Source organism: Metopolophium dirhodum, chromosome 5 (genome assembly GCF_019925205.1).
Source record: "Metopolophium dirhodum isolate CAU chromosome 5, ASM1992520v1, whole genome shotgun sequence".
In the NCBI taxonomy this organism is placed as follows: Eukaryota; Metazoa; Arthropoda; class Insecta; order Hemiptera; family Aphididae; genus Metopolophium; species Metopolophium dirhodum.
Genome location: NC_083564.1, coordinates 6,959,736 through 7,013,655, shown reverse-complemented (window position 1 = coordinate 7,013,655; position 53,920 = coordinate 6,959,736). Strand labels below are relative to the sequence as shown.

The 53,920-nt window shown below is 30.4% G+C and overlaps 4 protein-coding genes across 5 annotated transcripts; 3 read left to right on the top strand and 1 right to left on the bottom strand.

Annotated features, from left to right (window-relative positions):
• The first annotated feature begins 16,309 nt into the window (after positions 1-16,309).
• On the top strand, positions 16,310-17,098 carry LOC132945277 (proline-rich protein 27-like). Its single transcript, XM_061014975.1, has one exon. It carries the CDS (start codon positions 16,353-16,355, stop codon positions 16,659-16,661), a length of 309 nt encoding a protein of 102 aa, XP_060870958.1. The 5' UTR covers positions 16,310-16,352; the 3' UTR covers positions 16,662-17,098.
• Positions 17,099-21,745: 4,647 nt separating this feature from the next.
• Positions 21,746-24,660, top strand: LOC132945954 (small ribosomal subunit protein mS35-like). The gene is made up of 6 exons (XM_061015796.1): positions 21,746-22,034; positions 22,240-22,330; positions 22,424-22,775; positions 23,998-24,177; positions 24,269-24,470; positions 24,529-24,660. The coding sequence occupies exons 1-6, from the start codon at positions 21,932-21,934 to the stop codon at positions 24,603-24,605; spliced, it is 1,005 nt and encodes a 334-aa protein (XP_060871779.1). The 5' UTR covers positions 21,746-21,931; the 3' UTR covers positions 24,606-24,660.
• Positions 24,620-33,338, bottom strand: LOC132945953 (methyltransferase-like protein 17, mitochondrial). 2 transcript variants are annotated; one of them, XM_061015794.1, is made up of 9 exons: positions 33,058-33,309; positions 32,774-32,933; positions 32,526-32,657; positions 31,715-31,982; positions 31,104-31,272; positions 30,797-31,015; positions 30,575-30,713; positions 30,369-30,507; positions 24,620-24,760 (listed from the first exon to the last, which is right to left on the bottom strand). In XM_061015794.1, the coding sequence occupies exons 1-9, from the start codon at positions 33,124-33,126 to the stop codon at positions 24,646-24,648; spliced, it is 1,410 nt and encodes a 469-aa protein (XP_060871777.1). In that variant the 5' UTR covers positions 33,127-33,309; the 3' UTR covers positions 24,620-24,645. The 2 variants fall into 2 exon arrangements, with proteins under 2 accessions (XP_060871777.1, XP_060871778.1); XM_061015795.1 differs by lacking the exon at positions 24,620-24,760 and adding an exon at positions 24,768-25,762 and having other exon boundaries at positions 33,058-33,338.
• Positions 33,339-33,390: 52 nt separating this feature from the next.
• LOC132945952 (solute carrier family 53 member 1-like) lies at positions 33,391-52,252 on the top strand. Its single transcript, XM_061015793.1, has 10 exons — positions 33,391-33,613; positions 33,736-33,889; positions 42,500-42,762; positions 44,234-44,501; positions 45,390-45,760; positions 46,311-46,458; positions 46,920-47,126; positions 47,672-47,841; positions 49,480-49,613; positions 51,879-52,252. Exons 1-10 carry the CDS (start codon positions 33,545-33,547, stop codon positions 52,165-52,167), a joined length of 2,073 nt encoding a protein of 690 aa, XP_060871776.1. The 5' UTR covers positions 33,391-33,544; the 3' UTR covers positions 52,168-52,252.
• The last annotated feature ends 1,668 nt before the right edge of the window (positions 52,253-53,920 follow it).

Sequence of the window (53,920 nt, the reverse complement as noted above, 5' to 3'; positions counted from 1 at the left end):
AACACATATAAAGTCTGTTTATACAATTATAAATGTTTAAAATAAAATTTTCCCAAATATTATAGAAACGTACATAAGTCATCAAGTTTAACGTACATTACTTATATTTTGTTTTTAAATATTCGTTTAGGTTTGTAATTAATAATAATTAATTTACATGAAATATTATTATAATATTTTTTAGGATAAAAAAAAAATTGTGAGTAGGTATAATATACGAAATTAGTTATACATGTTACGTGGTCATAGCGTTTTTTCACGGTTTAAGAAGTATTACGGTAATTGATTTTAGGTAGGTAACATATCTATGCTAAAAAATTTAAAAAAATAATAAAACAGGTATCTATACCTATAATGCGTTTTAATTTTTTTCCGTTATAATGACATTTTTTAATGGAATTGTAAAGAAGGCCATTCACTATTCAGTGACGAATAAAAAGGTAATATAGATATAAATTAATTAATTTCTTCATTCTTTGAAAATTAAATTCTTTATTGCACCTAGAGTGGCCACCTCTATATCTATATATATGACTATATATTACCTAAATATACACGGTCGATTACACTTATTCAGTTATTCCTATCAAATATGAATCATAAAACTGCTTTATGTTTTGAATTTTTTACTTTATGTTTCATTTTAAATACCTATACTGTTATACCTGCGTGATTTCGTACTTGGAAAGGTTCTCAGAGTTAATTATAATTTTAAAATGTATGATGTATGATTAGTTTATTAGTATATGCCTAGTCGTTTATATATACTTATAGTGAGTATAAACTATAAATATATCTAATAGTTATTAGGTAGTTTAATAGAAATCTTAATTACAATAATTTTGTTCCTATAATATGTAAGTTTCTACTCGCCGACGATTTCCAGCTTAAAATTATAAAAAATGTAAAGGTAATAATGTAATAAAATACTCATATAGTAATATACTTATATAGCTAATAATATTATGATGCATAATGTACCAAGAGCGTACGACATTATTCCTATAAAATAAACATAATGTAATCGATAATATTATTCTTTTGGTTTTCTTTGACAAGTATTTTTCTATAAATTCTCAAGCATCATTAAAAAAAGAAAGTTTATCATTTAAATTAGATCTATTTTCACACATAAGTATTTATTTTTATATCCCTATGTATACTTAAAGTATTCTTTACAATTATTGTAACGAACGACTGTTATTTTTTTATGTAGCTATCTAGATAAAAGAAAAAAAAATTGTGGTAATTATAAAATATAAATATTATATACATATTATATAAATTACAACACATATTCAGATTTCTCATGAATTCTCAAATTCTTTCATAAGGTATATAAATATGGTTTACAGATTTTATAAATTAATTAATTATGTAAATTTATTGAAATAATATAAAAATTATTTTTTAATTTTATTTTAAATCATAGCAGATTTACCGTGTTCAAAACATTATATAAAAATAATGAGAACCGATATACCTAACTTTTTATATACCTATTATGCTAGGTATTTTTAATGCTAGAATTGCCTGTGATTCGCTGTCACGTGAGAACTTGTTACACGATAATTAAAAAAAGTACCTAGATATATAGGTAACTATAAGCACAAAACACGTAACGCGGTGTAATGATATGCTCACACATCATTAAAGTAAATAAACTAAAATCTTACAGAATAATAAATAACAGCCAGACTGTCGTTTGTAGAAATCGGTCACATCCAATAAACCATTATGAACGACAAAAAGAGACGATCCGTATGATATGTCTACTGATTAAGAAATCGGCACGCACTTAAAACGGTAAAATGTAGTGTGTGTGACTTTATTATATGCCATCAGACTGCGACAGAGAAAGAAAGGCAAAAAGGGTTTCTGCCGCCAAAGAATAATCTAGTTCCTAGGCTCACGATAACCTTTTGATAAAGCCACCTATCACTCTCTGGTCAGCATATCCACGTCGTCCCTTAAATCAGTGCATGAGCACCAGTCACCTGAGTAATACCTCTCAAAATCTCAATACCAATTTCAACGAGCGACAACTGGACTTCTTATGATAAGTCATAATTAGTGTGTTCTTTATTTCAATTTGTGTATTTGAAGTACCTATTACTTTGTGTCACCTAAAACTCCTACAACATTATCCATAAACAACTGCGATTCAGGTAAGGCATTTAATATAATATTTAGTATTAATTATTGTTATTAGGTACATTAGATGTGCTTTTTACATAAAATTATATTGTACGGTGTGTTTGATCTAATTCTCGAATACACGATCCCGAGAGCTCTCCGAACACCTGGAGGAAGGTAATAGCGTAATTTTACTATTATAACATCTAATTTTAATATAATTATCGACAGGAGTCGTATTTTATATTTATCGTATTTTTACGTTATTACAGCGGTATAATTTATAAATATACTAATATACTGGTACTTCAGAGTTATACGCCAAACGTACTTAGAAACAGTAATATATACATGTGTCATGTATAGATTATATTAAATGGGTAGGGACAACCATATCAAATATAAATCGTGTGGGTGTGGATAAATCAATGACAATAATAACATAAGCACGCAGAAGAAGTATATATTATTAAATGTCCGGTACCCGTGGTAGATAGGTCTATCAGAAAATTCCATAACGAAATGGACTGATGACTAAGAGAGAGTTCCGGTAGCCAACGTTGTTAGAAATAGATGGCATACAACTTAAGACCATCTATACCTATTGATAGCGAGTGAAAGAGTGAATGAAATTCAACGACAAAGATTGCAACATTTTTAATTTTTAGAAAAAGATAACATACACTTAAGGTCTCATCATATGCTCTAGTATTGATTTCTTTCTAACAATGTTGGCTCTTAGAAACCTATAGCAGGGAACAGGGATGAGGGTGTGCTCACTGCCTGCTGTTCTATATTAATATTCAATTTGTGTTTAACATGTCTTATATGTGACACATATACATTGACTATATATACGTTTTTCTTGCCCTACAGAGTACCTATTATCTTATTTTTTGTTGTTTTTGTTTAAGGAAGACTAGATTTGTTTTTGTATTTTGCTGAAGTCGTATTAGTTTTTTTATTTGTTTTTTTTTTTGCTTTAAGGAATTTTCCGAGCGGGCACAGAAAACAATCGCCAAAATTTGTACGGATGACACGTAAGTTTTATTTTATATTATATAGATAAATGCTGTTGCAAGCCGCCATGTGTGTGTTACTCGTTCGTCGATGAATTAACTATAAATTATTAACTTAAATATTTATTTTATTGCAGGACGACAATATCACTGCTATTGTCAGCGTTACTTTGATACTGGTTGTCGCCGTGGTCGGCACTTCGGCTGTGTGCGGATTAGGACTGTTACTCTGCATGTTGTGCTCAGGACTCGCGATGACAGTGTTCATCACACACGTGGTAAGGAGCCCCGCAGTCCAACATGCATTGGAAAAAAATTTTCCAGGATCCGCCGGCACGGTCGACGGTGAAATGGTGTCGCATTTCGCGTCTGTTTTATCGGGTTTCGCGAGACGAGCTCGCTGTAGTGATTTGGTTTGCCACGCAGTCGATCGGAACCGGCATGTTTTCTATGGTAGAGTTACTGGGACCCTCTAGCCGACCGGAAAAGCAGACGTCGCTGAAGTCTGCCACCAAAGGTCCGATTGTCCACGTCGTAGACAACACTGCAGACGTAGTTCCGCTGCCAGACAGTGTGGAAAATCCGTACGTGGCGAGAGCAGGCACTACGTACGTATTTGCCTATAGGTATAATGATTAAAAAGCAGAAATCAAATAATGTTTTTTTAGATTCTGAGTGAAACGATGAATGTATTGATTTTACAATGATGTGTGTTTTTTTTTTTATTTTTTTTTTTATTTTTTTTTTTATTTTTGTGTCTGTGTACACGATAAGTAGTCGAAATAATGCTTCGATTTTCGACTTCAGTATCTTGTTCGATGGGAAAGTGAATATCGTTGGTGCATTGGGGAGGTCAAAATTTTAATTTCCCAGTAGTTTTCAAAAGCGATGTGAAAAACAAAAGAAAAATTAAGGAAAAACGGGAATTTTTACGCAAAATCGATTTTTAACAAAATCGATTTTGGTTATTGGTGTAACTCTAAAACAAATGACCGTAGATGCATGAAATTTTCACTGGTTGTTTATATTTGCATTTTCTATACACAATACAATTTTGAAAATAATTTGACTTTTTTTGAACTGTTTACGGACATTGTCAGTTTTCAGTTTTTTTAAATTTTTTTTCTATAAATATCAATAAAATTTTATTTGTTGGGTAAAAAAGCTTGAAAATTTAATAGAAGGCTCCTAGGTTATTGTTTCAAAGGCAGATGAAAAAAATTAAAAATCCTTAGTCACAGTTTTTTTTTATACACGTTTAAAGTTCAAATCTTGAAAAAATACGGAAAAATCACGAAAATTTGCAAATTATTTTGAGTTAGAAATTCATAAAAAATTTTCTTTTTAAATCTAAGATTTTAAAATCTAATACAAGATTCCTCATAAGTTTGTCTAACTTTATCAAAAAAAAAATTTCTACAAGAAAGTCAAATTAAATTTTTATGAGCGTTTTAAATTCATATTTTTACAACATTTGATATTTACTCGATTTCTCATGTACCGATTTCCTTATTTTCTTGTAATTCAAAAACGAATAACTGTAGATACATGAAAATTTCACTGAATGTTTATATTAGCATTTCCTATACACCATACAATTTTGAAAATATTTTGACACTTTTTGAGCTGTTTACGGGCATTTTCAGTTTTCAATTTTTTTAGTTTTTTTTTCTATAAATATCAATAAAGTTTTATCTGTTGGGCCAAAAAGTGTAAAAATTTAATACAAGACTCCTGATATATTTTTACAATAGCAGTTGAAAAATATTGAAAATACATAGGCACAGTTTTTTTTTATAAGCATTTAAAGATCAAATTTGGACAGAATTTATCAAAATCTCGAAAATATCAACCATTGTAATTAATAAATTATAAAATGTTCAGTTTTTATAGCTAAGGATTGAAAATTTAAAACAAGATTCCATGTAAATAGATAATTCGGTTACCAAAAAATCTAAAAAATACACAAGCACAGTTTATTTGTATAGTCATTTTAAGTTCAAATTTGGACGAAATTACATAAAAACCTAGAATAACTATTTTAGTTATTTTGTTGTGATTGTATAATATTATTCGTGGGCACTTGAAACTTCTAATTTGTAATATTTTCATCGATATATTATGATGATAGTATCACGGTTTGTTGTTGATGTATAACGCGTTATATGTACCTAATGGATATTGTGAAATGATTAATTTGGAATTTATTATAGGTCAATTTTTTTTTTAATACCATAGATAAGTGTATAATATGTCTTATACCTAGACTGACATATCGTCTCCACTCAGAATCGTTTTTCTTATACAATGATATATCATTGAATTCAAATTTAATACCATCCATTATACAGTGACCCACTTGTAACCTACAGTACAGCAGAGCGACATCCACTTGCCCACCTTTTTTTATATTGCCGATAGACCAAGCACATTCCATCAAGCGATTTACCTTGTTTTCAAGATTTGATGAAGGCGTTCTGTTGGACGAAGGTATGTAAAAAAAAACGTTTATTTAATATATAAAATGTATCATAATATCATGTTAAAAATAAAAATGATATATTTTATTATAATCGTACGTTTGGTTTCATTTTATAGAAAGTTTTTACTCGGTTTATTGTCAGGAAGTGCTCGGTGCGTATATGACAGAGAAGTGTGGCCGCGTAAAAGTGGCCGTTGACCCTTTTTGCGGCGCGGGCGGCTACGTAATTCAGCTTGCCAGACGATTCGACAAAGGTATTGTAATATTTTTTTGCATTCAAAATAAATAAAACCGTTTTCGTGTCAAAATAATAATTATTTCTACTTAATTGTAATTATTACCGAAATGTAATAATTGTCTATAATGTACCCATATAATATAATATTTTATTATAATAATATATAAACTATTAAGTACCTAATATCTGCAGCTTCTAATAATTGTAATATTTTCTGTTTGTAATAGCTATTGCTGTAGATATTGATCCCGATAAAATAATGATGGCCAAGCGAAATGCCGCGATTTGTGGAGTATATGAGAGAAATGATTTCGTTGTTGGAGACTTTTTCAAACTAGCAAATCAGATAAAGGGTGACGTTATAGTCACATTGCCACCATGGGGCGGTTCAGAATACAATAGGAGTACAAATAATGCAGAACTCAATTTTTTTTTAACAATAAATACTTTTATTAATACAATGTTGACTTTGTAGATGGGTAGCAATGAATTATAAATTAACGTAGTCTTAGTTCATGGTAGGTACTGAATATAATATGTAAGTTCTATGGATTTATTATTACAAATTATATATTTTATATATAATCTATGGCAATCGTCAATAATTATCGACATTCGTCGTTAACGATTGACAATTCTAATAATTTCAGTGAACTAAAAACATATTAAGCCATCAATTTAGACGGACAGTTCGTTAATCCGTATATATTACAACCCAGACAACATTTTGAAATTATAATATTTAATAACATTATAATAATATTATTATCACGAATAATATTATTATAATGTTATAATAATATTTTTAGTCAAACATTTGCTGTCTGGGAATGTAAGTTATAACACGAACTAAGATTATTTTCATAAAATATTTCGATACTTCCAAGTTCCAGTTCGAAGTGAAATGAAGATGGATGAAGATGGCTGTTTCTTCGGCGGCGGCATTCCAGCTAGATTCATTGAAAGAGTCGATGTTTACGCGTAAGTTTATTTTCATATTATCAATAATTTACATTTACTTTTTAGACATAAATTAAATATTTATTGCCACGGAAAATCTGTTAACTAGGAGACGTAGAAGCATTTATACGTTTACTCCCAAAAGTGCAATGTATAAAATACGCGAGCCCGAACTGTCCAAACCCGTCTTCGTTTCTCCACGCCAAGTTTAATACACGTACCTTTTTGCATATACTATACGTCGGGTATTACCTTAGATTTGCGCTAAGTATTTAAAACAATATAATATTATTAATATTTATATTTTATATACATTATACACCTCATATATTTTATTAGCATACTTACACCTTTTTTAGTACAGTTTATACCCTCTAGAAATAGGTGCCTATTAAATATTTTGAAATTATATATTATAACCATACACTTTAATATAAATTCGTTGTTATCAAGACTCATCGTCTTAAAACGTAGGTACTCTTTTAGCGAGGGAGCTTCGATCCACAAAAATTAAAATTGAGGCGATTGTCGGTTGTATATACTTCATAAATCTTTTTCGATTGAAATCGTGTAAATAATTTAATTAAACAATCGGGTATCACTAGTATCAATTTTATTATATTACGTGCAATGGTATAAGATCACCGGAACAAGATGGCAGAATGCAAATTTATTAAATAAAATATGAAATAATGTAGTAGTAGAAGCTGGAAACTGCAGTTTATTCTAATTTATAATCCGATTATTGTAATAACTATTAAATTCATCATTGAATGATTATTCAGTGGTCACTTGGGGATAAATTCCTAAAGTATAAATGTAAATTAAATTAAGAATCATTAAAAACAATTTTGTGAAAGGAACAACATTATTGCTAATATTAATGTCTTAATTATTATTAACAAATAAATACGAATACTGGATATTTTAATAGCTTTTAACTAATAACATTCAGTGTAAATAGTTGCTGATCGACGTACCTATATGTAAGTAACTTCTATAAAATGATTATTCATGAAAAAAAATCCTAACAATGTAATGCAAAGATTCTCATAAATTGATCTTAACAGCAGCCTAAAAACACCAAAAATACATTTGTACAACATTTATATTTTATGCATCACACCTACCAAATTGAAATTTTGACAACATTTTAATTCTCTATTATGGTGTAGGTACCTACTAATACAAACAATAAATTATTATTCGAAAACACAATTTTGTATATTATTATATATTGAAATACTAAATACCTACAATGAAACTAAAAATAAACAAATTATTGCGTCATACTGAGTGCCTATGGTATATTATATATGAAAATAGAATCTTTATTACGAATTCTTATCGATTACACCAACACAAAAAATATACCTAATTATAAAAATTAAAAAATTAAACAACACACATTATTGTAAAATCAATACAGTCATTCGATCGATCCGCTCAAAATCTAAAATCTAAAATACATCCGATACAATTAAACACATATTAGGTAAATCATTATTATACATTTTGTGCTCGGCAGTATTAGGAGAAAATGTTAGACTTGGAATTTTACAAATATAGTTGCAGGTATTAAAGTCGGTACTGTACATTTGACTGTATACCTTTATGTAAACTCTTGGTTAACTCTATCAACCAGAAATCACATTTTTATTTAATGATTTATAAAAAAAACAATATGCTTTTATAAAAATATGCTTGTGCTTCTAATATCTATTCACCACCTTAATCAATAGTTAAATTAATATGAAAACGAAAATAATAATTTAAATAATATATTTTATTATTATAATTTAAATTATAAATTGTAAACTATTTTGATTATATTGTCATATAAAATTTCAATGAACAAATTGTTCCTTAACACGGAACTCTTTGACATAAAAAGTTGTATTATATCATATCTATGGATTCATCATATTGACGTAATATAATATCTACCTATCATTTATATTCTATGGCAATTCTCAAAGTCGTTGCAGAAGACACAGTCGATTAAAAATATTCTAAAATGTCAATTAACAAAACAGACATGAACAGAACAAAAAACATACTGCGTTCCGTATGGTTTTATTTTTTATAAATCAAAATAGTTTTAGTTCTGTATCTGGAGCATTTTCACATCGGCATCGCAGTGAACACACGTCATGGATTCAGTCGAAAGAGTCGATATTAAAAGTAAATTTGTTTTCATATTCTTTCGGGGCTTAAATATTTACTTTTAAGATTTAAAATAAATATTAAATGTCACGAAAAATGTGCTATCCAAGTAACGCACTACGCATATTTTAGACCCGAGCTGGAAATGTATAAAATACGCGAGATCGAATAATACAAACGCCGCACAGTGTTCCAAAAAGGATTTTTAGCAGGACAAAATTATTTCTTTTTCGGTTGCTTAGTTTATTTTTTAACTTAGTTTTTGCAGTGTGCATCCATAAAGTCCGTAAACAAATTTCTGAAATCTTATGATAAATTTTTTTTTAATTGAACAAATGTTTAGGTATTTGTCTTAATGATAAAACTAAAATATTAAGTTAAAACTTAAAGTATGTTTTTTTGTCATTTGGTTTTATTGAGAATTATAATAATTGTTCTCTAATTCTAAAGTTTATATTAATATAAAATTATACAATTATAATAGGTTCTATATATTGTATTAATTATTGCGCTGGACCTTGCCGCAATCAAATTATGTAATAACGTTTAGATGACAAGTTAAGCTAATTGAAAACACTAATTTCAAATTTCTACTATCCACTACTTTTTTTCCGTATCCATTAATAATATAATATAATATATTTTTACATATTTTAACATTTATATATACATATATATTATTTAAATTTTACACTCAAAACTTAACAAAAAAAAAAATATACCTTCCACTAGGGTATCCATGATATTAAAGTAAAATAAACGATCTAACTTTATTCAACGAACAACGCTAACCATAAAATAACTATACGCTCAATCAATTTAGCTTGTTTTTATCTTTAGCTTATCTCCGACTATTAGTGTATTCAGTTGGTACCTAGTATACCTACACTATAACAATAGCTATAGGTATACTACCTATCCTGACCACCCCGTGTATAGCTCGGTATAGGTACCTATACAAATAGTGTAAATGTAAATACATACACGAATGCGTTAGGTACCTATTATTATGTCCCTAACATTTATTTTATTTTCTTGAACACAATGTTTCAACATTTATTAACTAGAACATATACCTAATTAATTGTCATATTATTTATAAATTATTGAAATACAATTAATACACCTACTATAATTATAAATTAGTAATAAGAATAAATTCGTGGATAAACTATTAAAATACAAACGAATAAACATTAAAGGGTACAATGTATTTCCGGTAGTCGGGTACTAGTAATTAACTGACTTGTGAAGAAATGTTATTTCGGTTAGGTGGGTTGGGTATAAAACTAATAAATCCTTGAATACAATATTAAAAAATACAAACTTACACATAATAGTTAGGTATAGGTATAATACAAATTAAACATTACACGTATAATATATAATATCTGTAACGCATTGGTCATAACTCATAAGTATATTATTGAACATTTTACTGAATGCTACGTATTATTTCAGAGATGGTATTCGTCAGTGAACATTAATTGTCAACTGGGGTCTGGAAATAATATATCATATTAAGCAGAGGGAAATGAGCAGTTAGCGGTGCAGAGTTTCAAAGACTAAGTTTTATAGCAGATTTCGATTAGGACACGGTGAATGTATTTTCTTATTTTTCAGTATGTTTATTTTTATTATTATTAATTGATCAGGGGATGTATTGCCCGAAACTTTTAAATTATTTTTACAGTAACTACTGTATAACACTATGCCAGATATCAATAAAGTTGTAATAAAAATTAGGAAATTGGTCAGGTATGATATTTTTTTAAATAATTATTTTGAGTAGGTAATTCGCTTAATGATATTTAAATATTTTTACCGATAATCAAGTACGATGATTTGTAAGTAACTAGAGACTGAGTGAATAGGAAGTGTATGCTATGGCGAAGATAAGGGGAAAGAGGTCAACAGGATTTCAGAATGTTTGGCGTATGAAAGGGAAAGACGAAAAAGAAATGTAAGGTTAGGCTAGGTTACTGGAGTGTGTGTAGCAGATATGAGAATGTTAAGTTAGGTGTGTAAGGGCCAATAAGGAAGATAGAATAGAAAATTAATTAATTAAAGGTAGTGTAGTGTTGGCATATATTGTAGTGAAAACAAGAGAGATTGGATTGAGGTAGTTCGGTCACTGTATGATAAGGGTATAGTGAGAGTGAATAAAGAAATTTATAGGTGAATAGAGAGGTGAGAAGATTTAAGAAGAGGTGGATATACAGAATACTGATCTTATGGAGGCGTGAAAAGAGGGTAGTTATACCTGTATAGTTGTGTGAGAAGGGGGAAGAAGAAGTCTGAAAGGTCCCCGGTGCCAATTTTTCAAATTTTCCACAATTCTATAAAATATGAAAATTAAAAATTTTTATTTTTTTACCACAACAAATTATAAAATGTCGCAAAATATTATTTTACTAGGGTTTTATGAGGTTTTCAATCCTTATAAGTTGCTGTAAATAGAAAATGTAGAAAACAATAGTTTTAATTTAAAATATGGTTTTGTGTTTTAATATCCTGTTGTGAAATAATTCTCAAGGTTTCCATCCCACATTTTTTTACATTGTACTAAATCTAATTTTTTCTGCACATATTTACGAAGATTAAAAAAGATATCTGACCGTTTTTATTTATATTTATTTTAGACTTTATAGTTTGTAATTTAAAATTGACTGTAGACCCAGCTTAAACACAATATTATTTTAAATTAAACATTATTTTATGTCCTTCATACATTACTATCACATACTAGAGTCCATGCAGGACCTCTTCCCATTTAACTTTTTGCATCCTTTATAAATTTTATTCATTTTTATAAATTTTCTAATACATTTATATTATGGTGATACACCTCTGATCATAATAACTGTTCGTTTATTTTAATGTAAACAATACCTAGTTTTTGATTTGTAGTTAAAATGTACTGCGGTATTAAGCTTCCTGCACATTATTTTGTTTAGTATTATTTCGCCCAGGTTCCTCATACAATATTTTTTTTGATTCATTTAACTCAAGTAGTTTTTTTGTAAAAATGTTTTTTAACATTAGCCGGCTATACCTGTGAGTACACTGGGACACTGAGTACCTGTGTATATGCTATATAATTTAAAAACAGACTGGTTACCTATGTTCTCTCACGTTACCATTCCAATTTATTTTTTCATTTATTTAACTCAAAGTAATTATTTATAAAAATAGTTCAAACTTTTTTTTAACTATTTTAAATGCATTTTTGGTGGGTGCCAACGTTCTTTTAATTTTTTTTATGAAGCAAACAGTTTTTGATCCTTTTTGATCCTAGGTTTTTTAAAACTGACAACCAGTTGCCATCTGATTTTTTAAAAAGAAATTTTATAGACAATTCCTAGATTCAGAAAATTCCTTGATTTTAGCATGCTTCTATAATTCACGAATCTAGGAATTCCCAGATTTATAGACAATGCCTAGATTTCGCAAATTTGAAAATATCTAAAAATTTGTCTGAATCGTCTAGAAATCTAGGAACTCCTAGACCTCGTGAATCTAGGAAACTGTCCACAAAGCATCTAGGAATTCCCAGATTTCTACGCGATTCATAGATTCAGGCAATTCCCCGATTTTTAGCCTATTACTAAATTTTATAAATCTAGGAATTCCAAGATTTCCAGATAATTTCGAGTTTGAAGAAAATTCCTAGATTTTTCAAATTTGCGGAATCTAGGCATTTCCTAGAAACCTGGGAATTCCTAGATTCGTGAATTATAGGGGCGGGCTAAAATTGAGGAATTGCCTGAATTTAGGAATTGTCTAGATTTCACAAAAATGGGAAATTGTCAGAAATCTGGGAATTCCCAGATTCAGATGCCATCTGATTTTTTAAAAATAATTTTTTGGACAATTCCTAGATTCAGGCAATTCCTCAATTTTAGCCCGCCCCTATAATTCACGAATCTGGAAATTCCCTGATTTCTAGGAAATGCCTAGATTTCTTAAATTTAGGAATTGGCTAGAAATCGGGGAATTGTGTGAATCTAGGAATCACGTTGAAATCTGGGAATTTCTAGATGATTTGTGGACAATTTCCTAGTTTCACGAGATCTAGGAGTTCCTAGATTTCTAGACAATTCCTAGTTTCAGGCAAATTCCTAGATTTTTCAAATTTGCGGAATCTAGGCATAAAATTCTTTTTAAAAAATTAGATGGCATCTGAATCTGGGAATTCCCAGATTTCTGACAATTTCCCATTTTTGTGAAATCTAGACAATTCCTATATTCAGGCAATTCCTCGATTTTAGCCATCTCCTATAATTTCCTCAATCTCAAAATTATCTGGAAATCTTTGAATTCCTAGATTCATCAAATTTAGGAATTGGCTAGAATTCAGGGAATTGCCTGAATCTAGAAATCGCGTAGAAATCTGGGAATTCCTAGATTTCTAAACTATTCCTAGTTTCAGGCAAATTCCTAGATTTTTCAAATTTCAGAAATCTAGGCACTGTCTAGATATCCAGGAATTCCTAGATTCGTGAATTATAGGAGCAGGCTAAAATCGAGGAATTGTCTGAATCTAGGCATTGTTCAAAAAATTTCTTTAAAAAAATCATTAAATAAAAAAAACATTAAAAGATTTTACTTTTATTTTTCTGAACCTGCAAACGGATAAACAAAATAGTCATTTCTATAGTCTTACTTTTACTAGTCCAAATAACTAGTCCACCCTAACCTAAATAACCTTTTTATAATTAAAGTTACGGTTACCGTTTTTCATTTTTGGAAATAAAGGTTCCGGTTCCAGTTATGGTTCCTAAATTTTTAAGGTGGTTAACCTTCCAGAATCAGTTCTTTTCAGTTCCGGTCTGGTCCCTGACTCTAATAAAATAATATTTTGTTCATAGACATACAAATATGTAACATATTAATACATCTATGATTTTGTTCACGGTCTTAGAAAATAAGGCCTGACAACTATACATTATCAGCATTCCGCTAAGTGAGGCAAATCCATTTCAAAATTTGGCCGCTGTACAATTGAGCGCTGCCTTGCAGACATTTTTTGAGGTTATGGCGTTATAGTATTATACAAGTTTAAAATAACCTTGGATCCTATAAACTATCTAGTATATTATAAACCAACTAGTTTATATGGTCGAAGAAAATAATATAATAAAATAGTCCATAAAAATAACCCTGAATGCCATACAATTATTGTTCTTAACTTCAAAATAAGTCTAACGAGCAACGCATTTGTGGCAACTTGGGAAATGTTTTCGCCTCATTAAGCGGAAATATTGTAATTGGTGGGAGGGCGGGAGGGTGGTAAGTTGTCCGACCTTATCTTCTAAAACCCTGATTTTGTTATAATCCGTTAGTATAATCCGTGATAGTGGTCTATACTTTTATGCATGGAGATTAGTGATAAGGAGACCAAACTCCTTTAGCCGCCCGTTCATAAAGTGGCCAGACATAAGTCGCACGGTTATTCTGCCACCAGGAGCGCGTCGTTCGATAACAGTGATACGTTTTACAATTATAGCATGTAGTATAATAGGGTTTATGTTTTTCGAATTAAACTTGATTTATTATTCTTTACAAATACTTAATGCTCTAGATCAGATTCAAAGCATCCATATATACAGGAGTTGGAGGATCTCGTCTAAAATTGGTTTCAATAATAAAAATCAATTATATATTATGACAATTAGCTATTAAACACATTGACAGTAATTTGTATTTTGTATTTTTACACCTACACATTAAAAATGGTTAAGTGTTGTTTTGTACCAGGGTGTAATACTGGTTATGCTCTGGATGTCAAACAACAAAAAACAATTGGATTAAAAAATAAAAGTTTATTTAAAGCACCCAAAGTAAAAAAACAAAATATCTTAACCTTATTTATGAATAATCATTTTTTTATTTAATTATTTGTTACTTATGTTATTTAGAATACAGAGCTTCAACTAGATAGCATAGAGCTATACCTTTTTTTTTTTTTTCTGTTTATAACCGACGGCGCCGCGGGAACTTTCGCATTACTGCCGCGACGCCGCCATCGTTTATTATACTTAAAATGATGTACAATTTATGTATAAATGTTTTACACCTGTTTTTTTTGGGTCCTCTAAGGGCGCATATTTAAATTAGTTTTACATGTTATCTATCAGATAAGATACATTTTGGCTGAAGGCCTGCTGTTTGCATTGTGGGTTCTCGACCCGGCTTCGCTGCCAGCCGGTCTTGTCTTCTCGTTCTGGTGATTCTCGGCCCAGATTGATAGTCGGCCGGCTTCTAACTCGTTCGCCGCGTCTTCTCCTTGATGTTCTGGAGTGTGCGTGTCGCCGTTGTTGGTTTACTAGTTTTCCCTCTGATCGTTGTTAATGTACTCGTCGTTCACGGGAGCTTTGCGCTGTGGTATGTGATTATCGTTTTACTAATTTATAGTATTATACTATATTTTATATAAAAATAAATAGTAATGGGTAAGTATTAATTTAGTTATTAAAAAACGTATTCATTTATCATTATTCGTTACTCGTTAGACTCATAGTCATTATGGAATATTTTGAATTGTATACTTTTTTTATAGCAAACACCTTTTTAACTTCAATTGTATATTTAGTAAAAATAATAAATTATAATTTATATTTCATTTGAATTCAAAAAAAATCAAAAAGAACGTACTTTTATGGTAAAGTACGTATAATGTGTGCTAAACATAGACCTTATACTAGTATAAAAAAAGTACTAAAAAAAATTCATTTACAATGAGTGGTGCTTTTCAAACACATATTACATCGATAATTGTATCTGGAAACTAAATAAACAATTTATAGGAACAACATTTTAAATTTCATGAGCGTTAAATTATGCCATTTTTGTGAAAATAATAATACAATTTGATGACGTTAGAAATATGATGCATTTGTGCGGGTGTGCAGAGCTTATCTTTTGTTCCTTGTGAGGTGTGACAAACTCGAGTATAAATATTTTTTTGAATTGTGACCGTTACAAAATAGTAGCAATCCACTCGATCGTTACATGGTATAATAGGCACACACATCATATCATGTGTTTAAATGACAAACATTTCTGCCTTAATAAATAATAATATTGTTCTGTTGTTCGGTGGTTCTACATTCTTCGATTTCCTAGTTTTTCTTACGCGATTCGCGTAAAAGTTGCCTATACCGAATCCCTTAAACAAACCACGGTGAATCGAACGACAATGTCATAATAAATAATAATATTATTGAATTTACAAACCACGTTATTATACATATTTACACGTTCTCTTAGAACACAAATGAGCACTCATGATTTTTGTACTTTGTGTTTGGCGCAGACATTAGCCGCCGTTGCAGTTTTCGCGTCCGCCATGATGACCGCTTCTGCCAAACCAACTGAACTCGTGCCCGCCGCCGCCATCGCTCCAGTGGCCGTTGCTACGCCATACGCTAGCTCGTTCACGTCACACAGCGTGGCCCACAGCGTAGCCACCCCGGTCGTACCGGCCGCTCCGTACGTGGCCGCCGCTCCATACGCCGCGGCACCATACGTCGCTTCGCCTTACGCGGCCGCACCTTACGTCGCCGCGGCTCCTTACGTGGCCCCTCCTTACGCCACGTCGCCATACGGCGCCTCTCCTTACAGTTACTACCCGTACGCCGCTCCGGCTTACCTGTAAAGGACGTTCCGAACTAAGATGACCACCGCACAGCAGTCTCCACGCGACAACGGACGAGAGACGACCGCAACAACAACTGCTAACGCCACTGATTCTTTTCATTTTTATAATATTTAGATCGCATTTTTTATACAAATATCGTTCAGACGATATAATATTATATAATTTGTAAACATAAAAAACCGTAAATGTCACGGCGACACGAACATAATGTGTATCGTGCGTGTATATACATGGAAAAATATAATGTATCAATATTATAATATAATATACCTATACACACACGTGTTCCTCCCCCTACCGACTTAATAACCTACAGTAAAACTAAAAATAGCTAATGGCCTCAGCTGCCGGGCTCAAGATCAATTAAAAAAAAAAAAAAATATACCTATAATATGTACATACTATGAAATGAATATTTGTTTGTTTGTCCTCTGTAATATATTACACCTTTTTTATATTCATCTGTTTATTTGAATTAATTTGATCGGTTATGAACCAATGCAAATTAGGGTGCAAGCATAGACACGTACGAGGCAGTTATACACGTGGCTTATATTTAAATAATATTAATCTTACTATGTAAGACTTACCGATGTTTCAAGAATTTTTTTCATCGGTTAGGTATACCTAAGTAACCAATGTTTTTGTCGTCTTCCGTACTCTAAAATTTTTATTGATTCAACAACAATTAATATTGAACACATAATTTATGCTTCTAAACTATCATAATAATTTACGGGGGACGGAGTGGCCGAGCGGACTAAGGGGTTCGATTCCAAGGCCATGGGCGGCGTTTTTCTTCGGACAAGTCACGGTGTCCGGAGAACAATTGTCGCCATCCCACACCCGGGCATGGCAGATACCTACAGGTGCCCAATCAAAAATTCTGCCAAACTAAACACATACGTGTTCCTCCCCCTATCGACTTAATATCCTACAGTAAAAACTAAAAAATAGCCAATGGCCTCAGTTGCCGGGCTCAAGATCAATAAAAAAAAAATAATTTACATTTTCGCTGAACTGCACAAATAGTTAAATTAATAGCCCATCATGATGCCAATAGAAAATAGTCTTATCTGAACTTTCAAGTGCTTATAAGGCTAGGTATTTAATTCAGATATATACTTCAGTTTAAATTGTGTAAAAAAATATACTACAACATTTTTAAATAAAACCGCAAGTTACAGAAAACTTATGTCTTAATATATTATATAATATATATGTTAAAACAATTTAATTTTATGCTGCTGTGCCTATATAATACATTCAATATTATAGGATTATACGCATATTACGTTGTGTACAGTCAGTGGCGTGGCGAAGTGAAATATTTTATCATTTTAATTCATTTTTTGAACGACCTACCTACCTAACCTTGACTACTTGATATAATACTAATTTTTGATTTTATTATTATTATTATTATTATTATTAAATAGGTACCCATTATATTCAGATGAAGTTATAATCTTGTACTACAATTAACTTAACAATTCACACCAAACATTAGTCATTACCTGAAATATTTTTTGATCGATGTGAATGCACGGTGTGCGTGTGTATATCCAGCAGGCATCTCACTGTCGGCTCGGCGAAGGTGTTATTAAATATACAAAAATAAATGATAATAAAATTACAGTAGGTTGCTACTTACCACTACATACAGTAGGTACGCTTTGAATTCAACGTTTATTTAACGACGGTGAAATCCAGAGTTCACTGTATATCGACTTTCAATGGCATTATAAGACTGCTGGAATTTTGGAGTTCTCACGTGGGCGTCCAGTTCAGTCATATAATAATATACGAATAATGAACTTACTGTTTTATTTACTTCAATTATTGCATATCGATGTGAGCGCACACATAATGTGTTGTTTCTTTATTGAACAAAATAATAAGCCCATCGGGGAAGTAAGATAATTTAATATTAAAGTGGAATATAGGTACAAAAACGAGTTTTGTACAAAAGTTCGTTAACTATCTGGGCCCTGTTAATTTTAAATCTTTGCTAATAGATGTGAAAAGAAATATTTTTATTGATAATACCAACATCAAGAAATGTTTTATTTGGTGAAATAAGTCAGTGATTATGTTTATGATTCGGTATTACAAAATCTAGTATAAGAAACATTTGTATATTTTTTCTTTTGTTCTTATTATTCGTATTATCATTTATTCAATCACGTGACTCGCTTCATCCATCACAAGCTTAGCTTAAAGGTGTAGGTAATTTTTATTATTTCCCTTAATACTTTGTATCATTTTTTGTTAATAACATAATATAATAAAAATCTTCTTTAATTAAAAAAAAAAACAAATCAATAAAAAGTCAATGCCAGTACTTATACCGTGGTATAATAATATGATGTACCCGCTAGGGCGCTAGCTACACAAAACGAAATACAAAACTTTGTGCGTATTACCATGAACAAATAAACAATAATAAATTCATGGCTAAATATATATTTACAACAGTTTCATACAATGATATATAATTTTTAGATTAAATACATTTAATAATACAACATTTAATAATACATAATGTGTAGAATCATAATGCGCAGTCTCATATAATACATGGTTTTTAGACAGCAGTCTCATATAACAATACATAATTTTTAGACAGCAGTCCCATATAACAATATACAATAAAACATAATTTCCAATGGACCGTGATATGACGGTGATGGACCGTCGCCGGTAAATTTGACCGCCCTATTAACTGGAGAAAAGACAAATTTAATGAGGGCAAACTATAATGCAATATTGCAATGAACGATAATTACTAAACGATATTCACTAAATCACATAGGTACAACGTGGTTTGAGAGTGCTGAAACAGGAACATAAAGACGCTGACTCAGCTGCAAGAAAAAACGAAGCGAAAAGGAGCCGAAAGCTGTACAAAACTAACATATAAAAAAAATCAGGCACCGAGAACTAATACAATTTAATATTTATTCGAAGAACTGACGGAGCCCGACAAACTAAACACGCGGCGGAGAACGGCAGTGTACAATGTAATACAAAGTACGTATGCGAAAAACAGCGTGCACGAACGGACCTAAAAGCGGGGGCGAAAAACGTCGGACGGACTACTGGCGAACGCGCACAATAATATTAGGTTAGGTTAAAGCTATTTTTATAGTAATTTAACGGTGTCGAACGAATAATAAATTGTCCGGCGGAAACAACAGGTGGTGCGTTTCGACCGGCCTGGCACCATCATGCGGTACGCCAAAAACTGCAGGTTGACGGGTGGCTGACGGCGGAAACTGCTGCAGGTACCACTGTGGCGTACAACGGTGATGGTAGGGGAAAACTTGGCGAACATTATTCTATGTCCACGAGGGTTTGACAGATGCAAACCCTGCGTGCCACGTTCACCAAGGACTTCCAAACGAATCTTTTCGTTCTCTTCCACGCAGACCTCCGCCGACCAACAGACCGCGCTGCAGGGTTTTCCGGGAATTCCGTGGGTACCGGCGGGTCAGACTTCACGCCACCGTACACGGGCGACTGGATTCGCAGCTCAATAGACGACCGGAAATGTTCCCGCCGCCGTATCGGTAGCTGCAGGACAGGCGTGGGAGTGATCCTACGATCGACTGCCAGGTCCAGCGCGTCAATCAATGAGATTTCCCCGGGTGCGTCCGTCTTTGATGTCACACAACAAGTTGCAGCAGGCTCCGATGATGGTGCAATTATAACTACGTCCTGCTGGTATATGGGTGAGTTTATTATTCTCAATTCCGGTGACGACCGAGTACTCTTCTTTGCGGCGTGTCCGCTGTGCAGTAACGATGACTCGACCGCAGCTGTGTTCTTGAGGTCAACTGCCAAATCCAGAACATCTACTATGGACCGACCCTCGTTATTGGCATACGACTGTTGGCATACGACAGTTCTCGATGTGGCGTCCATCTCTGTATATATATGACGTGTAAACGGACGGCGAACAGGATGAGAGCCAAACACTTAATGACGGTTTTCAAAAAACTATTTGTTACCGAAATCAATAAACTATAGTAGTAGACAACAGTATTATATTGTGGCCAGTATAGTTTGCTTGTGGCCAGCTAGTAAGTAGCAAATAGTTACAATTAAATCATATACTCAAACAATATAGTTTTATCAAGTAAAACCTACGATTGTTTTAAAAATGCTACCGGTTTCGGCGTAATCGGAATCGTATTACATTTTTACATGTACCTATAATACGGCTATGCATGATTTAGATTAATGAAGTCTAGATTTAATATCTACAAACTTTTTTTAAACAATTATATTTATTATTTGTAGATATTTTAGAAGCATAATATATACGAGATATTTTAATACAATTGTAAGTACGCGCCTATCAAATAATGTTGACGTGGAATGCTAATTTTTTCTCAGTAATAATACAAATATTATGTTGATACTTCAAAATTATGTATCATGATACTGACCAACTCTGAAAATTAGTAGGTAATTACTAATCGTGAGTACGCGAAACTAGTATTAACCTCAATATCAACATATTATGAATTGTATTTAAAATCCATATATTAATTAATAATTAATAATTATTATTCGTTAATTGTAACACTTTGAAAGCATTATGTATGATAATTTAGTGAATTAACTCTCACAGTTTTTATATATTTTTTTTTTAGTAGGAAATTTAAAAATGACAATATTTAATAATATTAATAATTGTTTTTGATTAAAAGAAAGTATTTAAATACATGCATATAAATAATTTAGAACATAGAAGTCATTATGCAATAAAAAAATTTTGAATTTTATTCTTTAAATCATAATATATTTTCAATTTTCTATAGCTTTGGTGAACAAAACTGTTCATTTATCGGCCTCTTTAGGACATACAGCGCTCCCGGTGGTGACGACTGTCTGTAGTAAAATTTTCAATCAAATTTTCAAACGAGTGACGACACCTTATCAATACACCTTGATACGGAGCACGATTTAAGATATACGCATATCTTAAATCGTGATACGGAGTTTGGTCTCCTTATCTCTAATCTTCATGCTTTTATGATTATGTTATCAAAAACTTGTTATCATGTGCGATATGTATGATAAATATATCGTATCATGTTATCGACTCCCGCATCACCGCGATATATTATCTTAAATCGTGCGCACCACCAGCTAATTTACTATTTAGTACTTTAGTAGGTTCGGCTTAGTTGTTAAAGTAGTTCGGTCTATTTCATCTATTCATCATCACATAACGATACATCGATAATAATAAAAAAATGTCTGCGCTTCAAACGACGCTTCGACGAACGACGACTGTGTTGATGCCTATTGGTTACTACCCTGCCCGGGTTTGGTGTTCAACCAGAGCTGTTCCTACGGGTGAGTTAATAATAATAATTATTAGTATATTTACCTCATCGCGAATCGAAGTCGGTGGCCAAGAGCAATGTTAAATTATGACATGGTGACGATTATAGATCGACGGCTTGTACCGACGACATGAGAAACGGGCTTACCCCTTCATTTTGTCGCGATGATTTTCCCCTTGAATTAACGTCGGTTAATCAACAATATTCTTTTGCAGACGGCAAGTTCAGAGTCTTGGACTTGAAGAAAAAAGCATTTGCGCCTCACGCAAAGAAGAAGTACATCAAGACGATTACTTTACCGCCCAGGTAACATAATAATATTTTGATTGACATTAGGTACAACATATTCAATTGTATTAAAAAAAAATAAGAATACCTTTAATTGTTTGATATTTTCAGAGCATTGAGTATGCCTGTTGATCAAGAGTGGTCAAACGTTTGGCCTGGTCCAAGAACATTTCATCCAGCTACTGTGCCCCTGGCACTACGACAAGGGTATGATCCGAAAAGAGCATCGCCCGGTAAATATGGCAATGCTGAGCTAATGAAGATTCCAAATTTTTTGCATCTTACACCACCGGCAATAAAAAAACATTGCAGTGCCCTAAAACAGTTTTGTACTGAATGGCCTAAAGGCTTAGAAACTGATGAAGATTGCGATAGACATTTTCCAATGACAACAATAACAACAGATTATTGTCATTCGTCACCGACTATCAAAGATCCAAAATCTAGAATAGTTACAATCAAAGTATGTAGCAATTTTTGCCATTTTTACTAGAATGATTTAGGGGGATAATCCCACCTAAACTTGTCATTTTTTTCTATTTCTAAGACTGTTTTTGCTATTTGGATTTAAGGATTTTAATGAGTAGTGTACTAGTGAGGTAGTATTATTATATTTTACAATATGTATAATCTATAAACCTCATCATTGCACATTGTTTTTTTTTTTCATGATTGTAACTGATGTAAACTTTTTGGAACACACTGATTTCCAGCAAGGGGGATTTCAATTGTTAAGAGGATATCACACCCGCATGTGTTTTCTTCGTCTTACAAATGTACAACAGCTAAAACTGTTTTGCGCGGGACAACTTTTCTCGCACCATATTTGCTGTAGAACTAACAAATTTTTACAACACGTAAAAAAGATCTGTGCAACAGCGTGCTTTGTTTTAATAGCACTACACAATCATTTTTTATAAGCAAATGAAAAAAAACCAAATGTTTAGAAGCAAATAACTTTTATTGTATTTATGTTATCTTAAATATGGGCACGCTGTTGCATAGATAATTTTCTACCCTGTATGTTCAGAAATTTTGGAGCCACTAATACAAACACAGAAAGATAAAAGTTGTCCCGCGCAAAATAGTTTTTGCTATGCTGTACATTTGTAAGACGGAGACAACACATGTGGGTGTGACATCCTCTATACATTTTTCTAATGATAATTTTTATATTGACAATGTGTAATCAAATAAATTTACTGCTAGTTTTCTCAAAATCTATTTAAATAGTAAATATCATGTGATTTTAAATGCTTGCAGTTTTAGTTAGTTTTTATGTATCTACCTACTTATTATAAATTATATACATATAGGTATACTTCAATACTTGAATGTTTATATATTTTAAATATAACCAAAGACCAACTAATAACATTGATCAAATTTTGGACTTTGGTTCAACTCGATCATGAGTCATGACTAATATCTATGAGTTACATTAAAAGTATTAAAAGTAAAAGTGGTTAGTTGAATATTTAAAACTTAGTATCAAAATTAAATAGGTTATTTACACCAACCCAAATACATATTTGATCCAATCTTCTGTTTTGGATTACTAACAATGACTCACTCTTGATACATTTCTGAAAACATTAGTCATGGTATAGGTACAGTGAAAAAAATTTATTAATTGTAATATTCATAAAGTTATACTCATTTATTGTTTGTCTTATGTTTACTAGATCAAATTAAGCACGTTAAATTTAGATAAACATGCTAGAGACAAAATGATCAGATTGGTTGGGGACAGATATGACGAAGAATCAGATATACTTACTATTGTCACTGATCGTTGTCCAACAAGAAAACAAAACTATGATTACGGAGTTTACGTTCTCACAGCCTTGTATCACGAATCTAATGTAAGTTATTTTACATTTATTATTTATACATATGTGTTTATAAAAAATAAATATCTGATGCCAAATTTTGTATCACGTATTTGCATTACAGACCTTCGAGGAATGGGAACGACAAAAACAAGAAGCAGACATGGAACATTACATCTGGGAAAACAATCCATCCAAAAAAGCGTATGTTACACTAACTCGATGGCCATTAAAAGTTTCAGACGATGATGTAAAATCACATTCTATTGATGACGATACGGTGGGACAGAAATACAAAGAAGCGGTTACAGAATTATTAAACAATGGTAAAACTAACATATATTTAAAAGGTTGAACAAATTTCAATAACATCTTCTTTTTTAGGCGAAGATACATACACTTTGAATAAGTATAGGGAAGCTGCGCTTGCTGTGTTATCACCTCAAACCATACAGGCTTAGATAGTTTGAAATTAGATATTCGTTATTTTATACAATAAAATTAATTTTGTTCAGACTTTTCTTTTTCTTTTTCTTCTTTTTCTTCTTCTTCTTCTTTGATCACAATTGGCAATCTATCTCCCCATTTACTTGATCGTGCACACCAATAAAGAATTCTGTGAAATGAAAGAAAAACATTTCAATATTAAAATATGAATATTATGATAATAATAGTTATTAATAATAACATGATTGATTACAAGTAGGTTCCTTTAGGTTTATAATGATAGATGTAATCTGTTAAATTAATGTAACAAGTGCTAAAGTGCTGCAGACCATTTAAGAGAATGCCACACTCGCATGTGTTATGATGTCCTATGAATGTACAACAGCAAATTTGTGTCCAGCAGTTCCAACTTTGTGTAATAAACTTATAATAGTGACCTATTACCAAACTCAAAGGTAAGAACATTGAGCTCTCTTATGACTTTCTACAATATTTTAATTTTAAACGAGTTATGAGTAATTTTTTATTCAAATATTTTACATACTCGTAACTTCTTTAAAAATTGAAATAACGTAAAAACTCATGAAAGAACAGATAATGTTTTTACTTAGTTTGATAATAGGCAGAGTTGGTGAATTATTTTCATTTTTGAAAAAAAAACTGTTTTTTTCTGTTCAAAACAATGTTTTAAATAAAACAAGATGTTTGAGTTTTAAACAGTATATTTAAGACGGTTAAAAACTACAAGAATTTCAGAAAAACAGTTGAAAACAAAAAATACAGCTTATTTTTTTGAAAGAAAACACAATTTTTACTTGGATTTCACATTGCTGTAAACATATATTTTATTCGTTTTAAACAGTTAACAAAACGTTTAAAACAGATGTTTAAAATGTATGATTAAAACAAGTTCTTTAAACATTGTATTCTAAACACAAAAACCATAGACCTTATACTCAGTATACGGTCCATGATAAAAACCCTAATAGATAAATTATCTCTAAGTGGTTATTACACAAAATTAGAACAACACACGCTTGTCTTCCCAAAATGCAAACATACAAGGTGTTTTGATGCACAATCTGCAAACTTATGACGAGCACTTTGTTGATACTTGATATAATAATACAGTGTGTAAATAAGAACTTAATAATTATGACCTTTTGAGCATCTGAAACCATATAACTTAGTTAAAGATTTTAGATTAAGGCAGGAGCCACTTCATTGGAAGTGACTCCTTCAACGTGTAAAGTATGTATGATTTATATTAATATCTAATATACAGGTGTAACGGGAAGACCTGAAAAAAAAATGCTACTTAAACGTATGACAAAAATTATATGGTTAGTAAATAATTTAAGAAATACAGTGGAACATACCCTAACGGACACCCCCCCCCCTCCAATAGCGGAAATTTTCTTGGGAATCAACTACAAACATTTTACAATGTAGAATCCTCTAAATAGCATACACTTCTGAAAAACGGACAAAGTTTCAGCGACCAAGATTGTCCGGTATTTAGGTTTCACTGTATACTCATGTCAAGAAATTCCCAAAAAACAGGTAAGGGTGTTGCTTTGCTGTACAGTAGGTTACAACTAGGCCACTCTAATGGATGGTGTTACATTTGAGTTCAATGATATAGGACCTAGGTATATTATAGGTAATATTATTGTAAGCTAAAAACGATTCTGAGTGGAGACGGTTTTCCAGCCTAAGATATTTTATATTATATTTATATTGTTGTAGTTAATATGGTTGCGGTTAAGTTGAATTATTATTATTTGCTTATTATCATATTTGTATATTATAATAATATACTTAAGAAGTTTCAAGTTTCAAGTACCAACGAATAATAATTTTAAAATATAACACGGAACTAAAATCGTTCTTTTTCATTTAAATATCTAATTTTGTCTAAATTTGAACATAAAATAAAAATAAACGAAGACTGTATTAATATATTTTTATATTTTTTGGTTATAAAAATAACCTATATATACCTTGTTTTAAATTTTCAATCCTTAGCTATAAAAGTTGAGCATTTTATACATTTATAAATTTTAAACTTGATAAATTTGTCAAAATTCGAACTTTAAATGCTTATAAAATAAAATTATTGTGCCTGTATATTTTAATATTTGTCAACTGCTATTGTTACAATATATCAGGAGACTTGTATTAAATTATCAAGCTTTTTGACCCAACTAATAACATTTTATTGGCCAAATGTAAACTCCTACACGAATAACCTTTTTACCTGAATTATCATTAAATGTAAACTCTTACACTAATAACCTTTTAAAATTTTTACCTGAAAATCAAAGATATTGTAATCTCCTACATAGAAATTTTTCCCTTTAAAAAATAGGGTTATATTACTTAAATTTACAATTTTGAAGTTGAAAAGCTCAAAAAGTTCAAAATTATCATAACTTGAAAATAATAAATATACATTATTTAATAAACAGACGCTTGAATAGAGCTTGTTTATACTTTGTATGATGATTGTCGAAGGTTAGATTATATCCATATTATATACTATACTACAAATGCATGTGAATAATTTCATTCAAGATTTAATAGTAGTTTTTATCATCATCATCCAAATCTCCATTTATTCGTGAAAGTTTTGAAAGATATTCAGACCGAAACATACATTAAAATTAGAAGCAGTCATACAACACAACGCAGACAGGCAAAAACTATTTCTAAATATCAATTTATGCTTAATCAAAAAGATAAATATATACGAGGAGAAATTTCACGTTTAGAGTTTATCTCTAAAGTATGCCACAAAAATATACGTAAATGATTATGACTTAGTATTGTTTTATTATTTTTTTCAAAAAAAGTTTGTTTTAATCGTAAATGATAATGATTATTGTTTTATTAACATTTTTATTTTATTTTTCAAACTATTTTTATTTTATATGTTAATATATTGCAAGACTGATATTTTTTACAGCAATACGGTATTAATTTTTTGTAGGAGTTAACACTATCTTTTGTAGGAGTTAACACTATCTTTTGTAGGAGATAACACTACATTTGTAGGAGTTTACCATTTCCCATTTTATTAACATTTAAAGAAGAAAATTAAACAAATTGGAAACTTAAAATGTCCGTAAACAGCTCAAAATATTTTGAAATTTTGTGGTGTAAAGAAAATGATAAAATAACGTACCTACGGTCATTTATTCTAGAGTTACACCAAAAATCAAAATCGATTTTATTTAATTTTTTTTTTTATTTATGTTATAATATGATGTATAAAATTACGTATTAAATATGCATCCACAATTTTGGCGGTATACATTTTGTCTGAAAATTTGTGCCGAATCAGATTTTGTATTAATATTCAAGAAGTTCCGATTTTTGAATTTATAAAATGTATAAAATCATTGATGCTATATCAAATATTATGAATTATGATTTAATAAATTCAAATTTGTATCTGCGCATTAGTAATCTCGAGTTCTAATCTATAATACCGAACATAATATAGACACATAGTGTTTATTTTACCAGATTAATTATATTATTTACGAACACCCACATGAAATGTATGGCGATTCAAATGCACGTGGCGCCACCTGGTCTTGTGTATATACCGACAACCGGCGAGTCTCGGAGTAATTATTATTATCTGGATATAAGTAAATAATTGAAAAAAAAATCATTGAAAATCGAACTAGCAGGTGAGCTCAATGAACGACTTTTGGTACCAGGAATTTATGAGAACGCGTATCGCTCGGCGTTCGGGTGCCGCCGAAACACGCATGTGACACGAAACACGATTTCTGGTACCCGGAACCCATGAACAGGTGTTCGCCGTCCGGCTGCGCTCCGAGCAACATTCAACACCCATGAACTCCTGGTACCAGAAATCGTTTTTAGAGCCCAAAATCTGGCCAGTGCGCTGGATGTGCTTGATGTGCCGAGGCGATCTGTTGAAAAATATCGTAGCCATAACGACCGTAAATATACAAAAAATATAAACATTTTATGACGTCTGTGGTAACGACCAGACGTGGCGGCATACGTTTAGCGGCCTACCAACGACGCCGCGTTAACGCTATTTTACAATTTCAGTCGGTTTAAATGTAATTACAAAATACTGCTATTATTTATCTAAAAATTCTTCATTTTTTTTTTTTAAATGAAACGTAATGTAAATGCCCAAATTATATTGTCGCAAGATATAATTACATAAATAAATAATTGGTTTTAAACTATTAATCGATGCACAAAGAATTGCTGCGTTTTATGAAATTTCAATATTTTAATTTTTAATTTATCGTCAGTAATCTTTGCGTACTTACGACGCACTGTAATAGTTTCAATCATCAATAAAACAATTTTTTTGCACATAGAAGTAATGAAGTGAAAATAAATTATAAGATAGTATAGGTAATATTTAATACAGTGTACCTATACTGTTTTCAAACCTAATAGTTGTAAAAAAATATTTCGTCGGGTTGAAAATTCTTATTATAAATTTGTTATAATATGAACATATCGTTTAAATGTTTAAATGTTATATCAATTATATCTTTCTTGTTCATAAATATTGGTAGGCAATTTCCTTAAAAAAATATTAGTTGTTTAAATTAATAATTTTTAAACATATAATTTAATTGTATATTTTCATGATTTGTAGTTTTTACTGCTTATCATAAGGCATATTGTGATCTTTTTCAGTGCTTTTTAGACATTATTCTTATGTATGCCCTATATAACATTTGTCAACACACATTTTTATTAAAACCAGTAAAACCATTGATTATAATATAATCGGTACTAAAACCATGTAAATTATAAGTTAAGCATTCATAAGATTACATCAAGTCGGGGCCACAAAATAGCTTGGTAGGCCATATTATTCGAGCTGTGGGCTCCAGGTGAGTATTATGGTACTGGTTAAGTGACATTTGTTGTCTCCGTCTTACAAGTGCATAACATAGACAATTTTACGCTCAGCAGAAGACGTTTATCTCTGTTAGTTTATAAATTAGAGCAAATTGACCTCTTATACAATTTAAAGGTGAGGTTATTATCTAGACAATGACATAAGCTTTTTATCATATTTTAACTTTAAAGCAAGTTATGAGTATTTTAAGATGTACAAACAGTTTACAATTTTAAAATACACATAACTCGCTTTAAAATTAATATTTAATAAAAATCCTAAGCCATTGTCTAGATAATAGTCTTACCTTTAAATTTTATAAGAGCTCAATTCGCTCTACTTTTTAAACTAACGGAGATAAATGTGTTCTGCTGAACGTAAAAGTTGCTATGTTACGACAGAGACAACAAATGTCACTGTAACGTCCTCTTTAACAACTCAATTATTTACCTATATAGTATGTATCTATTGTACTTACCATAAAACAGTAATAATATTTTTTATAGCTGGTAGGTATGATGAAGATTAGAAATGTACCTATGTTACATTTTTAATAATTTAAGTTTTTCATTGAATACACGTTTGTCTCCAGGATGAACTTTTAAAAAAAGGTTAAGTTCATTTAAAATTATGACCATCACATAAGACTTATTCTTAAAAATTTCACTTCTAAAAGTCAATATTCAACAACTTGATTACTCTAAAACCTGATGTTCCACAATATGTTCTGTATTCCACTATGCCAGAACTAGAAGCTCATTTCAAGTAGTGTTACACTTTGTGGTGAACGGTGATTAACTGACATTGCCAATATTTTGAATTAATATATAATAATCTACTATGTTATATAATTTGAATAACATACTTTCCGTTTTTGGAAGCAGTAAATATAATTTCTTGCAGTTTGCCACTGCTTGTGCACATTCGACAGATGGAATGCTTTGAACGTACCAAAACCGGTCTCACTATGCGTGGCCATTGTTCATCTGTTTTTGGCCTCTCTCCTATAATGATTAAAAAGTGTCTGTTAAAAATGTAATTGCCAAACTAGGTTGGGAAATATTTACTAACCTTTTCTTATGACTACATAGGAAAATTTCTCTCGTTTGATTACAGATTGTTGAGCTATTCTTGGTGTATAGTAAGACACTTCAAAATTGCAAGGTGTGTCATCAGTATCATAACGTGGACATGAGTGTTCATGAGGGCACTATAGAAAATAAAATTATGGTAAAATCACTAATTATTGTAAGAAGTTATAAATTATAATATTAACAATTATTAAAATGTTACCGGTGAAAGTACATGACTTTTGGTATTGTTTTGTGATGATATTTCTAAGAGAAGATCTCTGGCTTCGTTTATCAAGTTGAACCCAGCTCTCGTTCCCATTTCAACGAGTACAATATATTTTTTTGTCTTGTTCCATAAATTTAAAAGTGTCTCAAACCGATTTTTGATGTCTGGCAGTTCAAACAAAGTGTATGCAGATACGACAAGATCAAACTTCAACTAAGAACAACATTATACAAGCAATTATTATTAGTAAATAGTTTATATTGTTGTCACATTCAAAATTAATATATAATGATGACCATACGTTTGGTGATGCTGGTAAAAATTGTCTGTAAAACAGACCCTTAGGCAATATATTCTCATTATTTGGATTTCCCTCTTGCAAAAGAAGTTTTGCCAGATCATTCATAGTAGATGAAGAGTCGACACAATAATATTCTTTTAATGAGTTCTCCCAGATATTTTTCGCATTTCTAAAAATATTTTAAAGAACCAGAAAAATACAATTAAGTCTAAAGAATTAAAACTTTAAGATCATGTTTGCTTAACATTAGCTATCTTTATTCTCCACATGTTCATTAGTAAGAAACCGCTCTTTGCATTTCTACTAAAAGGAGCAATATAATGGCTTATTACAATATTTACTAAGAAAGTGTTGAACTAGTGCCCAACATGTTTTTTCATTCAACGCTTCAGTTATATCCAACTGAAGTTGTTCCAACAAATATTATAAAAACAAAATGTAAGGCACTGCATTATCACATTTGAATTAAATTTTTGAACCTAATTTATGGTAGTTGGCTAGTAAATGAGTATTGTTTAAATCAGTTTTGTTGTAAGTAGTGCATGATAGATAGAGACAATAAAATATGTTATGCTAACATCATCATTAATGAAAAAGTAAAGGAAACGTACAAGGTAACTGTACCAATACCAGAGCCAAAATCAAACAGGGACTGAGGCGCAAAATTTGGATCTCTCTGTTGTAATTCACTAAATATTGTTTTTATGACATTATACTCTGGAGCAATGCGAGACAGCAGGTATTGATGGCATACATGTTTGTTGCTGTAATCAATTGGTTTCCAATTATATGTCCTTTGAGCAACAAGCTTTTCTACACGGTTATTGATGAATTTTTCAAATTTGATTTGTCGCTCTTCGTCCATGTTTTCATTGTAATCTGAAACCTCATATTTGGTCCTTATTATTACATAGAAAATAAATATTTTTGGCAATCAATCCACTCATTTCTATAAATGTACATTAATATAATAGATATAATTAATATACATAATAAATATGGGCTTCTAATCTTTGTAATCTAATCTTGTAAACAATAATTTTCAGAGCATTTAAAATACATTTTGTTTAAAAATGTTTAACTAATAACAATAATTAATACTAGCCATCGGATAACAGGCCAATTTTATGTTACTGCCAATATGGTTTTTTTTTTTTTTAAATTACCCGCGATTCTGATTAATAAATTAAACTAATTAACTTAAGAAGTAGAATTCACTACCCATGTTTTATGCAATTGCCTAGGATTGTGGAACTAAAAACTTACTATACAAATATTGGAAATTTGTATAGGAAGTAAAATAATATACCTAAAGAACTAATGTCTAATAAGATACAATTATTGTTAAATAACACTTTTACACAAATATTTTATAACACCGAGGTTATAGAGATTATTCTCATTTACTCAATATGTACATACATTTTTTTTCTAATTCAACTCTGTTCTGTTGCTTTTTTTCCATTATTTCACTTTGTTCAACTGGACTGTGTCTGCTGTGCAGATAGTTTAACAATAGCTGGCTGTCACTCATTATGTTTTTCAACTGCCCACCTGCAAAAAAATATAGCATTGCAATAGGATTCTAAATTATGTTAAACAAAAAAATAATAGGTAAATCATAATAAATCATAATATTATTATGTTCATCAATTGTTCTGAGTTCAGACCTTTGATAGTTTTTTGGACGGCATTGGTCAAGTCTTCTGGAAAAGGTTTGGCGTTGAGGTTACACCTTCCAGGATGTTTCCTGGGTTTGATCTCTTCGCGCGATATCATCTGACGCACATCTTCGTTGAAGATGGTAGTTAATTTCGTTTTGGTCGCGTACTAAAAACGGAAATTTAATAAAAAATACAAATGAAAAAACAGTCTACTTAAAATTGTTACCGGATCATTATTAAAGGGTAGGTTAACATATTATGAATATTATTAGTAAATCGTAGGTACTTACAGATCTTTTGAAAAAAGCGACGCAGCAACTGGACATCGTATATAACTGTGGGACTGTGGACTGTGGCATAACTAAGTCAATTTATTTATTCATCAACTGTGGAGTACTGGAGTGAGGAGTTCGAAAATTTGAACATTTAAAATTGAGGTCCCCCGCGCCCTTATCTTTTATCTATGCCTGCGCCATACGCCTTATCAACCGGCGGCGGCAACCATGTTGACGTCTTATCAGCCTCTTCGCGGCGTTTCTCCTCCATGGATTTGGTTTTTTTCCTTGATTTTGATTTCCGATCATTTATCATTTTATCAACATTCCCATTCACGACAACTCGTATCGATTGGAGTTACCGAGTCGCAAACGGCGGGCAATTCAATTGGCTTTGCAATCGCTCAGGAAACATAATAATATAATATAATTTCGCGTGTACTGATCCACGGGTACGCGATCATAGTAGGACCGTCGGATCGCGAGAGGAAAAGCGATAAAGATGAAATTCGCTGAGCATTTGGCCGCGCACATCACTCCCGAGTGGAGAAAACAATACATCAGTTATGAAGTAGGTCAAAATATTATACGAGAATATAATAACATATATTATGATGCACAACGATATTCATTTTTAAAATAATGTTTCGGAGGTTGCTTGTGTGTACCTATCTAATCTGTAGCGTTTTACAGGAGATGAAGGAAATGTTGTACGCTGCCATCGAACAGGTGCCAGCACCCGAACAAGTGGACCCCGATTCGCTGTCACGATATTATGCCAAATTCGACGAAAAGTTTTTCAGTTTTTGCGACAAAGAACTCGCTAAAATCAACACGTTCTATTCAGGTTTCGAACAGCATTTATGATTTTGTTTGACACCTACTTCTGTGTGCGTTCACCCCCATAATAAAGTTCACCCGAGTCTCATCACTTGAAGGCTGCTGCTATCTCATCAATTCGTAGAATTGTATCACTTGTGCATGTTACAGTTGCATGAATATTAGAATAGTGTGTGAAGGTGTACCCAGTTAACAGCCCATAGAATATTCTTCCAACTACACAATATAGTTGTGCTCTTACAAAGCATCACAAGTGCATTCATATTATGTGTACCTACTTTTAACCTAACATTGTGTACTGGTAGTTAGTAACGATTCACTGTGCACAAGTTACAGTTTATTTTTTTATGTTATAGAGTATCAAATTCTATATTGTCTAGTATCTAATTGAACTGGATTGTTTTTTTATATAAAATAAACAATACCTATTCTTTATTAAATTATAATTTGACTTATCAATTAGATATATATCACATGCCACATGGGTATCTTTAAATTTGAATAACTTTTACCATTAACTGACATATTATAAGTATATTTCAGTATTTTAGATATAATTATAACAGTTGTTATAATATAAAAATATACCTATTCATAGTTCCTAGTTGTAATTTAGAAGTATGTTATATTGAATTTATTAAGTTCCTAAAAGTAAATATTAAAAGTTTATAGATTTGATGTTTTTTTATATATATAAAATATAAATATTTGCTTGTTATTTTAAATAGTTATTCATAAATTTATTTTAGTTTAATGAAATTATAAATTTTTTATCCACAAAAGTCTGATACAGAAATATAACATGTAGTATATTTATTGAGTTTTAATATAAGTTTGTATTCATTATTTTATATTTTTAATTTAGTTTCAATTTTTAGATTACTTATGCACTGTAAATGTATTTAATGTTTAACTATAACATACACAAAGCATACCCATAACATTTTTTATCCATCACTGTGATTTACTCTTACTACAAATCAGGGCTTTGCGCCCAAATTAATCTAATATCTAATTAAAACCTGAAATAAAGAAAAAACCACTATACATAAAAATCCAAGATCAAAAATTTGAATTACAGTTTAATAATGTGAATGTTATTCAATGTTTGAGATAATAATATCATCAGAGGCAGTAAAAATGTTAAAATTGTATTTAATATTTCTATTAACCTTTAATTAATAAATAAATATCATAATATAATTCATATTATGTATTGATAGTTGATACAAAATGTAACACAAGAATAAGATGGAAAAAAATTACGTTTAGTATTATAAATTATTATTATTCATAAATTATTGCAAAAACAGTAAAACTATCGAATTGGTACAATATTTTTAAAAAATAATACCCTACATGATTTCAAAGTTTCAAAAGACCTAATAGCAGACTTAAAATTTAAGAAATATTAAAAAAGGTTTAATAATCTAAGTCATACTAAATACAGCAGAATTGCACTTAAAATTTCTCATTTTGTGACTGAACTATTCAAATTCGATAAACATAACATAATATGATAAAATGTACTAAAGAGTAAAGAAATATAAAGTTAAATTTTTTGACAGTAAGTTTATTTTTATTTTTTTATAGTTTTAGACCTTTACCCGATTAAAGTTCTCAATAAATTAATAATTTTTGTAACAGGTTGTGTTTACATTTTTCAAAATCTATTGTCATTGTTTTGATGGTGTTATTGTTAAAGATTGAGAGATAAAAATAATATAATGGTTGACATCCTCACAACTATCTGCTTGTTACAACGTACAATGTTATAATATGGACTTACTGCTTAGTATGAGACATGTGATTAGTTGTTAAAAGTTCCTGATTTTTACAGTATAATATTATGCACGACATTTTAATGTTAAGATTGTATGCTGATTATTTATAAAAAAAAAAGTACGTATACATACCTAGTATTTAAACGCACAACTATTCTATTTATGTATTAATGAATGCACATGTGATGCAACTATAGCTGAGGCAGTGAGGCCTGAGATTCAATGTTTACAAGTTACGTACAGTTGCATTTTTATTAACAAGGACAACAAATTGAACACCGAAAGCTCAAATTACATTTACACTTACAAAATGTAATTTAGTCGTTTTTTTAAAAATAATATTGGTACATTTTCCATCTTTTCAGTTTTTCACCTTGACTGGAATTGATTGACCTCAAACTAATTTTAAAATTAAAGTTTTAATAATAATTATAAGATGTACGATGTACCTACCTACTTATTTAAAGTTATTAGCATCCAGCTGTATTTATATTAGTTATAGTTAACTCACAGCTATTTCATATGAAACATTCTAATAGAATGTAGAAGGATTTATGTTGAAATATATTTGTAGGAAGGTAGGTGCGTAAGTAGGTACTAATTTCAGTGTGTTAGTACCACAGAATATAATAGTACCGTTATGATAGGTTATTATTAGATCAGACTAAATATAATATATTAAAACATTTTTATTCTACTGCGTTTTAGGCACCTAACGACCTAACTATACAATATATCTATAATCTACATAATATTATATGTTAAATGAATGTAATGATCAAATTTCAGATTCTGAGCGGAGCAATGAATGTATTGATTTTTCAATGATGTGTGTATTTTTTATTGTGTCATCACCTTTTGGAACAGAAAAATGCTTCAATTTTCTTCAATAGTTTACAAAAGTGTTGGGAAAAACAAACGAAAAATTAATGAAAAAATGAGATTTTAACGCAAAACCAGTTTTTAAAAAAATTATTGTAGGTAACTAGAAATAATAACGGAATATGGATGAAATGTTCACTTAAGGTTTATATTAGCGATTTCTATGCAACATAACATTTTCGAAATATTGCGACTCTTTTTGAGCTTATATTATATTAGGCATGAGACAATTTCTAGTTTTATTTTTTTTTTAACTATTGTCGATACAACATTTTTTGGTTGATCAAAAAATATTAAAATGTAATACAACGTTTCTTATGATTTGATGTTAGTAGAAATTAAAAAAAAATGTTGAGTGTAAATCCCCAATATTTTTTTATGAGCATCTGAAGTTGATATTTTGACTAAGTTCATCAAAATCTCGATAATTGGCAAATTATTTCAAGTTAGAAATTCATAAAAATGTTTTATTTATATCTAAGCTTAGAAAATTTAATATAAGATTCCACTTAAATTTTCCAACATTCAACAAAAAAAAAAAGTTTACTGGAAAGTCAAATTAATTTTTTACGAGGTCTTGAAGCTGGACATGGATATTCACCCGTAAATTAACAAATTCTCATACAACAATTTTCTTATTTTGTCGTTATTCAAAAACTAATAACTGTTGGTACTTGAAATTTTCGTCAAATGTTTATTTTATAATTCTCTATAGGTACCTGATAAAATTTTCAAAATATTTCGACTAGTTTTGAGTTATTTTGAGGGATTAGAAATTATTTTAGTTTGTTTTTTATTCTATAAATGTCAATAAAATTGTATTCGTTGCCTCAACAAGTTTGAAAATATAATATAAATTGTTATACTAACAGTTGATAAATATTAAAGATCCATAAGCACGATTTTTATTTATAAGTATTTAAATTTTTGAATTTTTGATAATTATTTATTTTTGAATTTTTGAAATTTTGAAATTTTGACCACATTTATCAAAATTTCGAAAATTATCAATTATTCTAATTAAAAAAATATTACATTTTCTATTTGTATAGCTAAGGATTAAAAATTTAAATCAAAGATTCTCATAAATAGTTCATACTCTAACCAAACAGTCTAAAAAATATACAAACACAGTTCTTTTTTTACAGACATTTTAAGTTCAAATTTGAACGAAATTACATCCAATAATAACGATTTTAGTTATTTTGTTGTAATTTAAAAATATTATTCGGGTATATGAAACTTTTAGAGTATATTAAGTACATATTAGTTATGACTTATGAGTTATGATAACTATATATTATACCTATATTATATTATAGACTTGTGGATATGAAAATACATTGTTATTGGGTACCTACCTACATTATTTGTACAATTTAATTGATATAAATTAAATACTAACGTACGCGTCAATGCATTATTATTGATGATTATAGAGGAATATATTGTTCAATAACGGATGATGAAAATTTAGTGTATCATAGAAATTGTCTTTGTCAAACGTGAATTAAACTTTATCAGTTCTTTTTCCATCAAATTTAATTGTATGATTATTGTGTATTAAAGCATATACATAATTTTTTTTTTTAATAGTACCTATAATAACTAATAACTTATATGTTACATTGTTACATAATACGTTTACAAATAAATGCGCGTAATTATGATTTACATATTATTCGTATGGTAGGTACTTGAATTGGGAAATAAAAAACCCGATAATTCAAAAGGGACGTAAAAGTATATTGTGATAGATTCATTTGCATTCCTATTGATTTAAATGTGATTAAGAAAAGTGGTAGGATGAAGTATTTAAAAAATACTTACTTAATGTATTATCAAAGATTACATAGATTATAATTTATTAAAATTTCAGGAGATGTAGTATAAATTCTAACATGAATGTGCGTGGGCTTTGATCCCACACAACTAAAAAACTGTATATTTTTGGGGGGTTAGTGGGATATTTAGGGGGTGGGGTCCCACCTCCTCGATTTCCGGCTATGATAAGATACTTAGGAACTTATATACGTAAGTATAGGTACATAATATTATAATCATGTAGATTTATCGTAAATTTAAACAAAGTGTGTTTGTTACAAATATTTGTAATATTTAAAAATTATCATATTGGATATACGATATACCACCGCTTAAACTATTAGATTACAAGACACCTTAATATTATTTTGCAAAAGCTTTAACGTGAATAACATAATTTGAACATTTATTTTAGTAAATATTATACAGTTATAGTTATATCTTTGTTTTATTTAGTATGAAATAAATAGTTTTATTCCATTTAAATATATAATAGACAATCTGCACAATTATTATTAATTATTATTTAGTTAGGTTATTAAACCTGTTAAAGTCGATTTCAATTTTAATACCTAATTATTATTTGTAAATAGTACCTATATTAATTGTGCGACCAAATAAGAAGTAGGAACACACCGAGGACTTCTTTATATAACAATCGAATAAAAATAAAACGTCGTGTAGGTATAGGTCATAGGTACCTAGGTACCTACTTTGTATAAACTTTCGATATTAAAAGTTAAGAACAAATAAATAGGTATAGTGTGGTGTTGTATATGAATCGTTCAAAAATTTAAATCAATTTATTTGAGTTCGATTTTTTTTGTTATTACTTATAGTTGTAGATGTAGCATCTACATGTAGGTAAATTTAGTATCTATATTAATTATAAATATTTATGATATAAGTATAAGCGATTTTCCGTATCATCGTATAAATTAATTTTACTAAAAAAAATATACCTATATATAATAATAATATGTTAAATACTTAAATACCATTTCAATATCTAAAATTATCCTTTATAGTTTAATATGCAGGTATATATAGATATAATTATTCACAAAGAATGATTTTAATGCCAGCTTTTGCGTGCCACTGGCATGATATAATTTAAAGTTGTTTCTTTCTTTAGTCCGATTGTTGGCAAACACTTGCTCAGCCAATCGGCCGCGCTCAAGTATAATATAAATATATATTGGTATTATATATATTTATATTATGCAATAATATTTTACTAAAATGATCCACTACTGTATATTATCAATGAAAATACCATAATAAATATAACGACTAAAATCTGTTATGTTATAATAACATAATATGTGCAAACCGCTGCCAATAAGTTTCACGGCACTTACATAATATTATTAATATATAGGTAGGTACTATGATGGTTATCCACGGGACATGCCTTCTCGCCAAGATTTTCCAGTGATTTTTTTCATCACTGAATTAAGAACGACGGCCATAAAAATCTATTTTGATTCAGTTTATTCGTACGCAGCGTGCAGATGTAGGTAATGCATCGTTGTATATATCATAATATATAAAACAATAACAGACTATAAGTAGAACAACAATAATATGAATATGTACAAAACAAATTAATTTTATTTTTCAGAATTGAGTTTAGAATTGAGCTACATAATGTATGATTATTAGTTATAACTAATAAATTATTTTTGAATATTTAATATAGACTATAACTTTTTTTTGTGTCTAGGGGGGGAGGGGGGGAGTGCAATCGAAATTTCCCACAAACATACCTACATTCTATTTTATGGATCATATTCAAAATTCAAAATCACAAATTCAGAACTTGGCTGAACTTAACGGATATTGCTATCTCTGATTAATACAGATATATACATATACATTATACAATAACAGATTGTCCGGAAAAAATACTTAGTAATAGGTACCGGCTGTTACGACATTAAAATAATTTAAGAGTTATTTATTTAATAAATGTCGGCTTTTAATTTAAACCACCTAATTAATGTTGTCAGATTTATGCTAATGTTTTCTTTTATTTATTTATAACCATGCCTACTCAACAATTTTGATAATGAACAAAAACAATTGGTCTATACGATCCTGTTTTGTAAATTAGGCCTGCATTCCCTTAACAATGTTACCTTAATATTAATAATATTATTAAACAGAGACAACTGCAGTGTTTATAATACATGAAAAACCGGAAAAATCGCTCAGCTGTATCTATATAGTAGTTGACGGGCGTACAGTGAATATGTCACTGCCATGGTTAACTTTTAATTCAGTGCCTAATAAATTATTGTATACGATGAAAAAAACGATTCTAAGCAGAGATGGTTTTTGTTAACCAGAATGTCTACAAAACAATTCGCGATTTTTACCTATTTTGTCAAAATTTAAAACTCTTGTAAAAAATTAGGCTAAAATTCATGTCAGGGAAACGTATGAGAAACTTTATATTTCATTTTCAAACCTTATACCTATCTATAAAAATTTAAAATGTAACGAATTTTTAACTACAAAATGGTTTATGCATTTTTGTGGTTTTTACAAACTTCGTCAAAATTAAAAATTCAAACGCTTATAAAAAAATTCTTTTGATTTTAATTTTCAAGCTTTTTGGCTGAGCATAAAATGTTTTATTTACCGATACCAAAAATACATTTTCAAAAAATTCGATAATATTTCCAATGCTTATTAGTAGCTTAAATCTATACTACATATTTTAAAATTGCATTGAGTATAGAAAATAGTAATTTAAATAATAATGGTTTGTGTTTCAACTTTCAAGTCTATACGATTAATAATATAAAAAACATCGTTAGATTTTTAAGGAGGTGTGTGAATATCCAATGTCATCCAAAACTTCAATTGATCATAAAACATGTACCTATGTTAGCTTTGCGCTAAGCATTTTTTTTTTGTTAATTTCCCGTTACAAAAGCTAAGAGGAATCTTGTTTAAAATGTTATAGCTTATTAACTCTGAAACGTAAATTTTATCATACAAAAATTGAAAAGTAATATTTTTAAATGTCTATAAATAGTTTAAGAAGATTCGAAATATTTTTAAATTTTTATCATGTGGGTTTTGAAATTCGTGCTTCAAAATGTATTGGAAATTCAAGTATATCTATAGTACCTATATACTATTATAATCAATTTTCTACCAGAGATCTTTTCGTACCTAGTTGAAGATGGGAGCATATTTTCTACAGTAAAAAGTGGTCTTTATAGGCGCAAAAAAAAAAAACGCATCGTCATATAACCAATACGTTAATGCATTCATCGCTCCGCTCAGAATCTAAAACCATACATAGGTACTTGTACACTTTTTTGCCTTTAAAATGTCTGAACTGGATTTAATTATAATCATTATATACATCACGGTGCAGATATGGTATAATGTATATTATTTTATATATTTACCTAAACGTATAAAAAAATCATACAAAACAAACATTTATTTACTCATTTAAGATTAAGTTTCGTTTTTCACAATAATAATAATAATATACTGTCTGCGGTAATCGGGAAAAAAAATCCCCAGACTACAACAATACTCACAACCACATGAAAATGATTGAAAAAATTGTGTAGTTACCACATTATTGATATTTAATTACAAATCATTAATTACTTATATTATTAAAACAATTAAAATCAAGTAAGTATTAAAGAAACATAATCAAATAATAGGTACAAATAATTATCAAACAATAGTTGATGAATGTAGCCATGCAGGTAAGTACCTCCTATTCTTTTAAAAGAACCACTTACAAAATAATATGTTGTTTCAAATCAAGATATAAAACAAAATTATATTTCTGTTAATGTTTGAAAATTATTTAATATATTTTTTTTTAATGAAAGTATACCTATATTATAGGTATAATATATTTGTAATTAAATAATAATGTATAACGCTAATTATATCAAACTCAGTGGTGTATATAGAATTTAATTTCGGGAGGGGGTTGAACCTCTAACCCCCCCTATATACGCCACTGATCAAATTTATTTTGATTCCTTCCAACCCACCCTAAAGTTGATACTGAATACGAGCATGTATTGTACCTACTACGTCTACTGTCTACTATACATAGTATTGTATTCGCTATGTTGTAGAAAAATTGGCGGAAGCGACCAGAAAATTTGCCAACCTCCAGAGTGACCTGAGAGAGGCTCAAGATGACAAAATCAAACCTAAAGATGCCAGTGGTAATCTGAAGCCGGTAAAACGGAAAATTCTCCGAAAAAACACCACAACGCGTAAGACCCAAGAACTGAAGTTGGCTTTCAGCGAATTCTATCTGAGTTTGATTCTACTGCAGAACTACCAAAATTTAAACTACACCGGCTTTCGGAAGATTATGAAAAAACACGACAAGGTACCGGCAAAGCTACGTATTATTTTTTATTGTGCACCTATACTCATACCAATCGCCGTTATGATTATATTATGCATTATACTACCTGGGTTACCAATTTATACCAATATCAATCAATTTCGATCGCCGCAAGCGTTTTGCCCTCGTTGTAAATTATAATTCTGGTCGAATCAGTTTCTACGTCTTACGACCAGCGTGGAGTGTGTACACGACGATTAATATATTATAATATACCGTTTAATTTTTTTTCGCGTCTTTAAATAAATGTTTTCGTTTTTGAAAAATCATTACTAAACATTATTCTCGTAAAAGTGTACAACACGCATACACACTTATGAACTGTTCTTGCCTTATACACTGTTATTATTCAAACCAGCTATTTGTTCAATATTATTGCCATCAAATTAAACGGTCTGTGTTCGCGTAAATCGTGTAGGTACCTACCGACTAAATAACTATCTTCGGTTTAATACATATCATTACAGTGACCCGCTACGGTATTCGCTATGTTATTATTACATTATGTGAATAAACGGTGGATCGTGTAATATTATTAAAAAAAAAAAACCTAAAATTTATAATGATTGATAATATTATGTATAATATTATTATGTTACTTAGGTACATGAAGGATCTCGGAGCATATAATATTTTTATTTTTCCTTCGTCTTTTGGAAAAAATTATTTTTATTTCAATCTAATGTGCTAGATTTGTTAGGTTAGTACTATAATAATGCTAGTATCTATATCTAATTGTAATCGTATAAAAAAATATAACCGAGGCGTATTAAACCTGATGTTTTGGTTCGAGTAACTTTTTTTTCGAATAAAATAAATATACTTTTAATGATATTATATGACGTCGTTATAACTATTATAATATTATTATTATATGATACAAAGTCGACAAACCTTGTTATTCTTAAGTACATAGATTACTGGGTTAGGTAACCTATTGTTGGCCTATTAAACTCGCATCGCAGCACATATCGACGCGAACTGCTCTTTGGTATCGTCACATTTTTTAAACTTCAGAGCACGCTGTTATAATGGCTGCTATACAGTTGTAATATACGCGTTGCTTATATCGAAAAAAACACATTAATTTATTATGCGTATACATACTTAGACGGGTGAAAAGAAAATGTAATTTTCCTCACTATATAAAATAAAAAAAAGTGCTAAATAATAAACACGATTAGGTCAAGTATACATTTGTATCATTCTTATTGCATACTGTGCTTGTATATTTTAAGTATTTTACTTAGATATTCGCAATAAACTAAATAATAAACTTATGTCTAAAGAAAAATAGTCCGAATTCCTATTTCATAATCGTACTACATAATAATTACTTATATGTTTAACTGATTTGAAACCTATTATATTTTATTTCCTTACGTCATAACCATGAGACCATTTCAATCTCTTAACGTTTACCTGTATTATATGTGTGCGACGTTCGTTTAAGTTACTGGGATCGGAGGGCGGCTCCGGTGGTCGGTGGAGATCGGAAGTTGTGGAAAACGCCCATTTCTACTGCAACAAAGACATCGACCGGCTGATAAGCGAGACCGAGGCCACCGTCACGCAGGGTCTGGAAGGAGGAGACCGCCAGAGGGCTATGAAGAGACTGAGAGTACCGCCACTCGGTGAACAGCAATCACCTTGGATCACGTTCAAGGTCGGCCTGTTTTCCGGCGCTTTTGTCGTTATGCTGCTGGCGGTCATCATCACTGGTGAGTAAATTTAAAAAAACTGTTGCACCTGCCCGCAAATTTATATAAATAAAACATCGTGAAAATGAATAACATCACAATTAGGTACCGAATTTATATATATATATATATATTTACTAGCTGATCCTGCACGGCGTTGCTCGTGACAAATCAATAATAATGCCAAAGGTTTATATTAAACCAAATCAAATGTAAACTACACGTCATATTTTTAACTGTCACTCGGGTAGTTTTGACCTAATTTAAAATACTGGTCTAAAATGATAGATCCAATATTATATTAATTATTTTAAATTCAGTAACCAATGTGGCGTCCTTATTCAAATAAACAAATATTCGTTTTTCGTAAGCCAAAAAATCCCTGCGTGAGCCTTTCTTTAAACAATTGGTTTCGAGGTGCACTTGCTCGGGTATAGGATAACCTGTGTATCACATTTCAGGACCATGATTGCACGAGTGTGATAGACTTGGCGTTGGCTGTGGATCACACACATACAGGCACGCAAGAATTGACTTTTATATATATATATATATATATATATATATATATTCTTATTTATTCGTGTTAAACTGCTGATAATAATTATGAATCGATGTGGTAAAATCATCTCAATAGGAAATCTAAAGATGAGACTAAATAAGCTTGTTGACAGTACCTAATATTGTTCATTACCTAATATACCTAATACGCAACCATTTTCATAACTATAAATACATTGTACATATACGTAACCCAAATCTATCGGCTAGAGCAAATTCATTCCCTGCACTTGTACTGGGTCGAGTGTATAGGTCCATCATAGGTTGCAGTATCTTCTGAAATCGGGAAAGTCGGAAAACCATTTTTACAGTCGCCATATTATATTTTTTTTCCGTTTATTCGTATAGGCATCGCTCACAGCAACGAGAACACGGACTGGCGGGTCATGGTCAGACTGTACCGTGGCCCGCTGCTGTTGGTCATATTCCTTTTCCTGATGGGCATCAACGTCTACTGTTGGCGTTCGTCGGGTGTCAACCACGTGCTCATCTTCGAGCTGGACCCCAGGAACCATCTCACCGAGCAGCACATCATGGAGTTGGCCACTGTCTTCGGTCTGGTGTGGGCCGGTTCGGCGCTAATATTCCTGTACAGCGAGGCGCTGCACATACCACCGTACATAAACCCGCTGATCCTGGCCGTGCTCATGATTGCGTTCCTGTTTAATCCCACCAAGACGTTACGGCACGACGCCCGATTCTGGGTGCTGCGCGTGGCGGTAAGCGACTTTGTAATGTTGTGCTGTAAGGGAAGGGGTCTTTTTTTTTTGTTTATGCTTTTTTTTCCAAATCGCTCCCTTTTTCAGGGGGTTTGTTTTGTTGAAAAATAGGGTACAGAAATAAATTCAAACCAATTTATTGCCTACTGATTACCTTCCCGCGTCACAAGAGTTCAGAAATGTTTACGAAATCGTTATATTTTTAAAATAAAATAATCAAAACTTGTTTCATTCCACATAGAAAAATTATTGTTAATTTTATCTAATAACTCTCGGTAATCATCCGATGGGTAATTTTCTAAATGTCGATCCCAGGGAAATGTAATCATAATATCATACCTACATTTTTCTAGCCATTATCGAGGATTTAAGGTACAAATACGATCGTAATCCACTTGAGCTCATTGAGTTGGTACCTACTCGCACTTCTTACAAACAATCGCAACACGTACCCAAATATCACATTGGACCTCCTAAATCGCTACTTGAAGAAGCCTCGGCCAACGGTGCATAGGTTTTGAAAACAACTTCGTGTTTTATTGTGCCGCAGGTACGCATACTGTTCGCTCCCTTCTTCTATGTGGGTTTCGCGGACTTTTGGCTGGCTGACCAACTCACTAGCCTGGTGCCAGCGCTGCTGGACTTTCAGTACCTCGTGTGCTTCTATTTGACCAACGACAAGTGGATGTCCAATAAAAGTAACGGACTTTACTTATGAATATTACATATGAGTCATTGTTTATATACTGGAATCAATAATATAATCCATTATAATAATAGTGTTATATTATAACTTATATAATATATGCACTGTGGTGTCCGCGGGTAAACATGTCCAAGCGTGTGTACACTAATTTACGCCGGAAGAGTCTGTAATATTATATAATATGTTTATTGTTTAGCATGGAAACGATACGAACGATTACACACTTTTTCATGGAAATTTCGTCCATTTCGTTGATTTTAATAAGTTATGAATTAACAAGAAATACCTATATTGGTATAGATATTATAATATGTTTGGACATATTCACCCGAATCCATAGAGTGCCTATATTATGATGTAATATATTATTATGTTGTGAATCATATTTATAACATAGAAAGCAATAGTTTCCAACCTGACACACCTTTACGTCGTTTCTTATATCATGTACAGCAATCGATATAGACGGCAGCAAGTGCGTGGAACGCGTGTGGCTATTGCGGCCGTTCGTCGCCTGTCTGCCCGCTTGGTTCCGGTTCATGCAGTGCCTGAGAAGGTACCGGGACTCGCGGGAAGCGTTTCCTCACTTGGCCAACGCCGCCAAGTACGCAACTACCTTCTTCGTGATAACGTTCTCATTTCTAAACCTTCAATACGCAAGTAAGACGAACTACGCACTCGCATGCGTCGACGACCGACAGTAATCATAATATTTTAATATACCTGTTGCGAAATTTGTATACGTTATATTATCATCTTATTTTTTGATACGACCGAAATTAAAAATCAATTTTTTTAACTATAATTTTCAACCGTAGCTAGAAAGTAAAATTTTTTTAACTTAATGTCAACAGTGATTTCACTGACTAATATACGGGTGAAAACAATTTATGACAATGTAGGTAATAGATGTAAATATAATTTCCCTCAAAAAATGTCGAAACAGTTTATTATACTTTTTGAAAAAATAACTAATTTTTTCTGGAAGTTATAATAATCATATGTTCGGGGACGAGGTTCAAAAAAGTTAGCAACTTTTCTTAAAAAAAAACTCAACTAAAACTTACCGGTTTGTTAAAGCTATTATGAAAATTATCGCGTCACTCCAGGCTGTATTATAATATACATAAATATATAATATATAATCGATTAAAGTTTAAACGCGTTATTAACCGTCGTTGATTTTTTTTTTATTATTCATATAGAGAATAACCCCGAAGAAGATCCTAGCGTGTACTTCTACCTGTGGATATCAGCATCCATATTCAGCTCGCTGTATTCTTATATATGGGATTTAAAAATGGACTGGGGACTATTTGACCGGAACGCCGGTGAGAACAGATTCCTTCGTGAAGAAATCGTGTATTCGTCGACGGTAAGTTATACTAAACTCAAAACTGGTATTATTATGATGCGCATTTCTCGCAGTCGACGGATTTAATGTTTTATTTGTGAAATACGAGTTTGAGCCGGTCTTGATTTTTGATGTTTTTTTATTTTATACCAAACCTAACAGAATAATTTGTTTATTATAGCCGTACGTAAACTAAGTATTTATGTATCATATAGTATAGGTAGGTTGCAGGTAGGAAGGTAGGTACTATAAGAGACAATTTGTGAGCTACGTAATTTGTGAACGGTAATTTTTTTCTTTTCGAAAATATCTTAACGCTTTTCTGGTTATATATTTTATACAAAAAAAATAAAAATGAAAAAAAATGCTTTATGTTTCTATTATACAGTCGAGTTGCGATAACTCAAACCTCAATGACTCGAAAACCTCGATAACTCGAATTTTTTTCTTGCCACTAAAGGTGTTTATAAGTTGTATTTGAAGTGTTACCTGAATAACTCAAAACGTTTTTAAATCAAATTAATTTTTAATCCTTTTGAGACCAGCTATAGTAATATAATCTGCAATCAATTTTCAATGGCAACAATTTATACAACAAATAATTGATTTTGGTGAGCGAAAATTAAATCCAGGCGCGAGCCACCTTTAGGGTTGTGGTAACGCGTTTGCTTGCACGATATTAAGTTTGCATAGACATACATTTTCTGGGAGGGGTGCGTATAGACGTTTACACATAAAATAATAACAGAAATATATTATATCGTTGTAAGACCATTGAGTATTGGACCAATAGACGTTTAACCAAACAGTTAAACAAAACCCTGGTCGTAGGATCTAGAATAAATACTATAGGCATTGCAATTGTCCATTTTTGCATTTTTCGTCATTGCTCCGTCATTTGTGTTTAATTGCACTAAAAGTGTTCCACAAAATACGTCATAATATAATATTTATGGGTTAAAAACGGTGTGTTTGATGTACTTAATGCGTGTTACTCATTGTTAGTACACATAAAGTGTTATGTACCTGCAATGTTCGTATTAATGAGTACCTTTGCCTTTTGGTTGTACAAGATAGAACGTTGTTAACCGATAATTATCATAATTCACAATAAATTACGGTTTTACGTAATTGTTGAAAATTCCCAATTTAAATTAATAAATACAATACGCTACACAATTCGAATTTCCAACACAACTAAGCCTTAACCTATAATTTATAATATTATTATACATCTATTAAACGCATTATAGACTAGTGACTTAGTGGCGTTTTATTGAATTCTTGATGGAGAGGATCAGAAGGATAATATAATGAATATATTATAAAAATATACATTTTATTTTAGTGGCTTAAAGTGTTATAATAATGTGATTTCATTTTTATAACGATTTTGATTGAACGACTGTAGGCAATTTATCGCCTAAATACTCTTTCTAGTTTTATTATTTTACTGCCCACGAATTGTCGCTTATACATTCATGTTTTTGTTTGTAATGGAACAATTGGAATCATTTTTGGATACAAATTGGATAGAAAATGCAATTATTATCATGTTTAAATGTCGGGACGTATGATGTTTAACTTAAGTCTTAACGCTAAAGATATATATTTTACATTTTACAATGGCTTATAATATGAATTATATTTTATTTTCAGGCATTTTACTACATCGCGATCGTCGAAGATTTTGTCTTACGTTTCGGTTGGGCGCTGTCAATGTCTCTAACCGAAATGGGCTATGTTCATGGTGACTTAATGGTATCCATTCTGTCGCCTCTCGAAGTAATGAGGTTAGTTTACCATGTTGTGTCATTATATAAGTTATAGCATCTTAAATGTTGGTTACAGTTGAATATTGTTTTAATTATAATTAGCTGATATATTCTGAAACAGTTTAAAGACCATTATAATTTAATTTAACGGTAAAACCGATTTTGTGTATACATTCGCATATCTCAAGTTCCGTAGTAATCTATTAACTTAAAACGCGATTAATTATTGAAGTACCTACTGCATGATTTATTTAATTACCTATAACTCATTTACTTATATGAAGTATAGGCTATAAGGTATTAGGAGTATTTAATGACAGTTGAAAGAATTTTGAAATTATTAAAATCCAATCGATTTGCTTATTCATTACGCTGAAGTCCAATGTAGGCATGTAGCGCACTAAGTTAACTGTTGGGATATCATTCATATTATTTCAAATCAATAATAGAATCAATCAATGGATATATACTAAAATGTATTTATTAAATTCCCAAGGTAAAATGTATTGTATCGTACACTTTTTCATTAAATTCTGTTTAAAACACTTAATATTAATAATTAATAAAATTATACAATATATCATACAAGTGTTTCGGCCTTGAATACTCGTATTGTGTATTTTTGCTCATAATAAATAATTGCCTTTTAAAGTCCAAAATCAAAGATAAGTATTCAGTTTCACTTTATGTTCCGGAATAATTGATATTTTTTATTATATTATCATTATAACTATATTTACTATCTTGCATTGAAAAAATAAATATAAGAGTAGGCACTTACTACTGAGATTACAAGGTAAAAAAAAAAAAAGTTAATTAATAAATAAATATAATTGAATGCGAGAATAAATAGGGAGAATTCATTTTTAGGATCTCAAATCATAGTCAGATATATCATATCGATATTATAAACCTTATGTACTCATTAATTTATTGTAGTATTGTTATTTGTAATATTGTATTATTAGTTAAATACTTAAATGTATACTCTTCGTCTATAATACGGTCAAAAAGAAGAAAACCATTAACATTGACAATTATTTTCGCTGGTAAAAAATTTAATCGGTCAATAAATTATAATTAAATTTAATCCGTGAAATTAATCGAGTGCATACAAATTTCCAATATTGTTTCGATATTCTATAATAGATTTTAATATCGTTAGTGTAAGTTTTTGGATTGTATATTACATAATAAATAGGATCAGAAAACAAAAAGTTTACTTGTTTCGTTTCAAATATTTATATTAACACAATAATAATTATTATTTTAGTGGTTTATTAATGTATTATTGCTTAACATGCAATTAATGCATCAGTGCGTATGCATTTATTTAGTGTGAGCAGATAAACATTTAAAATGTTTAAAATATAATCATATTATTCTTATAAAACATATTTTGATTGCTTAAATTAAATTTATTTATGTATTTTTTGTTTGTCGATGCGTAAAATCTTTTTTTAAATAGCTAGGTAATATGCAATTTTTTCTTTTGTTTTCAAATAGGTATAGGTACGCTGCTAGCTAGTATTCTACCCGCCTACACGTTAAGAAATAAAATTAGTCACTTATTTCAAATACATTTTTTTTACATTTTAAGTGTCTCTAGAGCAATGAAAAATAAAAATCATGACGAATCTGTAAAAATTAAATTACTATTAATATTTTTCCTACTCATTATTTTTAAGAATTTGTATGGTCATCGTGGTTATAATAAATTATATTTTTTGTTTTTCAACCTTTTTCTTCGAAACTACGATTTATTATGCTATAGGAAAACTATTTGAGTTATTTTATATTCAGCAATTTGCTTATACTTACTCATCTATTAATTGTATTTTATTATTTCATTAAAAACGTTGTGGTTATGAAGCAGACGTTGTGATCATGGTATATGTAATAATTGTGTAGGTATAGTACATAATGAGAAGAATTTTCCAAAACAAATTCACGTCGTAGTTGTAGAATCAACGTTTAAAAAGACATTGATTGGACGCGTGTGGCTGCACAAATTACCAATATCGATAAAAAAAAATTAAAAACCACAATAATAATATATAATTGGTACTTACTATACACGCGTTCAGTACCTACCTAACTGATGGTCTATAAAAAACACGAATAATTAATGATACATATGTATTAGCCTGTCTTTTCTATCAAAAGCTGTCAATATCATTTATCGCGCCCGTATATGGATCAACGAATTTTCCCGTTATTTTTTATAATATTTGTATATTTCGTACTATATGTTTATAATATTATGTTATGTGTACAACGCAGAAGATTCGTTTGGAATTTCTTCCGGCTGGAGAACGAACACCTGAACAACTGCGGCCGGTTCCGAGCCGTCAGGGATATTTCAGTGGCGCCCATCGACAGCTCAGACCAGACTCACATCCTGCGGCTGATGGACGAACCGCTGACACCGCATGATCTGAACAGGAACCGCAGGAACAAGATTACCGGCGGCGGTGGCATCGGCAAGAAGATACCGAACCTCACGTTCCAGCCCAGCCGGTCGGTAGACGAACAGGCGTCGCTCATATTGGCCAGCTTGGGCACACGCTGATCTGCTGCACGAACCGCCGACGCGGTTTAGGGCCACCCCCCCTGAAAAAAATCTAGAAACAAAATAAATGTCGTGCACAAATGTACCTATAATACTATCAACTATGATATTGTATTGCCACCGACCCCGATGATCTACGAGGGGGGTAAACTTCTCGAGGCGCCGGCACCCCTTATAATAATATAATAGGTCGTTTATTAAAAAGGTCATTTGGTCCCCTCCCCTCCCCCGCTGGGTGACGTACAAAGTGTCAATTTTTTGGTTTTTTTCTACGCACTATAATTATTTGAACTCTATTAATTCCTTGCACTGTTCATAATTTTACTGTAATTTAAGCCACGGATATTCTGTGAAAATAAGATCCATCTCAGTATATTACTCTCTCTTTTTATAAGAAGGGTTTTTTATTTTTACGCCCCCCCCGCCAATAATTTGACACATATCAAAAAAAAAATCTTCTAACCGTCGTCTTATTATGAAATATAAATTGTTATCTTGTAATTTGTTTTAAAATTACGATAACTTTATAAATATTTTAATAGTCACCTCCGTATCTTGTACCATTACATTACAAAGGAATACACTGTTGAAAAGTTAAATGTATAATAACATTGGGTTGATTTTTTTTTTTAATATAGAAATAACTATTGAACATAAATAACTTAAAATGAGACAAGAAATTATAAATGCATAGGTATAATGAGAAAACAATCATTTTTATCTTAAATATAGATGCTCTATATTATTTTCCCTAAATAAAAATCATAGGTGTGTTATTTCTATATAATATATTCTTAATAATAAAAATTTTAATTTTTTCCCCTTTTAATTTTGTTGTTTCATTAAAAAAAAAAACTAAATTGGGTCTAAAAAATTTTCTTAAATCGAAATATTTTCGATGAAATGTATTCAATTTATATTTATCGTAAACATAGTGAGAAGTTGTTAAAATACAATAAGAAGTATACATTTAATTATTATTAACTAAATATAGGTATTTATATTGTGGTACGTAAACGATAATGTTTTCTTAAAAATTTAAAATGCGTTTGGTAAATTTAAATAAAAAAAAATATATAAAATCAAAATTGATGAAACATGTCCTTCCAATAGGTTTAATGTATATAGATATTATATAATATGTTTAGGTATTAAATAATAAAAAGTGTTGGTATTTAATAACAGATTAACTCAAAATTTTTATATTTCTGTTATTGTATGATTTATCGTGATTATAAAATTGTTAGAAGTAATTTTAAACTATATATTTAGCAGTATAAATATCCATTAATAAAAGTGTTTCGACTATAATATAATACCATATGCAATGCATTGTGTATATATTTGTGTTGCTATTTTAATACACGCACTAAAAATTAGTTTCAGTCATTCATTTTTCATTGTACTCATAAAACCATATTGAAACCTTACTATAAATCGTTTATCAGTTTTATCAGTAACTTATAGTTACTTAACTAATATTTCTCTAACTTTTTTAAACATAAATATGTTTTTGGGCTGGTTTAAAGATATTTCGTTTCTGATCAATTTTTCATAAGGTTTTCGTCGCCATCGTTACTTATTAACAAAAACATATTAATATTTTATGATTCATGGATCTTCTTTTTAGAAGAAAAATATCGAGTAGCTATGGTGTTATTCATTTTTAAAAACATACGATTCAATTAAATTAAAATATTTAAGTGCTTCAAGACTCTAGTTAATAACACTTATGATCATGTAACTATTTTTC

Bases quoted from the DNA above. Each gene is read 5' to 3' on its own strand.
- LOC132945277 (XM_061014975.1), top strand. From the start codon at position 16,353: ATGATGACCGCTTCTGCCAAACCAACTGAACTCGTGCCCGCCGCCGCC.
- LOC132945954 (XM_061015796.1), top strand. From the start codon at position 21,932: ATGTCTGCGCTTCAAACGACGCTTCGACGAACGACGACTGTGTTGATG. The intron at 22,035-22,239 runs GTGAGTTAATAA...ATTCTTTTGCAG, and splicing joins AACCAGAGCTGTTCCTACGG to ACGGCAAGTTCAGAGTCTTG. The intron at 22,776-23,997 runs GTATGTAGCAAT...TATGTTTACTAG, and splicing joins CTAGAATAGTTACAATCAAA to ATCAAATTAAGCACGTTAAA.
- LOC132945953 (XM_061015794.1), bottom strand. From the start codon at position 33,126: ATGCCACAGTCCACAGTCCCACAGTTATATACGATGTCCAGTTGCTGC. The intron at 31,016-31,103 runs GTATGGTCATCA...TGTTGTTCTTAG, and splicing joins TTTTACCAGCATCACCAAAC to TTGAAGTTTGATCTTGTCGT. The intron at 30,714-30,796 runs GTAACATTTTAA...TATTTTCTATAG, and splicing joins AAAGTCATGTACTTTCACCG to TGCCCTCATGAACACTCATG.
- LOC132945952 (XM_061015793.1), top strand. From the start codon at position 33,545: ATGAAATTCGCTGAGCATTTGGCCGCGCACATCACTCCCGAGTGGAGA. The intron at 42,763-44,233 runs GTACCGGCAAAG...CGTTCGTTTAAG, and splicing joins TTATGAAAAAACACGACAAG to TTACTGGGATCGGAGGGCGG. The intron at 45,761-46,310 runs GTAAGCGACTTT...ATTGTGCCGCAG, and splicing joins TCTGGGTGCTGCGCGTGGCG to GTACGCATACTGTTCGCTCC.